A 72089-nucleotide genomic window follows, 5' to 3' on the forward strand; every position below is an offset into this window, starting at 1 on the left:
AAGAGGGGTTGTAAACAGGCAGAGGTTGGTCTCTTTTCCCAGGCAGCCAGCACCAGAACAAGAGGACACAGTCTCAGGCTGCACCAGGGGAAGTTCAGGCTGGAGGTCAGGAGGAAGTTTTACACAGAGAGAGTGATTGCCCATTGGAATGGGCTGCCCGGGGAGGTGGTGGAGTCGCTGTCACTGGAGGTGTTCAGGAGGAGACTTGACAGGGTGCTTGGTTAGATGGGTTAGTTGATTAGGTGGTGTTGGGTGATAGGTTGGACGCGATGATCTTGAAGCTCTCTTCCAACCTGGTCTATTCTATTCTATTCTATTCTATTCTATTCTATTCTATTCTATTCTATTCTATTCTATTCTATTCTATATCACTATAGGATCAAGATGGCTATCCTGGGTGTGGCCATTCCCAACTTCTCCTGAAGAAAATTAACCCTGTTGGACAGATAAGTAGTTTTTGATTTAGTTTTCTAGTTGGATTTGGGCTTCTATTTTAGCAATTATGTGGTTTTACCCTATGTGCTGTATCAGTTGGACTTCTTGCAAGGGTAAGTTTCAAATATTCATAGTGTAAGGACCACATAAGAAAAATAAAACAAGGAATTCTCTTTATATATTCTGTACCCACTTGAGTTAGAATCTGCAGATAATTTTTTTGTATGCTGTAACTATTTTAGATAGGAGCGAAAGATGTTTTTTTATCTTTCGTTGTGCTTACTTTACATCTGTCCCCTCTGAACATGTCAAAAGTTTGGCACATGCTTTCTTAGAATGCATGTAGCAAAATGCAAATGCATTCTTCAATAATGCTATTAATTTTCAATTGGGGAAAATTGCAGAGTATATTAAGGTAATGACATATGAAATTAATGATATATGTTAATATATCAGTTAATGAGATGTGAAATTTTTACAGCATTATATGTACCTTTTAGCTGCCACTCATCTTTAAATTTCTTCAGGTCTCACTGGAAAATTGTGGATGAAATTAACTCTCTCAGGAGAAGTGAACAGAATTTTTCTCTTGATAGAAGCTGTAGGTTAATTAATAGGCTAATAAAAGAAAATTCTACTTACTAAAAATAACAGGGGAATATCTTTATATTGACAAGATGCCTGACCAACCTGATCTCCTTTTACAATCAGGTTACCCGTCTAGTGAATGTGGGGAAGGCTGTGGATGTAGTCCACCTGGACTTCACCAAAGTCCTTGACACTGGCTGCCGCAACAAACTCCTGGCAAAGCTGGCAGCTCGTGGTTTTCACTCTGAAATGGGTCAAGAACTGTCTGGAGGGCCGGGCACAGAAAGTGGTGGTGAATTGTGTCACATCCAGTTGTCAGCTAGTGGTGTCCCCCAGGGATCAGTGCTGGGCCCCATACTGTTCAATATCTTATTGATGATCTGGATGAGGGGATTGAGTCCATCACAAGTTTGCAGGTGACACCAAGTTAGGAGAAGGTGTTGATCTGTTAGAGTGTAGGAGGGCCCTGTAGAGTGACCTTGACAAGTCAATGGGATGAAATTTAACATGTCTAAGTGCAGGGTTCTACACTTTGGCCACAACAACCCCAAGCAGTGCTATAGGCTGGGGACAGACTGGCTGGAGAGCGGCCAGGCAGAAAGGGACCTGGGTGTGCTGGTAGATAATAGGCTGAACATGAGCCTGAAGTGTGCCCAGGCAGCCAAGAAGGTCAATGGCATCCTGGCCTCTACCAGGAACAGTGTCTGATCTTTATATTTGCCTGTATTTTATTTTTGTCCCACACAACATAAAAACATTTCATTTTCAAAAAAAAGAAGCTAAAACCAAAATATCCATACAGTGAAGAAAAGATTGTGTATGTGAAGTACAGGAAACTGCCAGCTACAATGCAAAACATAGTTAAGTAGAAAGCATTCACACTGGGATCTGTTACGATTGTTTCAAATTTCAAAGTTGACAGAAACACATTGGCACACTTAATAATTTTGGAATAATTGTGGAATGTGTGATGAAAAACACAGCTCTGTTTCACCCTTTATACAAAATATTTGAAATAGTTAACTTTTTTTTTGATTCCTTCTACATGTGTCATGAAAAGTACTGATAATTTCTTAAGCACATGTATGAACTGCATAGAAGAATGAATTTAAGTATGAATTTGTATTCTAGAAGTCAAGCTGGAGTTATATTTGCACTAGGTACTTCAGAATTTGTTGAGGAAAGACTGGCTAAATATTTGCAATCAAAGACAATGCACATATGTAAAAAGGGGGAGAAAGAGAGTTAGATATAGGCTCAGTTTGGAAGAATAATATTCACAGTGCTCATCTGTGGAAAAGGGGTTTTGTCATGAATACCTACTTAATTTGATAAGTCATACTTGAAAAGCAGATGAAATATCATTTTAGGTCCAGATTTTGAGTGCCAATTATTTCCCTTAAAAGATGGTAAGCGAGCTGGAGAACAGGTTATAAGAGTTGGGACTGTTCCGCATGGAGAAAAGAAAGCTCGGGGAAGACCTTATGGCAGCCTCACAGTACCTGAAAGGGGCCTACAAGAAAGATGGGAAAGGATGTTTTACAAGGGCTTGTGGTGACAGGATGAGAAGCAGTGGCTCTAAGCTTGAGAAGGCTAGATTTAGACTGGATATTAGGAAGAAATTCTTTACAGTGAGGGTGGTGAGACACTGGAACAGGTTTCCCAGGGAGGTCACGGATGTCCTATCCCTAGAGGCATTCAAGGCCAGGTTGGATGAGGTCTTGAGCAACCTGGTCTAGTGATAGGTGTCTCTGCCCATGGAAGGGCGATTGGCACTAAATGATCTTCAAGTTCACTTCCAACTTAAACCATTCTGTGAATCTATGAATTAGAATTTTGACTTCTTTTGTTGACTTCTCTAAAGGGATTTTTAGACTAGTCTACTTTATATAAGCTGCAGGGAGGAAACAGAATTGATTTTTATTGTATGAAGAGATGAGAATTATACTTTAAAATTCCACTGAAAATATGTTTTAAAGATAACCACAAATTAAGTGATGTGCTTATCTTTACTGAGGACAGTTCTCTTTCAGCTCTCTGTGGTACTCACTCAAATGTTTAAGGTTAATCATAAGATTAAAAGAGAGTAAAATACTTTCACTGTAAAAACCAAAATCGTAGAAAAAGATCATATTATCTACATGACATAGATTGAATTGTTATTATTTTATCCAAATCAAATGCATAAAATATTCCCATATAAACCAAATCTAGTTTGAGATGTGCAAGATGATTAGGTAGTAGGCGTCTGAGAACCAAAACACGAGCTCCTTAGAGACAGTGTGTCTTTCCAGAAACTGCTAGTGGAGCGAGTTTGTTTTTCTGACATAATGATATCTGGGCTATAAATTCCACTTATTTCCTCAGGACTCTTCAGTCATAATTCCCACCAAATAAAAATAAAAATGTGTGGTATACTGGTTTATTTTTTCCAGGGAGTTTTCAATCTGTGTGGTGCAATGAAGTCTTAAGACATTCCTTAGCAGACTTCACTCTGAAGCCTGCATATTTCTAATGCTTTCCTAATGACTGTGACTTGACAACTCTAAGCTGCATTTTATTGGTTTTTAGCTTTGAGGTATAAAATTCATTGAACTGGATATTATTTGGTATTCATAAATATATTAAAATGGTATCACAGTTGTCCCCAGAAAGTGGTATTAATCTGACTGCTAAAAAACAAAAATCTGTTTTTCTGACTTGCTAAAATTAGTTATGGATAGGAAAAAATAATATTAACGATAGTTATGTGTGGAAGTTTTGTATGTACAGCACACTCGTTACTGCTAGGAGGAATGTCTTAGCTTGGCCACCCTTATGAGAAAGTTTTCCACTAGCTCAAATTACTTTTCACCTCAGGAAAAGCACAGAGCATTTCCCTCAACCTTACTAAATCAACCAACAGCTAGCATATTCATTGTAGGTTCAATCTGAAGCTAATTTTCTACCACCTCAAGCATGACTTTTCCACTGAAATACTGATGACAGAAAACAGCTGCATAAATATAAATCCATAAGAATACAATTAATGTAAGCAACCCTACCTATGCTTTATTATGGTGTCTGTCATTGTTATAGTCTCTTAAAGGACCTGTGAGAAAGGTTTAAAAAGTCAAGGAAAAAAATGATTAGTTACATGTAATTTTTGAGCACATTACTATGAAACCAAATGTTACTTGTTCCTATCTAAACTTTCCAAAATGTATTTTCACTTACTTGTCTGAAAAGCTTCTCAGTAAAAAAAAATAATAATAAATATATCTTTTATCTCTTTTATATTGTCTTTGGGTTTAATTTAAAAAATTACTTAAATATCTGCTGATATGTAATACAATCCGATGGAAATCAAACTACACATTAGACTATCCGCCTCTTTTTCTGGGCAGCACATAATCCAGACTGAAAGTCTACAACTACCTGAAGGGTGATTGTAGCCAGGAGGGGGTTGGTCTCCCAGGCAACCAGCATCAGAACAAGAGGACACAGTCTCAAGCTGCACCAGGGGAAGTTTAGGCTCAAGGTGAGGAGAAAGTTCTTCACTGAGTGAGTCGTTAGCCATTGGAATGTGCTGCCCAGTGAGGTGATGGAGTCACCGTCCCTGGAGGTGTTCAAGAGGGGATTGGACGTGGCACTTGGTGCCATGGTCTAGTCATGAGGTCTGTGGTGACAGGTTGGACTTGATGATCTTTGAGGTCTCTTCCAACCTTGGTGATTCTGTGATTCTGTGAAAGCTACACATATTTGCAAGAATACAGACATTGAAGAAATTGTTAAAATAAGTATCATACTGCTTATTTACTCTGAGATCCAAGAAATCCCATGTTATTTAGAACAAGATTTCCCTTCTGTTCCTCATTGGTTAGTTGCATTGCAGAGATGGTCCTTTACACACCTGGAAAATTCTCTATGTTACTTCCTAGGAACTTGAGGGTAGGATGCTAATGTACATGCATGGTGTCAGGATGTGAGATTTCAGTCTGGAGCACTGCATTCTTGAGCCAGGGCAACAGGAAAAAGAAAAGAAAAAAATATCCTGTACTTTCCATTTCCTGGCAATAAAATCACATATTGTTCTTTACAGTATCAATATAATTGACAGTGAACAGAAAGGGAGTCCAAAGCGTAGTACAGTTTTGGGGAAAAGTACATTTTATGCAGAGCCTTCTCTAAATTTTGGAGTGAATATTTGTGTCATCTCCTGAGTACTATATCATTGTGACATTTTCTCATGTTGTTAGAGTCACATTGCACTATGTTCTCTAATGCTGTTTGGCAGAATACAAGGCTTATGACTTGATTTGAGTTGTCACAGTGCAATGTGTCCTCAGGATAACTTTGAAAAATAAAAAAAAAAGAAAAGCAAAGTACCATAAGACAGAGCACGGCTTTCCAGTGGTAAATAGGAGGTTTTGCTTTTTGGGTTTTTAAGTAAGCAGATGGAAAGCAGGAATTGGAATAAATTACCAAATTAAACTCACTCTTGACTTTTTTGTTGTTGTTTGTGTGTGTTTTTCTGTTGGTGTGTGTGTACGTGTGTGTGTTTGTTTATTTTGTTGTTTTTGGTTTGGTTTAGTTTTGTTGTTTTGTTTTATATAGCGAGCAGTGACTGAGACACTTGAACGTGACCAGAGAAGGGCAACAAGGCTGGTGAGAGGCCTCAAGCACAAGCCCTATGAGATGAGGCTGAGGGAGCTGGGATTGTTTAGCCTGGAGAAGAGGAGGCTCAGGGGAGACCTTAATGCTCTCTACAACTACCTGAAAGGTGGTTGTAGCCAGGAGGGGTTTGGTCTCTTCTCCCAGGCAACCAGCACCAGAACAAGAGGACACAGTCTCAAGCTGCGCCAGTTGAAGTTTAGGCTTATGGTGACAAGAAAGTTCTTCACTGAGTGAGTTGTTAGCCATTGGAATGTGCTGCCCAGGGAGGTGGTGGAGTCACCATCCCTGGAGGTGTTCAAGCGGGGATTGGACATGGCACTTGGTGCCATGGTTTAGTCATGAAGTCTGTGGTGACAAGTTGGACTTGATGATCTTTGAGGTCTTTTCCAACCTTAGTCATTCTGTGATTCTATGGTAGATCAACTTCAGTTAAAGAGTCTATGTAATAAAGCAGTATATGTAATTCACCAAATATTTTTGGGGACCTTTTCTAGTGGAAGAAAAAAGAAATCTTAGGACATATATTTATTGTTGTTTTTCATTAGGTACAGAATATTAAGTACATGAATGTTTTGCAAGAGATTAGATGCTGGTAACAATCAAAGACTATGGGTGCTTTTGCCTGGGAACCTGCATGCAGCTGGTGGGTGATGTGGAAGGATGGAAAAATCCATTGTGTCCCATAAGGTGATCTCATTTTGGGTGAGAAAAGCTAGTGAATTAAATTGGATGATATTAATTGTTAAGTGCTGGACATGGCAAAGTTGATATGAAATAAGGGGTGGATAATGTCCTGGGTTCAGCTAGGGTATGCTTGAACTTTTGGTGTGGTTTGTTGTGTTGTTTCTTTTGTTTTTTTCCCTCTTCCCAAGAAGCTGGGATGGATCATAGCCAAGATAAATGGTTAAACAATCCAATTGATATTCAATACTGTACTGATGTCATGCCTGCTATATAAGGGAAGGGCTGGCCCAGGCAAGTGTGAGTGCCTTGAGGAGGTGGCTTGTAGCAGGTGGTGTCAGGGCAGGATCAGACAGATGAGCTGAGCTGTGCTTCTGTTTTGGTTCACTTCTTGCATATATTATTTAGTTAGTATTGTTTTTTTCCTGATTATTATCAACTTGTCCTTTGTCCTTTTATCAATCCATGGACCTTTGTCTTTTTCTCCCAAATCTCCTTTCCATTCTTCCATGGTGAGGAAGAGGGAATCAGTTGTGTGAGCGGGTGTGTGGGGCTCAGCTGCCTGTTGGGCATGAACCACAACACATTACCTCTCAGAAGAGGTACAGTAGAGGTCCTGGCAGTTTTATTATCCTCAGTTCCCCACAGCTCTGGCATAAAAACATTTTTGTGTATAATACAAGGATTTGGCTGTTCAATAATTTATACCTCCTGAAGGTTCATGCAATACTTACTCACTTTAATGCCTTTTTTTCCTTGAGTTGTTGAGACTTAATGTTCTCATATTAGTCTGCAGAAGATGGTATGAAATTGGGAAAGAACAACTGCCAAACTGACAAATGCAACATAATTTTCCGCTCCTTTTTTCTGTTTTCTTACTATCTGTTTAATGTGTTTCATTCAGTGTAGGAGGGTTTTCTTCTCACATATTATTGTAGCTTTTTAAAAAACAGCAATTTTAAGGAAAGAAGTACTCATGAATACTACTTCCTCATGATATCAACACATTGGCCACAACAACCCCATGCAGTGCTACAGGCTGGGGTCAGAGCGGCTAGAGAGCGGCCAGGCAGAAAGGGACCTGGGGGTACTGGTTAGCAGTAGGCTGAACATGAGCCCACAGTATGCCCAGGTGGCCAAGAAGGCAAATGGCATCCTGGCCTGTATCAGGAACAGTGTGGCCAGCAGGAGCAGGGAAGTCATTCTGCCCCTGCATTCAGCACTGGTTAGGCCACACCTTGAGTACTGTGTCCAGTTCTGGGCCCTTCAGTTTAAGAAAGATGTTGACTTGCTGGAACATGTCCAGCAATTATCTCTATTTGTATTTGTTCATCTAGTTCACATTGTATTTTGCAATGTATACTTTTGAAGCTTGGTAAATCTACAAAGTAAATTGGTAATTTAGAATCCAAGAGCTCAAATCCCTAAAAGTGCATTAGTAAACCTGGAGTTGCTTGTCTGCAAATTGATGCTTCAGTCAACCACTTTGGTAGCTGCTATCGAACACAGTATAAAACACTATGAAGTGCAAAGGGCAATAAGGTCAAAATGAGTTGATTGATAAAAGAATGTTCAATTCATATTTCCATGTTCTGCTCTCTATTTGGTTATCCTTGGGAAAACCAACCCAACCAACCAACCAAACAAAAAAAACAAACCACAAAACCAACCAAACAAAAACTAGCAGATAAGTGGATGATCAGACGGCTGGAGCACCTCTCCTGTGAGGACAGACTGAAAGAGTTGGGGCTGTTCAGTCTGGAGAAGAGAAGGCTCCCAGGTGACCTCATTGTGGCCTTCCAGTATCTGAAGGGGGCCTACAAGAAGACTGGGGAAGGACTTCTCAGGATATCAGGTAGTGATAGGACTAGGAGGAATGGAATGAAGCTGGAGGTGGGGAGATTCAGGCTGGATGTAAGGAGGAAGTTCTTTACCATGTCCAGCCTGGTCTAGTGTGAGGTGTCCCTGCCCATGGCAGGGGGGTTGGAACTAGATGATCTGTGTGGTCCCTTCCAACCCTGAATGAAACTATGAAACTATGAAACTATGAGAGTGGTGAAGCCCTGGAATGGGTTGTCCACGGAGGTGGTTGAGGCCCTGTCCCTGGAGGTGTTTAAGACCAGGCTGGACGAGGCTCTGGCCAGCCTGATCTAGTGTGGGGTGTCCCTGGCCATGGCAGGGGGGTTGGAACTAGATGATCTTTGTGGTCTCTTCCAACCCTGACTGATTCTATGATTCTATAGTAGGTTTATAGGTGTTTTGTTAAAAAGAAAGGAGCAATGTAAAAAAACCTTAGTTGTAGAGGATTATTTATTGTACATTAAAATGCTAATTATACTCAATATGTGTTAATGATGATGCCAGAAGGGCATGAGTTTGGATTATACTAATTAAATATATCCTAAAGGAAAGAAGAAAAGTGAAATTGAGCTTCTCTAAAGCTGAATATACATAATTAAAATGAGAAGCAATGATAGAATGTAAATACAATATTATACAGATTTTACAGATTTGTAATGAGGATATTGTACTGTTAAATGCTTAATGTGCTAGATTTCTATTTTAGAAGTATAACAATCCATTATATAATCCTTGGAGCACATAAATTTACATAATTTTGTACTTAAGCACAAAACTATCACTGAAAGTAAATATAGCTACATTACTCAAAATTTAAAAGAACCAAACCTTTTCCTTTTCTTGAAACCTGTTGTAAGATCCCCAGCAACAACTTTTTGGATCCTTACTGTGGACAGATTAAAGTTGGTTGTAGCTTGGACAACTTTCTATTTGATCAAATAAACTGTACTTGTTCAAAAGGAACTTGGATTAATTCTTTTCAATAAATTTATGAAGAGAAGAGAAGAGAAGAGAAGAGAAGAGAAGAGAAGAGAAGAGAAGAGAAGGGAAGGGAAGGGAAGGGAAGGGAAGGGAAGGGAAGGGAAGGGAAGGGAAGGGAAGGGAAGGGAAGGGAAGGGAAGGGAAGGGAAGGGAAGGGAAGGGAAGGGAAGGGAAGGGAAGGGAAGGGAAGGGAAGGGAAGGGAAGGGAAGGGAAGGGAAGGGAAGGGAAGGGAAGGGAAGGGAAGGGAAGGGAAGGGAAGGGAAGGGAAGGGAAGGGAAGGGAAGGGAAGGGAAGGGAAGGGAAGGGAAGGGAAGGGAAGGGAAGGGAAGGGAAGGGAAGGGAAGGGAAGGGAAGGGAAGAGAAGAGAAGAGAAGAGAAGAGAAGAGAAGAGAAGAGAAGAGAAGAGAAGAGAAGAGAAGAGAAGAGAAGAGAAGAGAAGAGAAGAGAAGAGAAGAGAAGAGAAGAGAAGAGAAGAGAAGAGAAGAGAAGAGAAGAGAATTAACAAGGTTGGAAAAGACCTTTGGGATCATTGAGTCCATCCTATCATCCAACACCATCTAATCAACCAAACCATGGCACCAAGCACCCCATCCAGTCTCTTCCTAAACACCTCCAGTGATGGCGACTCTACCACCTCCTGGGGCAGCCCATTCCAATGGCAAATCACTCTTTCTGTGAAGAACATCTTCCTAACATCCAGCCTAAACCTCCCCTGGTGCAGCTTGTGACTGTGTCCTCTTGTTCTGGTGCTGATTGCCTGGAAGAAGAAACCAACCCCCTCCTGGCTACAACATCCCTTTATCCTGAGGTTTTTTCCAGCAGGAGCCAAAGCTTCATGGTGGCAATTATATTCTTTTCTTTGCCACATGGAGTATGATATTGGTGTTTCATACTGCTTCAATATTTGGGTCCATTTGGCTTCTTTTTTTCTATGGTTTTCAGTTCCTGCCTGCTCATTATCTCCTGTCCCTGTGGAAGGGGTGAAAGCTGCTTCTCAGCCCTCATGAATTCCTCTGAAGAACTGAAGCTCAGACAAGCTGGCAATGAGCACTTGGCCACAGGGCACCTCACAAACTCAGATCAGCCTGCTCAGCCTAAGGGGATCCCAGTCACCCCTTGGGACCCATCACAGCCTGCCATCTGTGCCTTGTAATGGGAAATATACCCATATTTACTGGCCTTCAAGACAATAAGATATGTACAATAGTGTGTAAGGATCTCTGTTGTCTGTTGGATTCTGCCATGGATCCTCTCATTTTTTCAGCTCAGAAAGAAAAGTGCCTTGGATTTTTTTCAAGGTTGTTGTGACAGTCACTTGTACCACAGAGCTAATGTGGTGTCAGACACTCAAGAATTACTCAGTCTCTAACAAAGAATGTAAGATAACACATTCCAGTCATGTTTACCCTACATCTTCATAGAGGCACTGTTTATTACCATATGACCTGCAATGTGTATACAGATAGAGTTGTCAAGGTTTGAATAATAGTATGGGGTTTCTTCAACAAGGGGATAACTGCTCCATACTTGTGAATGCAGCTATTTATCCCCACTTTTATAAATTTCCAGAGCAAAGATAATGGATAGAATGAGACCCCAAGGGCATCACTTGGGAACAGTACTGGATATTATTTCCTCATTCTGATAGAAGTACTATTTATAATTACCCTCTCCTGAGTTAGACAGACAGCTTTTGATACATTTAATTCTATTTCTCTCCAAACCAATTTGATTTAATTTCCCCATAGCATATGCTGCATTGTAGTATCAAATACATTTTGAGAAATCCAGATAGATCTCCTGCATGCCTTTCTTACACTTTTGCAATTATATTAGTACCAGAAAAGTGATCAGGATGTCTTGGGACATTTGCTCTCCAGAAATAGGTTTATGATTCTAATCTGTGCCTGATCCCACCCTTTCCCAAATATCAGCTCCACTTGTTAACAAATTGTGTTGCTTAAACAGTATTAGATGCTAACATCACTGTCACTTTTTGAATATTTTAAGATTGCAACTCATTAGAAAGCTCTGTCCTACTCTGCAGTGTGGTTACTGCTGTTCCTTCCTTTTTCACATTCATCAGGTATAATGTAAGCAAATTATAAATATTAATATTGTTTGGTTTTAACAAAATTGTGTTTTGATCACTTCTGGTGTAGTTTTACAGCTAATAATTCGGCCTTAGAGTATGGAATACTCAGGTTACCTCCTTGTGTTTCACTGCCTAGCAGCAATATTAAGAATATAAAAAAGAGCTCCTATATTAGATCAGACTAGAGATTCATTTTGTCTGATCTTCTCCCTCTGACAGAGACCAATAACTGAAATTTCAAAGAAAAAATGCAAAATGATGAACTATATTCTATTTCCAGGAAAGCAAAATTTAAAGGTTTAAACCCCCACTAATAAAATCAGCAGAACAATATAATTGTTCATACTCTACTTTGGCTATTTCTTGCTCTTCATGAAAAAAGATGACACCATTTTGTGATTTAGAATAATTCATTTTTAAGTGCTGCTTGTTTCTAATGATTGATCATTCCAGGCAGAAGTACACTTGGATTTTTAAATTACCTTTGCAAGGCATTCAACTGTTAAATTTTGAAGAGTCAAAGGTTTAAAAAGACATATCATTTATCACCTATAACCAGGTATAAGCCTAGATATCTCTGATATGTCACAAAATCACAGAATATATCTGGTTGGAAGAGACCTTCAAGATCATCCAATCCACCCATCAACCCAGCACTGAAGGATCAATACTGTCCCATGTTCCCTAAGTGCCAGCCATGCATACAACCTGAAGAACTCCAGGGAGAGTGACTCCACTACTGCACTGGGCAGACTGTTCCAATGTTTGCTAACCCTTTCAGTGAAGGAATATCTCCTAATATCCAGCCGAAACCTCCCTGGCACGGCTTGTAACCATTTCCTCTAGTTCTGTTTCTTGTACAAAGGAGAAGAGGCTGGCCCACTCCTCTCTCCTCTCTACCCTACAGGTAGTTGCAAAGAGCAATAAGGTCTCCCCTCAGCCCTCTTTTCTCCAGACTAAACAACCCCACCTCCCTCAGATGCTCCTTATAGGGACACATGCTCCAGACTCTTCATGAGCTTCATTGTCCTTCTCTGGACATGCTCCAGTACCTCAAAATCCTTCTTATAGCAAGTGGCCCAGAACTGAACACAATACTTGAGAGGTGTAGCCTCACCAGGGCTGAGTACGAGGAAACGATCTTCTCCCGGCTTCTGCTGGACACAGTATTTCTAACACAAGCCAGGATGCCATTGGCCTTCTTGGCCACCTGGGCACACTGCAGACTCATATTACAAGATATGAGTTCCTATAAACAATGTCTTTTCTTGCAATGTCAAGAAATAGATAGCAAAACATTTTTAATGATGTTTATTTTATAAATTTGCTGTTCCATAGCACAAACAGAAAACTAACACTTGTCAAGGTTATATTATAGGATTAAGGCTTTTCATGAACGTATGCAGTTGTTCAAAATTGTTCCAAGTTTTTTCTTTGCATCAATCAAGAACACACAGAAAAATATGATGAAAGAAAGCTAACATAATTCCTTTGAGGTGAATACATTATTTCTCATGACACATGCTTCTATTTTCTGACACTTGCTGTAGAAAGGATCAAAGTGTTTCAGTAAATACATTACTAAAACTTCTATGAGTTTAGTCATAGACTAGTACTATTTTGGTTATCTATTATGTTTGGCCTTTTCAGTGTTCAGCATCTGGTTTATCTAGAAAATATATCCACTTCATGTGACCAAATTAATTGGATCCAAAACCCAATCATTCCACTGGGATCTATTTGCTAGATTAGTCTTCTGGTTACAGGCATCGTAAAATGGATAATCTTGAATTCTTTTGATGTGGTGAGTGGCAAGCCCTAAAAATGGTAGCTGAAGTTTGAAAAGTGAAAATTGCTATTTAATTACAAAGTCCTAAAGAGTTTAATATGCTGTCATTATTTCATATTTTTATATATTTTTACTCTTTAATGTTGATGAGATTGTTGTATGTCTACATGCAAGTAATATTACCTGGACAAGTCTTACAGGCATTGAAGAGTGGTGTTGGGAGGAAAATCATAATTGTAATTCACAGAATCACAGAATCAACAAGGTTGGAAGAGACCTCAAAAATCATCAAGTCCAACCTGTCACCACAGACCTCATGACTAAACCATGGCACCAATCCCTTCTTGAACACCTCCAGGGACAAAAGGCTGCAGCATCTTCCTTTTTATAAGCTTGCTGGAAAGGAAGGGGGAGTGGAAATAAACCACCTTTGAGCCGGGGGACTCATCCTCCTGGGAGGGGGAAACCAAGTCCTTCTCAGTTCACCTGGATCAAATTTCTTTTGTCCTCTGGAGAAGCAGGGCTCTCGCAGCCCTCCCCCAGGATTGGTGTAACCCAGCACAAGTGCAAAGTCTTTGGTAGAAAGTTTAAACTTTGGGACTAATAATGTGATTTTATGCTAATGGATTTGGAAGACAAATTTAATAGCTGTTAATTGCCATTATTTTTCTGAAACAATCTGAGTTATTTAAATAAAGCTGGTGACAGCAGGGAGATAATGTTTAAATCCCAAGATTAGAATACAATAACTCTTGTGTATCCAAAGCATTACCTAATAAAAAACCCAGAATGATAAATATTTACCATTTGTTTAATGGAATAAGGACCTAAACAAATAACTATTAAAAAGATAAAAGATAACTATATTTTTCAAAATAACACAACTCAAAATATCACATTTGGGTAAGCAATTAATTCACACTTGCCAAGTCACACACAGTATTGCATTATTGCTGAATTTGGGCAGGATGCCATAAAATGGCTTAGAGCTCTAACTGACAAACAAGTGTTATTGTAGTGAGTGACTTGGTGACTCTTGTAGTTTGCAGAGTAGCTGCAAAATAGTGAATCTGGATATATTATTGCTTTGCAGCACCACTTTTCAGAAAGAAGATTTATAGCTGTGATTGACTTCGACTGAATAGCAGCTTCAATTCATTCATTGATTTCAGTTGAGCTGTTAACTTTTTAGTTATGTTCTGAAACAATATGGAATACTAAACACATTGCTTTCTCTCAGGAGAAGAATATTGACATTCTGCAATCTGCTAAAGCCCTCTTATCTTTACATTTTAGTCATTCTTTACAAGCAAAATATATGTGCATTTGTACGCACATCTGCTTTATGATTAGAGATTTCTCCCTTTTTTTCTCAGAAGAGAAACCAAGTGTTAAATCTCAGTGTCTTGTACCTTCTTGGACGTGTTTTCTGTCAAACTATGATATGAGAAGAGACAGAACAAAGCACATGTTCAGGATTAACTTCCTCTGAGGACCAAATCACCAATTTCTGACAGTGTCTATTTCTTAATCAATGTGATATTCCTCTGGTTAGACTTACAAACATTTCTTTCTTAGCAGCCTGAACTCAGTGTGGATTGTCAGACTCGCAGACATAAGAAATGTGAAAAGATTGTGTGGCTCATAACTGAAGTCATAAATTTTTCTGAGTGACCATGCTTTTACACACCTCCATAAAATAATCCAAACAACTTTTCTACAATATAAAAACTTTTTACATAAAAAGCCTCCAAGAGGAGTTTTGGCATTGGTGGAGGAAAAAAAAAAATACCCACTTATGAGATTAGAGATGGAAAAGTTTTTTTTTCCAGTTTTAAACTCTCACTGAAATGTATAAATCAGAGCAACTTTCTGAGTTATTGCACTTCACTTTATTTTAATATTTTTAAACAAATTAAACTTAAACGTTCGTGTGTAAATTTAGTTGCTGTGAATGACCCAGAAAAATCACTTCTGCATCACACCTCCTGCAGAATCAATAACACTTATGGATACCTTGAGAATCATTCATCAAAACAATTACATTTTTACACAGTACATGAAAAATATGGCTAGGATTACTCCCATTAAATTATGATGGACTACTCTATAAAAACATAATAAATTAGAGGCTTCCATTCTATTTGGTTATGACATTAATATGTTTGACCTTACTCCAGTCAGTCACAGTTAGAAATGCTTCTAGGATCATAGCAGTGGTTTTAAGGCAGCAGTGTATGCTCCAGTGTTCTAGATACAGGACTATATTTTTCATTTTCTTTAACAGTTGCATGATTGTAATGTGGTGGGTAGACGTTTCCCCCCTCAACCTTGACTATGCCAGTCTAATTCAGTTAGAAGCAAATGAAGCTCTATTTACAAGCAAAAACTACACTCTACAATGGAATGCAATGACTATGTATAAAATAAATAGTATTTACAGTATTATACAGGAGAGGTTCGGAGAGGAGAGGTTCGGAGAGGAGAGGTTCGGAGAGGAGAGGTTCGGTTCGGAGAGGTTCGGTTCGGTTCGGAGAGGTTCGGAGAGGAGAGGTTCGGAGAGGAGAGGAGAGGAGAGGAGAGGAGAGGAGAGGAGAGGAGAGGAGAGGAGAGGAGAGGAGAGGAGAGGAGAGGTTCGGAGAGGAGAGGAGAGGTTCGGAGAGGAGAGGTTCGGAGAGGAGAGGTTCGGAGAGGAGAGGAGAGGAGAGGTTCGGAGAGGAGAGGAGAGGTTCGGAGAGGAGAGGTTCGGAGAGGAGAGGTTCGGAGAGGAGAGGTTCGGAGAGGAGAGGTTCGGAGAGGAGAGGAGAGGAGAGGAGAGGAGAGGAGAGGAGAGGAGAGGAGAGGAGAGGAGAGGAGAGGAGAGGAGAGGAGAGGAGAGGTTCGGAGAGGAGAGGAGAGGAGAGGAGAGGAGAGGAGAGGAGAGGAGAGGTTCGGAGAGGAGAGGAGAGGTTCGGAGAGGAGAGGTTCGGAGAGGAGAGGTTCGGAGAGGAGAGGTTCGGAGAGGAGAGGTTCGGAGAGGAGAGGAGAGGAGAGGAGAGGAGAGGAGAGGAGAGGAGAGGAGAGGAGAGGAGAGGAGAGGAGAGGAGAAGAGAGGAGAGGAGAGGAGAGGAGAGGAGAGGAGAGGAGAGGAGAGGAGAGGAGAGGTTCGGAGAGGAGAGGTTCGGAGAGGAGAGGAGAGGAGAGGAGAGGTTCGGAGAGGAGAGGAGAGGTTCGGAGAGGAGAGGTTCGGAGAGGAGAGGAGAGGAGAGGAGAGGTTCGGAGAGGAGAGGAGAGGTTCGGAGAGGAGAGGTTCGGAGAGGAGAGGAGAGGAGAGGTTCGGAGAGGAGAGGAGAGGTTCGGAGAGGAGAGGTTCGGAGAGGAGAGGTTCGGAGAGGAGAGGAGAGGTTCGGAGAGGAGAGGTTCGGAGAGGAGAGGAGAGGAGAGGAGAGGAGAGGAGAGGAGAGGAGAGGAGAGGAGAGGAGAGGAGAGGAGGGGAGAGGAGAGGAGAGGAGAGGTTCGGAGAGGAGAGGAGAGGTTCGGAGAGGAGAGGTTCGGAGAGGAGAGGTTCGGAGAGGAGAGGTTCGGAGAGGAGAGGAGAGGAGAGGAGAGGAGAGGAGAGGAGAGGAGAGGAGAGGAGAGGAGAGGAGAGGAGAGGAGAGGAGAGGAGAGGAGAGGGGAGGAGAGGGGAGGAAGAATAGTTACAGTACAGCTCCTCTTATTCCAGATATTTACCCAATGAATTTGTTTAGAATAATCTTTTGTTTTAGTTGATTAGATAGTGTTGGATGATAGGTTGGACTCGATGATCTCAAAGATGCTTTCCAACCTGGTCTGGTCTATTCTATTCTATTCTATTCTATTCTATTCTATTCTATTCTATTCTATTCTATTCTATTCTATTCATACAATAGGGATTTTGCTTTGTGACAGTTATCAACTCAGCAAAATAATTCCCAGATCTGAAAACTGTTCACCTGCTCAGTAATGAAGCCTATAGCAATTCAAAACACAGGATTCATTTTGAAAATCTATTTTCCATGACTGAGGGTTTTGAAGCAAATATATGTCTATTAATCACATACTTCATGTTGTCTGCTGCCTATTTTCAGGGACCAGAAAAAAATAAAATTCAAGTTAAGAAGAAAAATAGCTTGGCTGGTGTGTTTTCATGTGCTTCTGAAGAGAAATTAACCACACCTGGACACAGAGGGCAGATTGCACTCCTAACTTTAGTGCTACTTAAAAGAAATAAACAAGCAAACAAAAATAAAACAACAACAACAACAAAAAAGCCACACCCAGAAACAAGCAAAGCTAATGATTATTGTTCTACTGCTGATAGGATTTGAAGGTGAGATTTAAGTCAAGTGAACATTGCCTCTGTTTAGAGAGCACCTTGGGTTGCTTTATTTTTTGTCCCCACTAGTGGACAGAGATGTCTGTTCTGTCTGCTATTTGAAGAACACAGAACTTAACAAAACAGAGAAAAATATGTTGCAGGAACAGAGAAGACTGAAATTTATTTTCTGCTCTCTTCATAGGTTACATTGATTCATACAAAGGTTTTTTATTTTTCCTAGGATACTTCGGTGTTTTTTTCCCATGATACTTGGGTGTTTTTTTCCCGTAAGGTAATTAAGATGATTGTTTTGCTATGTGTGTTGGATGGACTAAACACCAGGCCCTTCAAGACTGGACACCTTTTTGGGTTGTCTGAGATTATGCTAATGGCCTATATTTGGTTGCAGAAGGTTACTAAATCTGGACTCAGGCTTTTTCTCCTGAAAAGAGAAGCTTTTGGGTGACCAGTTTGACAGCCTTTCACTACCAAACACAGAGGGGAGATGGTGTCTGTCACTTGTTAAAGGTGAACAGTGAGAGGCTATAATGTAATGTTCACAGGTTGGGACAAAGCGCATTAAGCACCAGAATAGACTGTTTGGAGATGGGGAATATACATTCTTGGAGTTTCCAAAACTGAAAAGTATATAGTCCTGAGTAGCACAACCAAACTCCAGTTTGCCCAACACATTTTGATTGTAATATTCCTTCCTTATAACTTCATAATCTGCAGGCTGGCAATTTCAGTTATTATTTGCAGAAGACTGGCACACTTAGTCCAGTCACTCATTTCCAGCAGTGATTGATGTCAATCAGAGATGGTTCAAAGCTTCTCAACAGAGTATGTAAAACTCAGTTCTATGCTCAGCAAATTATGGGAAATAATAAGAAAAAAGCTAAAAATATATTAACCATAATTTTGAAAGGCTAAAGCTTCAGGTAGTTCTAATTTCAGCTCTGAGCAGAACAGGTAGGGCTGTGGGACTCGGTGGGGAACAAGTATTGAATCTTAGCTTTGCAGAAGTGCTGCTCTATTTTTATTCGCTGCTGTCTTTAATTTTCTTGTGGAACTGGACAGAGAGAGGAAGTAGGATAAGAGCACAGTGACAGCAGTTGATCCCAAGAGGGACAGTCCCCTTTCTGGAGCATCAATGATGCTGTCACTCTAAAAGGGGTCCAGGCAGGACTGTGATGAACTGGTTTAGTAACAGCATGGGTATATTTTGGTTTGTTTTGTGTTGTTGTTGTTTGGGTTTCTTTTCTTTTTGATTTTTTTTTTCATTGGGTTTGGCTTGGTTTGGTTGTTTTAACCTGTATTGAATTGGAATCAGAGAGTGTTTGATTTCCTTTCTAATTCCCCGTATTTTAATTATGTATGGAACCTGGTATTTATTAATTTTAATTTTTAATTAGTTTTCAGTTTCTAAATGTCTATACACTGCCTAGTTCCCTCTTCCAGCCTTGCAGTTATTGGGAGATAAAATCTCAAAGATCAGGCAGCAACTTTGTGTGGTTTTGTGTTTGTTTGTTTTTTAAACTGTGTTAGAGCTATAATATTGCATACATTTTCTGAAACCCATATATGTTATTCTGCTATCTGAATATATTTATCCTGACTTTTATTTCTTATTTTGCCTATCCTCCTAACCTGTGTCTTCTGTGTCTTATGCTATATATCATTAATGACAGAAATAAACTCTGCACAGACAAGGTCCTGGAAATGCTTGAATTTGTTGAGAAACTGTTAAAGAGAACACTGTGGAACAGAGAGGCAAGTCAGCTGGCAAGTAGTATCTTGATTCTGTGCAAGGTAAATATTTTTGTACTTAATTGCTTTTATATGCATGCACCTTGCTGTTGAACTCAGACCAGGATTGTTTGGGGCCTCAATTTGTATAGCTGGCAAGTCATCTGAACTGTCTGAACAACTTGGCTGCCCCTGCACAGAAATTTCTTTGTTTGGTTGTTTGTTTTTTTCTTTTCAGGGAAATCTTCCAGCATTTGCATGATCACCTGAGCAAGCCCTTTTGTTTCTTCACCATCATCCCAGGCAACCAGCACCAGAACAAGAGGACACAGTCTCAAGCTGTACCAGGGGAAGTTTAGGCTCAAGCTGAGGAGAAAGTTCTTCACTGAGAGAGTCATTAGCCATTGGAACGGACTGCCCAGTGAGGTGGTGGAGTCACTGTCCCTGAAAGTGCTCGAGAGGGGATTGGACGTGGCACTTGGTGCCATGGTTTAGTCATGGGGTCTGTGGTGACAGGTTGGACTTGATGATCTTTGAGGTCTCTTCCAACCTTGGTGATTCTGTGATTCTGTGATCATTTTCTCTTCCCACTGGCTGAGCAGATCTCCCTAGTGTAAATCAGTCTTTTTTATCTTCTTTCCCTTTTCCTTTTCATTTTCCCTTTCTCCTTTTTCTTTTGAAATCAGTATCAGATACTAGAGCATTCACTTTGTCATTAAACAGGGCAATTTAAATTTTTTTCTGGGGCAGTTCTCTGAGTGTCTTACTGATCACCTGAGATAGTATGAAAGCTGTGAACCTAAAAGACATGGGCAACAAAAGTGGAACAGATGTTAACTACCAATAAACTTATGAATTTCATTAAAGAAATTTCATTAGGTGAACACTGGTGTGTATGATTGCATAAGAAATAATCTGCTATTTATCCATGAGAATTTTCAATTCAGTATTCAGAGCAGTTGAAGAGGAAAAGAAAAATGTTTTGGAATCTTTTATTACTTCATGGCAGCAGCTTGGTTACACGTGCCCGTACAAGCATGCCTTGAAGGTTGCTACTTCTATGACCTTTACAACAGTCAGGGGGCTAATTGATTCATAAGGAATAGTTCTCTGATCACAGTTGAAGGTCAACTGTCTTTTCTTGTACCATAGACTGACTTGTGGTATTATGAAGCGCTGCATCTGGTTCTTAATAGCCATGTCATAATGTATTAAGTCATACAATAATATCCTGAAGAGATTGATGCAGTGATTTATGGCATGCCTTATCTTGATGTGTCAGCCAGGGAAGTAGAGCATATACAGAGTGGTCTCATTTTCTATATGTTTAGTTTTAAGAAGAATAAACATATATTTATGAAAAGCATAGAACATGAGATAAAGTACTTTATCTGTTAGACTGCCATATCTTAGAGTGGTAAACTTGTGTAAAAAAGGGTAGTGGTATACATATGACAGACAAAGCTTACTGCAAAAAATAACTATTGGGGATCCATTTTGAGCAATGCATAACAGAAGCCTTCTTCCTAGTAGTGTTTGAAGCCTAAATGGAATCTAAGATCTTAAAATTCAAGAAAGAAATGTAATTAGTGGTGGGGAAAATTCAAGCCCAAATTGCATTTTAGTACATTTCTTCTTGTACAGTGTTCCTCATGTAGAATATTAGAGTAAAATTAAAATCCACCTGTTAAATACTAGTTATCTTAAATGTACAAAACCTTGTTCCTGTTAGCAGATCATAAATTTTTAGGCCTATTTATACATCTAAGGACCTGTTTCTTCAGTGTACCTAAGCATGTGAGTATTAAATATTGAGGATATTGTTTAATAAGGAGAGTTGGTATGAGCTGGCATCTGATGAATTTCATAGTTTCATAGTTTCATAGTTTCATTCAGGGTTGGAAGGGACCACAAGGATCATCTAGTTCCAACCCCCCTGCCATGGGCAGAGACACCCCATACTAGACCAGGCTGGACAGAGCCTCATCCAGCCTGCTCTTAAACACCTCCAGGGACGGGGCCTCGACCACCTCCCTGGACAACCCATTCCAGTGCTTCACCACTCTCATGGTGAAGAACCTCCTCCTCACATCTAGCCTGAATCTCCCCACCTCCAGCTTCATTCCATTCCCCCTAGTCCTGTCACTACCTGAGATCCTGTCTTTTGTTTGTGAGCAGGAAGAAGAAAACCATTTGTATTTGGAAGCAATGTGGGCTGAGAGCTGAAGGTTCCACATTGTCAGAGAGCTGTCGATTACACTGAAGTCATTCATTTTGAATGATGTGGCTTTAGGCCTGTTTAGTTTTCAGTTGAATGTAGGGCTCACCCTGGTGCTCACTAAAAGATGACTATTCCCATTGACTTTGAAACCAGGACTATTGAATGTATTTACTGTTCTGCAAACCCTCTGCCATACTCTTGGTGTAAGCCAGAACACCTGGCATGAAAATAGCGTTCCCCAAATGTTGTTGTCCATTAAAAAAGGTGGGAGAGATCATGTTTTGCTGCAGATGCCTAAAATGATTCACATCTATGGTGATTCAAATCACTGAGATGCTAAAATAACACATATGATAATCAGTGGAATTACCTTAATGCATTTGATGGAAACTAGTAGGAAGTATTCAGACTGGTCATATTGACATTATTCCTATAGACTTGTATATTGTATGGAAGAAAGACAGACTAAACTATGGCCTTACCATTAACCAAATACATTCATTATATATATTAAAAATGTTTTTCAGTGATAAACATATACTTGTGGTAGGTCTTTTTAATACTAAGGAAAAAATTTGGTAAAGTTTATTATAGTAACATTTAAGGGTAGTGGCATTTTCTACTTGTAGCAGGAAACAGAACAAGATTCTTACCCTAAAACTGAAGCAAGTCATAATTTGAGGGGGGGGAAACAACATGTACTATATGTCAACATCCAAAATAAATGTGCACAGTTTCCAATTTTGTTGGGTTGTGTGGCAAATACTTTTAGAATATTAGCATCCAACTTCCCACAGCCTGATTCATTGCCTTAATTTTAGCTTTAAATGCAGTGCTGAAAGTGTTCAGATCTTTTTCCCATCAGAGTTTTCAAAAGAAATAATTAAAATACAATGAAATAAAGTGGGCAGTTGAATGGGTTTCTGAGTTAGTTTACTTTTCACTATGGAAAGAAGCCTGGGAGGGTGTTCATGGTGTGTTGTAGGGGAACAGTGGAGATGTAGGTTAGCTATGAGGATGGTGGTAATTTAGTCGCATGAAGCCATACATCAGAAGCTATAGCACTGAAGACACCAAAATGTGGATTGCTTCTTCTGAGACAGGAGAGTCAAAATAACTTCACAAACTTCTCACAAGAAATTTACCAGGACCCCTCATCCTGGACTGTGATGTTTTGTCCCCTGTGGTGCGGAGGGGGACCCACACCACCTGATGCTTCCTACTGGGTTCCAGAGTAACCTCTGCTCTGCCTGAGCTTCAAATTCCCAAAATGTTCACTATACTTTAGAATGCAGAATGTATTATTGGATATACACTCTTTCAAACTACAGCTGAATGACCTGAAAAATTAGCTTTATGGAACTTGTAAAAAAATTTTCAAGATACTGCAGGTTTAGAACTGCTCATCTCTCTACAACTACCTGAAGGAAGGTTGTAGCCAGGCAGGGGCTGGTCTCTTCTCCCAGGTAACTAGCACCAGAACAAGAGGACACAGTCTCAAGCTGCACCAGGGGAGGTTTAGGCTGGATGTTAGGAAGAAATTCCTCATAGTGAGAGCGATTGCCCATTGAAATGGGCTGCCTGGAGAGGTGGTGAAGTCGCCATCATTGGAGGTGTTTAGGAGGAGACTTGACCATGGTTTAGTTGATTAGATGGTGTTGGATGATGGGTTGGATACAATGATCTTGAAGGTCTCTTCCAACCTGGTCTGGTCTATTCTATTCTATTCTATTCTATTCTATTCTATTCTATTCTATTCTATTCTATCCTATTCTATTCATTCACTCTTTCTGTGAAGATCTACTCTACTCTTGCCTGGAAAAGCTCATTTGCAGTACATATTGAAATATTCAGACAACTTGAAAATAAATTACACGAGTATATCATGCATTAAGGTGTATTCCTTTATTCCATGTACTTAACTTTCCTCCTGTTACATTTTTTTGCTCTGGTATTAGTGGAGCAGTTTTGTGGTTTCTCCCTCTAACTGTTCTAAACCATGGGATTATTGCTACAGTTCTAGAATGTTTTGGGTTAAGCTCTGAAGAAAACCAAGACATGCTTCAGCAAGGCCGCCTCATTTCTTTCAGGTGACAAAGAGGTGTAAAAAAAACCCTAAAACATTCTGATATATAGAGATGTATTTAAACCACTAAAATACATGTTTGATAAGGGCTTTTTTATCATGTTTTGTTTTGCTTTGTTGTTCCTTTTGAAGATTTGAAGTTTCACCTCATCTCAGGATTAGATTCTGAATATAAAAATAGCACTTTTTATCTAAGTAGCAAGGTGCCTTTACAAGCGCAGAAAGACAGGATAGTCTTAGGTCTTTTCTTCTTTTCAGTACCTTTTATCTCTTTCTTATTTTTATACATAGCCAAGTTACTCTTATCTGAACTACTCTTGTATTTGAGTTGTTTTAAAAAGCCCTTAACAAAGAAATGCCATTGTATTTCAATTGCTTTTCAACTTTATCAGTTGAGGTACTTTTTCTTTAAAAGGAAACTAATTTTCACTTATATAGCTTATTAGTTCACTCTGTTTTCTCCTTAATTCCTCTATAACTTCATTTCTGAATCTTAGATTTACTTCAGATATACTAAGTCTTCTAGCAACCTCAAGCAACAGAGGACAACTTAAAAAATAAATAATTCAACACTTTGCCTTGATTTCCTTGTAATGGTTTCAAAAGGAAACAATACAAAACTTGCAGAAGTTATCCATGCACTGAGTTACTTCAGGAGATTATCTTTTATCACTGAGAGTACTCAGTGAATTCTACATCAACACTGGGTTCTGAGTCATCTTTGAAGATAATTTCTCTCTTTTTATCTCTGGGGAAGAGGAATGACTGTGTCACTTTCTTCACTTTGCATGATTGTTGGAGGAAAATCAGGGAAGCTGTGCTAGGTTTGCTGAACTAGAGTTATTTTTTTCACACTTTCTAGTATGGGGCTATACTCTGGATTTGTGCTGAAAACAGTGTTGCTAATACAGGGATGTTGTTGTTATTGCTGAGCAATGCTTATGCAGAATCAAAGCCTTCTCGCAGAATCAAAGCCTTCTCACAGAATCACAGAATCAACCAGATTGGAAGAGACCTCCAAGATCATCAAGTCCAACCAATCACCCAACCCTAACTAATCAACTAGACCATGGCACTAAGCGCCTCATTCAGGCTTTTCTTAAACACCTCCAGGGATGTCAACCCCACCACCTTGTCAATAAATTATCTAATATCCAAGAGTAGTGGAACATTCTGAAGCTAGCCACATTAAGCATCTAGCAATCACTAAAAGTCAATAATTCTGTATGTGAATATTATTTTAATACCCATTCTTTCTCAATAACACTGGTTTGACAGTCTGACCATTTTCCACCCCACCTGACCTATTTTTCCCTTTTCCCCTCAAATCTCAGAGCACTTGGGCTCTGTTGGAGTCTCCTCCCACCCCAGGTGTGGCCACTTTTCTCTCCCTGCCCACTCTCCTTTTTAATCCCCCCCAGGAAATGCAGAAGCCCCAAACTGAGCCCATCTGGGCTGAGGGATCCTCCTCTCATCATTGGTGAGTACCCATGGTGCACACTGGGTGATAGTGGTGGTGACAACAATGGCCGGGGGGCCTGGTGGCCCCCTGGTTAGGTAGGGCAATGATTGATGACACCTCCAGTATGGCTGGGCCTCCTTACTCGGGCTGAGCTTCTCTGTGTGGTGCCTTGGCTGGCTGAGGGTCTTGCCCCCAGCTCTGGGATGGGTGCATTAATGGTGGTGGTGAAGCAAGAGATGTTTCTGTTTCTCAACCACCCCACCAGCAAGTGGGGTGGAGGTGCACCAGGAATTGGGAGGGGACACAGCTGGGACAGCTGCCCCCAACTGACCAAAGGGATATTCTATACCATGAGACATTGTGTTCTGCAATAAAACTAGGAGGAAGGTTGACATTGCTGCTTGGGGACTTTCTAAGAAGCGGTTTGTTGGTGGTGGGCAATTGCTTTCATGTGCATTACTTGTCTTTCTCAGGGTTTGTTTTTCTATTTTATTTATTTTGTGGATTTCTTTTGTTAGAAAGGATCTCTGGAAATCACCTAGTCCAATTCCTCTGCCAGAGCAAGTTCACCTAGATCAGGTTGCATAGAACAGCACCCAGGTGGGTTTTGAAATTCTCCAGAGAAGGAACCTCCACAATGTTTTTGGGTAGCCTGTTCCAGTTCTCTGTCACCCTCAAAGGAAAAGCATTTCTCCTTAAGTTCAAGTGAAACCTCCTGTGTCCTAGTTTGCATTTGTTTACCTTATCCTATCACTGGACATTACTGAAAAGAAACAGCTCTATCCTTTTGACTCCTGCCCTCTAGATGTTTATATATGTTAAGATCTCCTTTCGGTCTTCTTTTCCAAGCTATAGAGCCCCAAGTCTCTCAGCCCCTCCTTGTAAGAGAGATGCTTCAGACCCCTAATCATTTTATTGACTCTCTCTTAGACTCCCTCCAGTGATTTCCTGTCCCTCTTGAACTGGGGAGCCCAGAAATAGACACAATAACCCAAGTGTGGCCTCACTAGGGCAGAGTAGAGGTAGAGGAAAACCTCCCTCAACCTGCTGTCCACAATCTTCTTAATGCACCTGTCTCAATCTTGAAGTCAGGAAGGAGATGTGATTCTTTTGAATGTTCTTGTGAGTGAAATTAATACACAAATGAAGTCATATATCAAGATGAGACTACTTACTACCTACAAATAAAATGGAAAGACAGAGCAGTAGAGAAAATTACCACCCCATGGTCCTTCTGTGATGGTGGGGAAAAATGTCCCTGGTCTGCCGCCTCCAGCCAGAGTTGTCCCAGGTAACATTCCCCGGTAAGCTGGCATAGCTCAGGGTTTTTATACTGCTCCTGTTTTATTTGTCATAGATCCACTTGGCCTACACTCTAGTCACATTACAATGCCTTTGTGACTTCCAGGTGTGATATTTCAGTGGGCAGAGATGACACATGAGGTGGGTTGTTCATGAGGATCTTATCTTTGTTGTGGCACTTCTCATGTTATTAACGTAATCACATTCAGGAGGTGATTCCTACAACACCACAGATAAGAAACGCTTACATTTTTTTTTTCACTTTGATCTTTTGAATTCTCTTCTTCCTGTCCTGCTGGTATGAGGAGTGAGCGAGCTGCTGCGTAGTGCTTAGTTGCCAGCTAGAGTTACACCATAGATCATGGCCTTGGCTTTTCCTTGGAAGGAGAAGATTTAGTTGCAGGAATGTAAGCTTGTGGGTAGAAGATGAGAATGCAAGTGATACATGAGGTGATAAAGCAGGAGGTATGGGAGAGATAAACATGTTTAGCTTTCAACAGAGAGCAAATTCCTAAAATAGCTCCTTTTCCTGCCAGAGAAACCCCAAACTCCTAGCAGAATTCTTATTTACTACTGTTAATCCTCTTATCAATGTGTTTAAGATTATTTCCTTTCCTGTTTAGAATATTTTATAAAGAAAGATTAGTTCTGCTGAAAGCCTTCTGTAGTATGTGTCTTCATAACTTAATGAGTATTTCTTCTGTGTATTGACTTATCTCACTCTCACAATAAAAGTGTTATTTTGACAGTTATTAGTTCCTGTTGCTGTAAGGACATAACGCATTTCCAATATTTTTTTCCTCATTTTGATCACCATAAGATGACATTTGTAAAAACAGTTGTAACAGATACAGCTGCCCTGGCATTTCTCCAGAGTATTCTGAAGGGTAAAGTCCTGGAGTCGGTTCTCTAGTAATTAGGTAAAAGTATACTTGAGGTTATATTTAGACCATCCACTTGCACGAGTACCTCCAATCTAGTAGTATAGTCACTATGTCTTATAGCTACCTCAAAGGCAATTATTTTGACAGTTCTAATGAGACATTATAAATAATTCAGGGTGTTGTAATGCAAAATAAATCCATTAAGACCAAAGCCTTAGGGCAGAAAGCCTGACTCTTGTGAAGTCGTGGTCAAAACACTTTTCCTGCAAGGCAAGTTTCCTACCATGTGACTCCATATAAGAATGGCTAAACCGGGTAATAAGATGTGTAATATTATAATGCTGGCATAGTAAATCTTGTGCTTAACACTCACACAATGCAAATAAGGGAGGAAGGGCTGAAGGAGTCATGTCCTGAAAGGATAGAGGTTCAGTGTGCTAGAAGTAGGATGGTTCAGAGTTCTCATCTTGATCTGTTACAGCTATCAGAGAACAAGAGTTTCCTAGATATATGTGGAGTGATCATTTACATAGTCTTTCAAGTAGCTTTGGGCTGATGATTTAAAAATCATCAAATAAAGATAATGAAATCCAGGAGGAAAAGCATTATCTGCAAAGCATTCCCCAGCATATTACAGTGTTTTCTTTCAAAGCATTCTATGTAGTGACTCAGTTTTTTAGTTCATAATTTGAAGTGTAAAACCATGTATCTGTGGACACCATCCAGGGATGGTGACTCCAGTCTCAAGTTGTGCCAGGGGAGGTTTAGGCTGGATGTTAGGAAGAAATTATTCACACAAAGAGTGATTGGCTATTGGAATGGTCTGCCCAGGGAGGTGGTGGGGTCACCATCCCTGGAGATGTTCAAAAAGGGATTGGACGTGGCACTTGGTGCCATGGTTTATTAGGCATGAGGTGTTGGGTGACAGGTTGGACTTGATCTTTGAATTCTCTTCCAACCTTATTGATTCTATGATTCTATATTACTTTGGAAATGGTAAATTGCCTGCAAACTTACTTTTAAGTATATTTTTAAAGTATATATTTTGGAAAACTTATTTTTAAGCATATTTCTTGAAATCTTTCTCAAAATTTCTTTATATGTCTCATAAATTTTGTATTAATCCATACTATCTTTTACACACAAATAGTCCTCAAATCTTTACTCTTTAATACTTTGCTATATCCAATCAGGGCTGTTTTATGGTATTGCTACAATGCTTTGAGCACAAACCCTATGAGGAGAGGCTGAGGGACCTGGGACTGTTTAGCCTGGAAAAGAGGAGGCTCATGGGAGACCTTATTGCTGTCTACAACTACCTGAAGGGTGGTTGTAGCCAGGAGGGGGTTGGTCTCTTCTCCCAGGCAACCAGCACCAGAACAAGAGGACACAGTCTCAAGCTACACCAGGGGAAGTTTAGGCTTGAGGTGAGGAGAAAGTTCTTCACTGAGAGAGTCATTTGCCATTGGAATGGGCTGCCCAGGGAGGTGGTGGAGTCACCATCCCTAGAGGTGTTCATGAGGAGATTGGACATGGCACTTGGTGCCATGGTTTAGTCATGAGGTCTGTGGTGACAGGTTGGACTCGATGATTTTTGAGGTCTCTTCCAACGTTAGTGATGCTGTGATCCCCATTTTGGAGGTTATTTTAACTGGCCCTCAGTTGTTAAGCAAGAACAGTTTTTTTTATGTGCTGCTTTTCAATGGCCAATCATAACTAAAAGTCAGGTTTCAAGTTCTAATATAACTCTAATTTTTTGCTATGTGCATAGATTTAAACTTGCATTTTGCTTATATCTAGAAGATATTACACTTACTAGTCCATGAATTTAATTTATTTGAAGATTAATTTGTACCAACTTTGAAGAAAGAGACATCACAAAATAACCAAAGTGATCTTGTGTTGTTTGAAAATGTCTCAATTCCAATATCTGGATAAGTGTTCAAAGACTATTAAAATTAGGAGGATTCCTCTAATGACCTTTTATTCATTTGAAGTTGCATTAACCCATGTTACACTTGATTCTGGAGAGGTTATAAAATGAAAGAAAATATTCTAATGTAACTTTTCTACAGTGTTTGAAATTAGTTTAGCACATGGCTTTTGCTCTTATTAAACTTGAGGTTTAATTTGATTTCTTATCATAACAGTTTAATTATAAGCAAAAGCAAACACAATAAGCAAATGAACAGCTTCTAAAGCTAAGAACATTAGAATAAAAAGAAGTATGTTCAGCTAGAGTAGCTAATTTCATTTGGAAAGGAAAATTAAGGTGAAAGACAATTGTTTTGGTTAGTTAATTATTAATTACTTAATGAGAGCCTCAGGATTATTTGGTCTTTGTCCCCTGTACTACCTCCAGACAATTATTTATGTTTTTATTTGCAGTTGACTTTTGCAAGCCTGGGAAAAGTCTGTCCAGCAGAACTAATGACAAATATCTCACTGTGTTTTGAACTATTTTCTTCATGTCACAGCAAACTTTAAAATTATGGAGGAGCATAATGATATGTTGTATAAAAGACCTTATTTTTTTCCCAATGTGGGAAAGATAGAAGCAAAAATTAAACAGAACAGAAAACTTTAAAAGCCTCCTATATGGTAAAGAAATGAAACGTGGTTATGTGATAGATTTATGAATCAGCATGAGGAGTTCCCCTCTCTTTCAGTCCTGAAAAGGTATGAGATTTTTTAGACACTCCATTATTACAAAGGCAGAATAAGTACATCTGAGCATACTGCTAAGTTTAAGGGACTTCAGTTTTTATTCCATTTTAATTCAGTGACTGGAAGAAGGAGTCCCACAACTGGGATAGCTAGTTAAGCATTAAAAAATACTTTGACTTCAATTAATGGACAGTGTTTATTCAAGTTTACCTGTTCTTGAATATTTGATGATCCTTAGGCTCATAAGAATTTCCTGCAGGAACATTCTTAGTTCACAGAATCACAGATGCATTCAGGTTGGAAAAGATCACCAAGTCCAACTGATAACTCTACGAAGTTCACCCTAAAACCATATCCCCAAGCACCACATCCAAACTACTCTTAAACACATCCAGAGTTGGTGACTCAACCACCTTCCTGGGCAGCCCATTCCAATGCCTGACCACTCTTACTGTGATTATTTATTTTTTACTAGTATCCAGTTTAAACCTTTCCAATTGCAGCTTGAGGCTGTTCCCCCTTGTCCTCTCACTAATTACTGTGAGGAGACCAGCATCAGCCTCTCTACAGTGTCCTTTCAGGTAGCTGTAGACAGCAATAAAGTCTCCCCTCAGCCTCCTCTTTCAAACTGAACATCCCCAGCTCCTTCAGTTGCTCTTCATAAGGTTTATTCTCCAGGCCCTTCACCTGCTTTGTTGACTTCCTCTGCACTTACTCCATCACCTCCATCAGCCCTGTGATAGGACAAGAGGCTGTGGATGTAAACTACAGCACAGGAATTTCCACCTCAACATGAGGAAGAACTTCTTTACTGTAAGGGTCGCAGAGCACTGGAACAGTCTCCCCAGAGAGGCTGTGGATTCTCCTTCTCCAGAGACTTTCAAGATCCATCTGGATGTGTTCCTGTGTGACCTGTGCTGGATTATATGGTCCTGCTCTGGTGGGGGGGATTGGTCTCAAGACCTCCAGAAGTCCCTTCCAACCCTTAACATCCTGCAGTCCTGTGAACTGCAAGGAGAACCATAATAATGGTTAAGTAGGAACAGCATGAAAAGAGCTGATGTTTTTAAAGCAAAAGTTTTAAGAGTTTTTTTTATTTTTTTAAAAACTTTCTTAATGCTTTTTTTTTTTAAATCAGCTAATTCCATTTTTTTACCATATCCATATCAATGCCTTTTTTTTTTTTCCCCCTTATGAATAGGTTTCATAATAAAACTGAGAGTTTGGGGCCTTTCTGCCAAATAAGCTGAGCTGGAAAGTGATTAGGGTTACAGTTTTAAATTGCTTCAGAAAACCTCTAAATTAAACCAATTTCTTCAATGGCTTTAAGTGGTGTGTGCATTTATATGCATATCCATATATAGGCACATAGGCTTTTATACCTGCACATTACTTTGATGCTGAAATGGGCTTGTGCATGAATAATAGCATTGTGAGCAGTGCCTGATCTTGTTTCTCCTTCCATGCAAATGATGCTGCTTGTTCATTATTCTGTTGAGAAAATGGTGAGGAACTTTAATTTACATAAGTATACCATGGAGAACTTCATCTTAACAATTTATTTTTGCTTAATTAGATATTAATGAAGTCAAGACATACTTCCCCTTTGATTTAAATAGGTGCTGGACTTCGAGCCCTGAAGAGAGATTTACATTTGATATAGGATTTATGCCGCTATAAATTTGCACAGAAGAAAGTGAATGTATATCATGTGCATTTGAACAATGCTTGAAGTATTAGTTTATTTATTGCTGCTGATAAAATATTTCAGCAAGGAAGTTGCACTTATTTGCATGTTTCTTAGCAGCATGAACAAATTCCAAAGCTATGGATCGAAATGCAAGTCAATCTGCATTCATGCATTGCAAAAGACTAAGAAGAAAGCATTCAAATTTGGCTAGACTAGGTCAAGTACTGAATTAAATGTGTGAAGTCATTTGCAATGCATAATGATAAATAGATATTTCAAGCTAAAAAAAAAGCCCTAAAACTCTTCTGTCACTTCTGGCTTCAAAATTAGTTTTTGCATTTCTGATTAAAAATTGTCCATATTTCCCAGTGTGTAAAATGCACAAAAAAGAAAAACAAACAAAACCCCTAACATTATGCCAGAAAGGGATCTTGTGATCACCTAGTCTGAATCTTCATTAATTTCATCTGTGTATTTGGCTTGGCTGCGATGGAGTTAGCTCTCCGCATTGCATCTCTCACAGCGCTGTGTTTTGTAATTGAGCTAGAAAGGGTGTTGATAACACACCAAAGTTTTGTCTGATGCTGAACAGTGCATGCACAGCACCAAGGCTGTGCCTTTCCAACATTCTGCTCCCACTACAGTAGGCTGAGGGATGGGTGAGATCTTGGGAGGGCATGCAGCCAGGCCAGCTGACCCAAAGTGAGCATATGATGTCAGCTCAGACATAGAAGCTGAGGGAAAGAAGGAAGTGTGCAGGCATTCATTGATGGTGTCTGTCTTCTGGAGCAGCTGTTATATATATACTGAAGTATCATAGTATCCTCCTTGCCTGTTAAGGGGAAGTGCAGAATGTTTTTTTTTGTTTGTTCTTGCTTCTTCGTGTGGCCTTTATTAAACTGCTTCTATATTGGTGGGCAGCTGGGTCCCAGCTAGGGCCAAATCACCACAATCTGGGGTATTTGATTTCCATAATAAAACATCTTGGAAAATACCTCAGAGATCATCAAGTCCAACCTGTTACCCAACACCTCAGGACCAACTAAACCATGGCTGCAAGTGCCACGTCTAATCCTTTTTTGAACACCTCCAGGGATGATGACTCCACCACCTCCCTGGGCAGTCCATTCCAATGGCCAATCACTCTCTCTGTGAGGAACTTTCTCCTCACCTCCAGCCTAAACCTCCGCTGGCTCAGCTGGAGACTGTGTCCTCTTGTTCTGGTGCTGGTTGCCTGGGTTTACATTCAGAGTTTGCATTCAGCTTGGTCTTTAGATTCTTTTCAAGATCTTTTAAATTCAGAGTGTCCTTTTTTTTTTAATCTCCTAAGTAATTTGAACATTCTTTGCTCTAAATATGATCTGCATTTAACTATATTAAAATACACATTGAAGCATTTCATTTGAAATTTAACACTTTTTTTAATTATTATTCACTTGGAATAATTGTTGCAGGCTTGATGAAGAAATTTGATGATATTATTGGACATTAAATTAGATTTTTCACATGGTACTTCTAGCAAACTATATTAATTTTCATTTTTGCATTCTTTCCCTCTAAGAAACTTAGCCTTTTGATTACTTTCTTAAATTCTACTCTCTGCAAATCTGTGATAAAATCTCCAGAACAGATATATTTTTAAAATACATTAAAATGTAAAAGTGTTTATTAGTTGTCCCTTATATTTTTGGTTTGGGTAGATTCCCTTTTCATAATCATATGGGAAAAGTATTTAACATAAATTCCATAAAATCATTTAATTACTGGATTGATATAATTTTAAAGGGCAGTATGAATTATTAAGCTGGAAAACATATTTTTCCTATTCATTTATCATTTTAGTTATCATAAGTGGGATCTTCAGATCGAAATAACAAGCTGCAATAAACTGCTGCCCTTTAACTTTTGGTTCTTTATTGCTGCCATACAGGTGAAACGGGGGCACAAAATGCTACTGCAAGTCTTCTGTCAGTGCAATATTCTACATTTCCTTATACAACTATTCTGTAACAAAATATGATGGAAAATTAAACAATAAACTGATATTGTTATTCACTGCAAGTACCCTTTCTGCACTAAATTAGACCTTCCTGCTCTCTTTATGTTTGTCAGATCTAATTTATTTCTGAGCAATCTTTTGTTTAAAATAAATGGTCCTAATCTTTTGCTATCATGTGAGACATTTTCAGTGATTTCTAAGGTTAAATCTTACAAGAGTGGGCACTTAGTCCCAGTCTACATGTTTCAATATGTAATAACCACTGTGAGATACTCGGGAACTTAAAATGACCTGTACTGCTAGCAAGTTAAAAACTGTGCTTGTTATAAGCACATAAGGAAATTTAAAAGGGCTAAGTGTCCTTTTAAAATTAATACTAGAATTTAAAATTAATAGATAGGAAAGTCCTAAAAATAAACAGAGAAGAAGTCAAGCACAGAAATAGAGGAGTGTCAAGCACTAGAAGAGACTTCATGGAAATCATTGAATCACCGTCCATGGAGTTATTTAAAAGATGTGTAAATGAGATTTGGGACATGGTTGAGTTTTGGATTTAGCAATATTAGGTTAATGCTTGTACCCCATGATCTTAGACCTGGGAGCTGGGATTGTTTAGCCTGCAGAAGAGGAGGCTCAGGGGAGACCATATTGTTGTCTACAACGACCTGAAGGGTGGTTGTAGCCAGGAGGAGGTTGATCTCTTCTCCCAAGTAACCAGCACCAGAACAAGGGGACACAGTCTCAAGCTGTGCCAGGGGAAGTTAAGGCTCGAGGTGAGGGGAAAGCTCTTCACTGAGAGAGTTGTTTGCCATTGGAATGGGCTGCTCAGGGGAGTGGTGGAGTCACCATCCCTGGAGGTGTTCAAGAGGGGATTGGACATGGCACTTAGTGCTATGGTTTAGTCATGAGGTCTGTGGTGGCAGGTTGGACTTGATGCTCTTTGAGGTCTCTTCCAACCTTGGTGATTCTGTGACTAATAACAAATTATATGTGGACTTGCTTGAGGAGGGTTAGCAGACTGAATAATATTGTTTACTTGTCCTCTCTATTCTGACTATTCTGGCAAAGCAGACTCTTAAAATTATCACAAAAAGTATGTTTTATACCACCTAAATATAAGCTTGAACTGAACTTTGACAGTCAGAATCACGGAAAGTATGTATTTTTAAACAATACATTCTGATGTCTAGAATTAATGATTTGATTTATTCTTCAGTTTTTAGGAAACAGAGAAACTGGAAATGAACCTGGTTTTCAGAGAAAACCAGAACTGACAGCTTTCTCAGGGAGATATCTACAGAGAAAAAGATCTCAACATAAGAAAATTATTCTTATGCACATAAGAAGAACACATTATGTACAGCCTTTAACAAGGGGCTTGCAATTTGTATTAAAACGTATATATATTGCAAAAATCTGAGATAATTCATTACATTTATAGCAATCATGTAAACTCTACCAAAGTAATATACTTTAGCAGACTTACTTTTTCACCAGAATAATTGCTTATTATGTGATTTTGATGGAACAGTGCTCAATAACAAATATTTTTTAATTTTCTCATTTAAAAAGTTTTCAGGGAGGTAATTTGTCTTTCTGTATTGCTTTTGGTCCTGTGACATTTTAATTGTGTGTTTTGTACCATTTCCTATCTCCATCCAGGCTTTTAAACACTGTAGAATTGTAACAACTATGCTCCATGTTTATTTGTTTTCCCATTATGTTACTTGAGCTATTGTGCTTGCAGGAAAAATTTGAAGCTCTATTGGTATTGCTTCAGGAGATTTTATTATTTCTACTATATGAATTAATTTTAGTACTTCAGTAGTAATAATAATAAAATGTTGGTGTGATCTGTTATAAATTGTGGCTCTTCAAAGTAAAGCATATCATGAAGCTATAATAATATCATAATTCGGAATCAAATCCTCCCTGAGAAAATGTGTGGGGTTTTTGCTTTGAGTATCACTTTGTCCTGGGTTAACACAGCCAGCTCTCACAAGTCTCCCTGTGTATGCACAGACAGCAGGGAAACACAAAAAAACCTCCCCAAAACCTCTGCAGTGAGACAGATTTGAATGAGCTAATAGAATGTACACATACCTCAGCCTGTTTGCAGAAAAGTGCAGGGAAATGCAGAAGCAGCAGCAAAAGCCAGCAACCTCCCCTACCCCCTGTCTGCATTCACAGTACTAGAAAACAAATAAGGTGATAAAAATACAGTATTACTTCTAGATGAGTTTTACCTGCTCTTGTGAGCTGATTTAATGCCCAAAACCCTCAGCTGACTTCAAACATAGATTAAAACCATAAAAACATAGTCACTTTCCAAAGAGAAGAACAGTCAGAGAATTAGAACACCAGTCATGAATTTAAGAAAACAAGATTCAATTAAATATGTTACCATTTCCATATGGCCTTAGATACTCAGGTTACATTTTCAAGAGTATTTGCTAGCCAATGTGGAATTAATCTCCCTTAAATTTAACTGTCAAAAATAAAAGCATTTAACCTAAGTATTCATATCTCTTTATAGGTAAAGAAGTAGAAAGATATGCCCCTCTAGAGCAAATGTCACTCCATTTATCTTTTTCTGCCCTAGAGAGAACTTATATAATTAGCTTAAACTAAATTCTTTGCTCTTACAACTGTATCCAAAATGATCAGATGATTTCTGTGACTAAGTTCTGTAATGATCATTACTTTTCCTGCACTTGCAATAACCTGAGAATAACTGTATTATATGAGATAAACCAATGAATTGGTAACAGGTGATATAATTGCTCTAAAAGAAAATGGCATTCTTAATATTGAAGTAGGAGAGAGACCTACAACATTCAGAAACTTAAAATGCACAAAAATCTCTGTGTTAAGACAGATGGTAATACATGTAACATGCCTATGGAAATGTCTTTATACACACAAAAATGAAAACTCTAATACATATACACTGATTTTCCTCTTGAGCATCTGCTCCGTTGACTTCATCTTTGCCACTACAGGAGAAAGGCATCATAGAGGACATTTATCCTTAAGGATATAGCAAGAGACTTGGAGTGTTGACTCTAAGTATGTACTTCAACACAAATATTGTAGGTATTCAGTGTGAGAACAATAGAACTAATAATTAAGTGAGGGGAAGAGGAAGAATAGGGCTTACGGAGCCTTATATAACATAATGTGGCACTTGACAAATTATATGTTGAGCACTTAATTATGCAAATAGAAACCCTGCAAGAATTTGATCACAAGATTCTCTAGGGTGTATATCAGAAAATGAATAGAAGGACAATTAGAAATGCAATATATATTCTGCTTATTATCAGGAATGGATCTATTTTCTCAGTCATTTAATATTCCATTTTTTGCTTGTTTTACACTCAGTAAAATTAATTTTATGAACATACTTCAAGTATTTCATTATTGATCTGCAAGTCCTGCTTCTGTATTAACACTGCAATTCCCCCTTTGTATTCTATTTTTTGTTTGCTTCATACTCAATTTTAGTTCACTATATTCAGCCTAATTAAAATGATGAAAAAATTAGAACAGGAAAACAATCTGTTCCAGTCTTTCTTACAAAACTTTTTAGGTTATTAAAAAAATCAATATTTTGAGGTCCATTTGATTTTTGGCTTTTGATTTTTTTTCACCTTCTATTTGATTCAAAATGTGTGCCTTGCAAAATACAATCACTACATTATCTTCCTAGATGTTTAATATGTAGTGCCGAATATGCTCAGTTTCTAGTTTTAGTGGATAGGAATTTCTCACCTCTGAAAGTCTAAAAACATTCCTATGAGAGACAATTTCTTTACTTCCTTCATCTCTTCAGTAGGGAAAATGCCTTTCAAAATGTGGTAAGGATCTCTGACTGATTATTTCTAGTCATTTCAAGATTCTCTATCTGGTCAATAGAGCTGCATATATGACCCGAAAAATGTTTAAACCTGTTGCATCAGTGAAAGGACATGTCCATACCCTTCTCATTGAAGTGCAAGGAAAATGAATGGGCAGGTATTTGATCTAATCAAAACAGTAGGATACCATACAGTTATAGACTTACTAAATGTTGATGCTCGATCTTTTATTTCAGCAAGTGAAAGAGGATAAAATAGAATCTACCCTTGGCCTGAGTGGGGCTGGCTTGGGCTGGGTTTACCAAGTGCCCAGTGTCCAATTGATCATTGTCCAGCCTGTCTGAGCTCCAGTTCTGTGAGTGTTGATGGAGAAGGGGCTGGCAGATAGTCCATGAGGGTATAGTGGGCTGCAGCTTCCATTCCTTCCTCAGGAGCAGGAGGAAGGGAGCAGGCTGGGCAAAAGAAATTGTATTAAATGATTCTCAAGCAGACTCTTGACTGAGAAGGAATTCTGTCCCTTCTCTTATGAATACCAAACTCCTGACAAAGGTGGAAGGATCTTAAACACCGGTGTCATCTTTTCATGGGGAACACTGAAACGGAAAGTATCCCAGGGGTAAGTTGGAAGGATAAGTGTAAAAGTAGTGAAAATAGGTAGATAAAAAGATGATTTTTTTTTTTCTGTTAAAAAATATTTGAGTCATCACCCCTGGAGGTAGATGTGATATTAAGGGACACAATTTAGGGGTGGCAATGTTGGCATAACAGCTGAACTCAATCTTAAAAGTCCTCTTTCCTGTTGAAATGATTCTATGGTTCTCTGTGTGGAGGGGGTTTTCTTCAGTATTTCAACTAAATATTTTGAAATGTAAGAAAACAGCATCTAAATATTTAACACTTCAGGTAGTATTTTCAAAGAAATAGGATTTCAAGAAGTACAATGCTTGCTGGCCTTTTTCCAAGTTCAGCTGCAATTCTTATGGCTGTTATTTATTATTCCTTTCTTTCAGGATCAAAGTTCTTACTAACTTTGTGATTGAGGAAACAAAGTTTTGGGACATATCATTAACACAAAACACATGCTGCTTCAGTTGATAGAAGTGCAAGATTTTGTGTCATTATTAGCTAAAATTCAGTTATTAAACAAGAGGGTTTTGGTGGTGACTAAAATAGTCTCTTTTTTCATCTTTGACTTATTAGTATGTCTATTACTACAACCCATGCTGGGTTAATGGATGTCACATCAGTAGGCACAAGATGATGTGCTGAAAAACTTTGAGACTGCTTTGAATTTAACTTCATAGGTAAAATACAAAAGCTTTACAGTTGCAGTTTTCTTACTGAGATTGCAAACAGTCTTTTATTATGCTATTATTTCTGCAGCAGTTTATGTATATAGGCAGTATATTTCCTGCACAAGAGTAACTGACCAAAACACGCCAAAGACAGAAGGCAGCTCAGAAAGGGGCACAATTGATGTCCTCATGAAATTCAGATAATAAGAAGTCAAGTTGCCACAGCTGCTGTAAAAAGAAAAAAAAAAGAACAAGTAGAACTTAGCTCAACCCAAAACAGACAAGTTAGTTCCCGGAGTTAACAAAATGGTGTGAATATCTTCTTGAGCTAGAGAAAGCACCTGATCAAAGTATCACAGTACAACTTAGGTTGGAAAGGACCTCAAGGATCATCGAGTCCAACCTATCAACACAGACCCCATGACTAGACCATGGCACCAAGTGCCATGTCCAATCTCCTCTTGAACGCCTCCAGGGACGGTGACTCAACCACCTTCCTGGGCAACCCGTTCCAATGATGAATGACTCGCTCAGTGATGAACTTCCTCCTCACCTCAAAAAAAGTATTAAATAAGCAGCAGTCAACAACACAGAGAATTAATTCTTCATTTTATGACGAAGTGTAATCTTTCAAGATCACTAGGTTAACACACTTTAAACTACAGAGCTTGAGTAAATTGTCTCGAATGCTAAAGGGAACAAAGAAATAGACTATGTTTTGTGCTCAAATATTCCACTGCCTTATCGGGGATCTTTGAACAAGTATCTGAAGGGGGCCTACAGGAAGGCTGGGGAGGGACTTCTTAGGATATCAGGTAGTGATCGGACTAGGGGGAATGGAATGAAGCTGGAGGTGGGGAGATTCAGACTGGATGTGAGGAGGAAGTTCTTCACCATGAGAGTGGTGAAACCCTGGAATGGGTTGTCCAGGGAGGTGGTTGAGGCCCCGTCCCTGGAGGTATTTAAGCCCAGGCTGGATGAGGCTCTGTCCAGCCTGATCTAGTGTGGGGTGTCCCTGCCCATGGCAGGGAGGTTGGAACTAGATGATCCTTGTGGTCCCTTCCAATCCTGACTGATAGTATGATACTATGATATTTATTGCAATTTTCACCAGACAAAATTTCCCATTTTGTAAATTCTTTGAATTCCTGAAGAACCATGTGGAAGCAAAGACACAATGGCTATTGATGGGTCAGTAACCATGGGAGCATCTTTGCTAGTTCAGATTAAGTCAGGGAAAACACGACAAAACAAAATTCTTTCCAAAACAAAAATTGAAATTCAATTTCATGAAGCTCTATGTGCATATATAAACCTGTACTTCCTTGGATTGTGTGGCAACATTTTTCAAGGCCTCCCTTTGAAAAGTTTTGAAAGATACTGTTTTCAGAATCTTTTCAAAAGTCTTAGAGAAGAGCAATCTCCTTGATCCTATCCCTTCAACATTCGTTTACACTCTTTCTCTCAACGGATTCAGCTCATCTGTCATTCTCAGCTAAAGTTATTTTAGGCTCTGTCACTTGGAGACTTACAAGGCAAGCAGGCTAGTTCAGTCTTTCTTTTTTAAGTGACTTCTAATTTAGGTGTGGACTTCACGCATTCTGATATATTTTTGCACAAACTCAATTCTGAGTTAATGCTGAAATGCAAATTTTTATATATGGTGAATTTATATTATAGGTAATATGTTTATGTAATAAATGCTTTAACTAATGCCATTTCTCTGTGAATGTCTGTATCGATGAAGGGTCAGTCCTAAAATATAAATTACTTTCAAAGGATACATGACGGTTGTAGCCAGGAAGGGGTTGGCCTCTTCTCCCAGGCAACCAGCACCAGAACAAGGGGACACAGTCTCAAGCTGCGCCAGGGGAGGTTTAGACTCGAGGTGAGGAGGAAGTTCTTCACCGAGCGAGTCATTCGGCATTGGAATGTGCTGCCCAGGGAGGTGGTTGAGTCATCGACCCTGGAGGCGTTCAAGGGGAGATTGGACGAGGCACTGGGTGCCATGGTCTAGTCATGGGGTCTGTGTTGATAGGTTGGACTCGATGATCCCCGAGGTCCTTTCCAACCTAAGTGATACTGTGATACTGTGATGATACAATACATGGTCCAGGTACATGACAATTGTAAATGCTTACCTCTGATATTTGTGTTGTTTGTTTTTCAGCTCACTTCCACATGTGTTTCACTGACATATGGCAATAATAAGAGAATTATAACTATATATATAAAATACTGTTTCACATCTAGGCCCTCATCTTCAGCTTAGCTTTTATCTGAGGCCTGTACTGATCATCATCTTACTGAAATAGATGTTTGTTCTCACAACCAACAGGGAGCTGGACAAAAAAAAATTGTCTTAATTTTGTCACCCATTAAATACTTAGATAAATGGCTTAAATACTTAGAAAAAAATTACTTTGTCTTAAAAATAAGCTTGTCATTTATAAGTTATTTATTTATTTAGTATAATATAAAGTAGAAGGTATTTTACTACCAGTTCTTCTCTGTGTGAGCAGGAACATCTAACAGAAGATGTGCATGAAGTAATACAAGGGCTCTTCTCTGTGCAATATCTTCTGTAGGTTGCTGATAAATGCTACTGCCACTGCTAGCAGTGATAACAGATTCAATACACTACACCACTAAATTAAAATAAATGCTTCATTTTTTCAATCAGTGTGTTGAGATAGTGAGACTGAGATTCTGAGTCATGACTTACCCTACACCTTTTACTGGTGCCGTTCACCTTCCTTCTGTCCTTCAGAAATAACAAACAATAAATATTACTTGAATAGGATATTTACTCTACTATTATTCCACACAGATGAAAACCTCAGCAATTTGCAATGCTCCAAATCTCTGTTAAATTGTCATGTTAAAGAGTCATTTTCCTAAGAGATGCAGCAGGGTTTAAAAGATAACAGCTGTCTTGGTTTCCCTGCCTGTTTTTATAGCCTATATTCCAAGACCATTAACATTTCATTATCAAATTGAAATTATTTAAAATTAAATTAGAAACAACATGAATAAATACATTGTGCACACTGTTCTAATTACTAAAGTTCTAATAGGGGGTAAATCAATTGACTCTATTTCGACATTATTCAAAGTTACTTCTTTTCCTAAATTAGCAGCAGAAGGGGATTATGCCTGCAATAATTGGTGTCACTGTAGCTGGCAGGAAAATGCTTGGTTTGAAATTTAGGTGAAAGATTATGATCTTGGCTAATTTCCTCCCTGCTGTTCATTTTTTAAAAGAGTAGAAGGAAAGGATGGGAAATATTCTCTTTAATGTCTATTGGCATCAAATTCTTGAACCCACAATGAGGTTGGTAGCACAAAACAGTGGAAAATTAAAGAGCAGGCAGATGTGCCCAAAGGACGCCGTGGCCCCATGGGAAGCTTATGCTGAAATAGGCTCCTGGCAGGACCTTTAGAGAGAGGAATACATGCTGGAGCAGGTTTGCTGGAAGGATGTGTGGCCCTATGGACGGCTCATGCTGGAGAAGTCAGTTCCTGAACAACTGATTCCTATGACAAGGACCCCCATTAGAGCAGTTTGTGAAGAACTGCAGCCTGTGGGAAGGACTTCTGTTGGAAAAGTTTGTGGAGGACTGTCTCTTATGGGAGGTAACACTTGCTGGAGCAGGGGAAGAGCATGAGTCCTCCTCTCCTTGGTAATAAATTAAATTAATGTCTGCAGTTTCACCCACAACATTAATTAGTGAGTGATCTCTCCTGTCCTTGAATCCAGCTACAAGCTCTTTGTTGTATTTTCTCTCCCCCATACAGCTGAGGAGGAGTAACAATAAAGTCACAATAAAGTCACCTCACCACAATCTACAAGTAAATCTTCTGGTGAGCTTGAAGTGAAATCTATTTATAAAATGGTTCCTGTACTGGATGTTGTGTTGGTTGTACTTTTATCTTTCCTGTAGTACTTAATGTAGACTAAGAATCTTTTTAGTGGTACTTGTGGTAGGATTAATCAGTTACTTAGAGTATTTATTATAAATGAAAAGATATTGAAATAGTTTGTACAGCACTAAACACTAACATCAGCAGTGTCTGATCATGCTTCCATTTTATCTGGTTACTTCATATTCTGCAAATTTTGGTTGAAATTAATCCATATAACAGACCATGATACATATATAGCCATTTAGATTTTGTAAGTCTAACCACACATATAGCAGAGTAACTACTGCAAATTGAGGCAAATTAATGTTAGATACCCTTACTTAGTTACCACCAAGTGTCCTCCCAAATACTCTATGTATTTGGCAATCTCAGCTTGGTTTTCAACATGCCCTCCACTCACCATCACTCACATGTTTATGTGTACACACACATAGAAGACATATCATTTATTTCCCATGTGTCTTTTCTCATATTTGCTCAATAAATGTATGATTTTCCACAGGAAATACTTATCTTTCAGTCCAGATACATTCTTTTCCCTGTTTTCCCTAGCTCTTAAATAATCTAAAGGATAATTCACACACACACAAAAGTTTAGTCAGTTTGAAACTGACTCGCAGTAAAGCAGTATATGGCTTATTGGCAAAAATGTTTTAACTCACATTAGCCTGGGTAATAAATTTAATGGGACTACTTCAAACAAACAAACAAAACCTAAAATTCCATCCATTACAACTAGGTCCTCAGCTGGAGGAATGGAATTCAAAACACAGTGCACTTTAACATTCCCTGCACAGCAAATAATATGTTTGATACCAAAAAAAATATGATTCACCTCCAATAGGCACATTGACTGAGGTGATATTTAAACTAACCACTGGGAGATGCTGCTCTCTTTTTTAAATGATTTCTATTTTATTCCCTTTCTAAATCACATCCTCAGACTTGCAGTCAGTTATATGAGTTAGTCATAGATATTGGAAACACTTTCCTGAAGTTATTTCACTGGTGAGTTTCAAGTATGCTGTTCTGTAGAATCCTTTGTCATGTTCCAGATATATATGCACCATCAATCCTATTCCTCCCTTCCCAAGTTTTAGAGTTAGTTGAGTAAGAATGTATAAACTGTTGATAAGGATGCTATTTAGGACCTGAAGTTCTCCTTAGATCTTTTAAGTGTCTGTTCCAGAACCTCTTTGTATTCTGTGGGAGACACTTATTGCACTAGAAAAGGAAACAGTTGATTATGGTCTTCAGTATTTTAGACCTATGAATATCTGAACATTTTATAATTTACATTTTACTTATTGCTTAGATGTCAAGTTGAATGCATGGCTTTCTTTCTACATAATTACTCACTGTAGCAAGAACATGATTGTGTTAAAGACAGCCGAGAGAACAGATTTATAACGTTTTCTCACACTCTCTGACATCGGTGAGAAAATGTTGTCCATTATGAGTGGATAATGTTGTAGGAATAGAAGGCAGTTCATGAAAAGTGAGGCTATGGAGGTAATACAGAATAACTGTATAATGTCAAAGAAATGACATTTCCAGAAATTTCTACATGTTGCTGCTCTTTCTTTTCTAATGAGCTAGTGAGATAGAGAAATGTAAAGTCATTATCTTAAGAAGAAAAGTATGGCAGATGAAGAAATGAATTTTTCCCACCTTGAGGCTTACATCAAGAGCAATTTTAGTGAGGATCTGGAGGGAGAATGCAGCTTTGTATCTAACAGTATTTATGCCCATGTCATAGAACTTAAGAGCAGAGGATCTAGAGGCTTAATAAATAGAGGTCATGGGTGCTATTCCACAGAGAAATTAGGGAAAGGAAGATGAGAATGAATAAGAAAATGATGATGTGGCTGCACTTAATGCTGATTAGAATGTCCTTCTTATGATCTCTGCTTTGATAAGGTGTGGAAGTTATTCCATCAAATATGATACCATGCAGAACATCTTTCACAGTAGAGGTATCAGGAAATGCTGTACAATGATAAAATAATGCCGTGAAAATATGGCAAAAACTGTATTCTCAGTGAAATTTATGTGTATATATGTTAAAATGTTGAGTAATTTCTGATCTCTTTCACTAATGAATTCCTAAATCTTTGAAGTGCTGAAGAAAGGATTGGGAAGATTGAAGTAATTTTGAATTTGTAAAGTATTGTTTCTAATATTTTTTGCTTTTCACTGTGTTCAAAATGTTCCATTCTGTTGAAGTCTACAGAAAGCCTGCAAGAAATTGGTCTGTGCTTTGAATATAATGTGAAGAAATTTCTTTCTGTCAGCATCCTATTTTTCTGAAATGATCTATTTCAGAAATATGGGTGGAGAGAGGATAACTTGTCCTGCAGCAATTGATCAACACCCTCACCAGCAACCTAGACCTTACTGACATTTAAACTCTCAGGTGTAATTTTGGAAGGGTTCAAAATGAGTTTGGATGGCACCTTCAGCAACCTGCTCTAGCAGGAATTTTCCCTGCCTATGGCAGGTGCTTGGAATTTGATCATCATTAAAGATCCTTCCAACCCAAACCATTCTATGAATTTTAACACTATAAAAATTATGCCTTGGAGCCATGGAATAGCAACATAAAAACTGGAAAAATATACATTAACCTTCAGATTTCCAACAACAATCAGATTAAGAACCCTCCAGGCCACTGAATTTAATCTTTGTTTCTTTTCCTAAACACATTTTGAACTTGTGTGTTCTTGTTCAGAAAGTTGTCTGTGAAGTTTTCATTGTGAATGTCAAAATTGACTTTCTTCCCTGTTTCTAAACTCATGATGACCCAAGTGTTTGCCACAGAGGTTTTTATTTTATACCCATTTTTTATGATGAAGTGTTCAAGAAGTGTGTCAAATTAAAATGTGCTGATTAAGGGAATTAGTTAGTAAACTAACTTTCCTAGAAGGCTTTACCATGTTAGGTCTGAGGCTTGTCTCTTTTTTCAGACCTGGCTTTCCAACAGGGGTCAGGAGTTTTCCTGTCTGTGACTCCTTTTTGTCAGGGATCCTCAATGCACAGACTACTGGATACTTTATGGTGCTCTGTAAAGCATCTGTTCAATAGTTAGTGAGCCTTGTTTAATTTTGTGTATGCCAGTGTCACGGGCTTAACTAAATATGTGGATAACAGTTCAATACCATGCTGACATCATGCCAGCTTCAAACTGAAGTGCTAGCTGGAGCAAAGTATCATGGAGCTTGAAGTTTAGATTGTAACATAAGAGGTTTCCCATTTCTGGTTGCTGGTTTTGGTTTCTAGTATTGGGGCGCCGATCTTTTTCACTAGGCTGTCTGCATTTGGGGAATGAGGGATTGTTTTATCAGTGGCTTCTGCTTTTGCTGTGCATTTCTGAGAAACAAGCTAAGGTGCAGCTTATCATGTCATTAAACTCATTATCTCAACCTTTTTGCCCCCTTCCTGGATTGCCAAAAGAGACTGTCTTGCTTAAGACAGCCTGCTCTTGGAGCTGCACATTGATATGTCAAGAATAGACTGTCCTGGGTTAACACAGTCCACTCCCACAAGTGCATCACACACAGATGAGAGGGGAAATAATGAACACAAAAAAACCCTTCTGGTTTGAGAGCAGCTTGTTAAGCCCTTCTCAGAGTTTTGTATGTTTTGGTGTGGTTTCTTTTTCCCCACAGTACATTTGTCATGCTGATGCATTTGTGGACCAGGGGCAGCTGGGAGTTGATGTGCTGAAGCCTGGCTCTGGTTACGTTACACAAAATCTTATGTACTTGTAATAAAATAGCTATTTTTATATATTTTACTACTTAATATCTTGGGTGGTGGTATCTTCAAACACCACCATAACTTGTTTACAAAATTTATTCAAAGCTTCAATTATTCAGTTCTGGGTTTTACACTCCACATATAAAGACAACTAAATGATTTAAGCAGCGATATAACAGCAATTCAAATTGGAAATACAGGTGCTGCGATCTGTGGTTTTCCCACATAAGGGACTCCGTGGCAGATTAGCCAGGTACTCACAACTTGCTCCTCTGTCTGGTATCTTCCCAGGTGCTGTGGCTATAATTCAAGCAGTCCTTGTCTTGTAGAGGGCTAAAGGGCCTCTGTCTTGTCATGCCCAGTTCATGGTCTGGAGCTTGCCTTTGGCTCGCAGAGGGCTAGGGGGCCCCTCTCTTGTGTGCTATGTCACTGGGCTGAATCCTCTTCTGGGATTCAATTCTCCTGGAGCTTTTCCCCTTTCTTTCTTGGTCCAGGTGCAAAGTTGTGGGTTGGCTAGAGCAAGTTCTTCAGCTGCTACTTGGGCAGCATTTGGCTCTTGTCTCTTTGTGATAAGCAGGCCTTCAACTGCTTCTCCAGCAGCATTTGTCTCTTGTTGTGTGCTGGGTGAGAAGGAGGCAAGTTGCCTGACTTCTTGGCTGGTTTAAATACTGTCCCAAGACAATTAATACCCTTTGGTAACACAGAACCCTGATAACTGGACCCATAGGATGGGGCATATCCAAACATGGCTAGGGACACACACAGTTCACAGCTGTGTTACAAAGTTATTTGCATGTGCTACATGTTTATCTGGACCCCAGGAAGTGTCCAGGTTTGCACGTTCACAGGTTAATCACACATGCTATACATTTGCCTTGACCATCTGGACCCCAGCAACTGTCCAGATTAGCACATTCACAGATTCTTAGACTATTGTCTGGGCTAGAGCATGTTTTGGGGTTTGATCTTTCAGGACAGTACTCTTACTGCATGTGCATTTTCTGGTGGCATGTTATGAGATAGGTATCAGTGTCTACTCCCATTACAAGCAAGAAGAGATGAGAAAATGACTTCAAGTGGCACAAGGGGAGAATTAGATTGGATCAAGGGAAAAAAAATTCTGCATGGAAAGGGCTGTCAAGCATCAGGTCAGGGTGCTCATGGGAGTGATTGAATCACCATTCCTGGAGGTATTTAAACGATGTGTAGACATGGTGTTTTGTGACATGATTTAGTAGTGGGTTTGAGGGTGTTGGGTAAATGGTTGGACTTAATCTTAAAGGTCTTTTGAACCTAAACAATTCTATGGTTGGATTCTACAATTCTGTGTTTTGTGAAGGTAGGAAAAAAATCCCTCACCACCAGACTGAGTCTCTCTGGATGAAATCTTTACTGCTTTCATCATGATTTATGATGTAGATTTATTAAACTCTTCTTGTCAAAATTTTTTAAAATTCAGCATATTTCTTTCATCCATATTCAACCTAAAAAATGGCATTTACAAAAACTAACTTCGCCTCAAATTCCCATCTAGCCAGGTTTGTGATTAATGGAGGGAATGGGAGAAGAAGAAATATTAATTTCCCCCTCATCTAAATTGTCAGCAGTTTGTCTGGACCTTAATGAATAGCATTGGCAACATATCACATTTGTGATATTTGTCAAAAGTTCCCAGAATGCTACAGAAGGTTTTTGGTATCAGAATAAAGTGGTAATGTTCAAGTGCTATATCAATGTATTGGAAGAATTTACTATGCCTCAAATCTAATCAATAACTTCATTTTAGTCAAGTGACTGTGATAAACAATGAGAATGAATTGAAATGATTGATTAAAACCCACAATACTGGCAAAGAGGAATGATAAATTCTCATCAAAAGCAAGAAAGATGATCCACCTGGGTGTTGTTCTTTTTTCAATCATTGGAAAAGAAGAATATGTGAGGAATATCATGACAGAACATTGGATATAACTCCCTATCCAAAAAATCCCCAAGGCTTCCAATGGAAAAAATGAAACAACTCAAACCCAGGTTTAGCTATTAGTGCTGTCCTCATCTTCACTGCTCACCACTGCAAAATGATTTACTGAGGTTTCTGAGACACAACGTTGCTCTGAATTAGAAACATCTGAGACACAAAGACCTCTCCATCTGTATGACACTGGGTTTGAGATGCAGAACTTCATCCTTTTCTTATTCTACAATAATGCCACTGAAGTTCATGGAAGCCAACCATATACAAACTTGAAAATCTGGAGTGCCATAGTCTGAATGGCCTAAATGCTCATTATTCCATGAGCTAATGTAACATAATCTAATATTCAAAGACAGTGAGCAATTCTGCTTCAAACACCCAAAGTACATTGTTCATAGCAGCTACTAAGTGGTTTCACCTACTGGCCAAATAATTTGTAAATCTAGGAAAGGTGCTTCCTTACACAATTGTGCCATTTTGGTATCATGTCCATGATCTCTACTTAATTTCTTGTTATGTCAGAAAAGATCATATTTCATGGGTGAGATACTCTACTTTCACAACCACAGTACCATTAACAATTTTGTGGCTTTCCTTATTTGAATTGTCCATGTACTCTGAAATGAAAAGCCTCATACATTAATCCAACTCCTGTCTAACCAATTATTTTGGCTTCTCTTTATTGGATCTATTGCACTAGAAGTGGCTGGATTTTCAAATAAAGTAACTAATCCCCAGACCATTTACATGCACATGTGTACTTGTGACACAGTACAGAAGGTTGTAATATATCTGATTTGAGTTTTATTTCATCATCTTCCATGCATATCTGCATCTAGCCAAGCACTAGGCTCGTTTCCTAGTAAAAGCATTTTACAATGGCATGCTACCTTATTGCAGCAATGCAAGCTGTAGTACAGCTCACAGCCATTTCCACTTATCACTTCAGTGTTAAGGTTCTTTACATCTCTAGATGTTCAAGGGGGAAAGTCTTCACTGCATTCAGTCCCAGTTTCCGTTCTGTAACTAAGTGACAATGGAAAAATTGTCATATAGGGAGAAAATTCAGCAGAAAATTCCTTGTGAAGATCAGATTCCTTGTGAAGAAGAGGTCAGATGGCAGAACAGCTTAAAAAGAACAACTCAGAATATTTCAAAGTATCAGGTAATTTTTACCAAATATCATTAATGTAATATACTGGCTGCTTTTATTGCCAGCAACATGGCACAATAAGGCAGGTTTTGAGATATATTGCCTGCCTTATCAGAAGAATAAGGCAAGGCATTCTTTTGTATTCTTAGGTTTCTCAATCCACTTTTGTGGAAGAGATGATCCTTTTATGGATCCCCTGAATGAAACCAAGAAGGAACTGTGTAGCTGGTTTGGGAAAAAAAAAACACTTGAATTTATTTTGCTTACGTGTGCAGGAGGAAAAGTTGGAAATATAGGAAAGAAGGAGGAAATAAGCAAGGGCTAGCAAAGCAAAAGATAATTACCACCACTGATCCAGGCGATGTCTTGCTGCTTCTGAAGGTCTTGATCAGTGAGGAAGCTTCAAAGTCTCCCTGTTGCCTCTGGAGTTTTAAACCTTTTCCAATCCCATACACAGTCATCCTTCCTCATTCTGTTGAGAACATATGACTGACTCCAGCACTGGTCCCACAGCTAGTTACCTGGGCCAGTCCCGGTCCCACAGTAAACTCTTGAGAGTCAAACCTTTATTTATATTAAACCAAACCAGGTTGGAAGAGACCTTCAAGATCATTGCGTCCAACCCATCAACCAATCCAACCCACCCAAACAGCTAACCCATGGCACCAAGTACCCCAACAAGTCTCCTCCTGAACATCTCCAATGACAGTGACTCCGCCACCTCCCTGGGCAGCCCATTCCAATGGGCAAATTTGTGGCCTTGTCCATTTATCAGCTGCTATTGTCACAGAGCTGGTGGTAATGGTGTGAAAAGTGCTTTGTCAGTCATATTTTGAGAGTCCTGTCCATGAGAAGGTTCATGAAAACTTGTCACAGTGAGTCTCAGCATCTGCTGGTCATCAGTACAGTTTGTGATCTTGTAGATAAGCATGAATCCCTTCTGAGACAATGTTGTGAAGGCAAACATAAGGATGTGCTTTTTTGGCTAGAGTTCTACTCATAGTGAGAAGGCACAGTGAGCCCCAGCATCGTCATGGAGCTTGAAGCAGGGATCCCTCTGGGACAATAGTGTGAAACACTCTGGGATGGTGAACAATGCTGAGGCAATTAGAGGAAGACAAACTTAGCTCCTTACATTAGGATATTAGAAACCCCTTCTGAATTCACATTGTTCATTGTATGTTAGGCTGCAAGTGAGAAGTTGTTTAATTGTGAAAAGAATTGGGGGCCTTTTGACATTGTTACACAACTGGTCTGCTAGACATGCAGATGGAAAAAAAACAAAAACAAACCACAAAAAATAGTGACTAGCAGTAATAAAATGCAGTTACAAAGAAAATTTTAGAACATTTCAGACAAAATGAGAGTATCAATCAGGAAATGCCACTGTTCATTGATGTTACTTGTAGGTACATCAGCAATAAGGGATAAGGCTTATTTGTTTCAGATAAATTAGATTGTGTGGTAAATTCACGTTTCAAATAAAGGATTTAAAGGAGACATACACAGCAAATTAACCCAAGGATACTTAGTTCATGGTGTAGATTGTCTCTGTTTCTCCCATCAGGAGCCAATACAAACCCATGTTTTCATACCAACATGAACCTCTTGGAAAGGTTGCTGATGGCAGCACATGACCAGTGTTACCACATTTCATCCCTAGTGTATAAAGTTCTGTGCAGGAAATTATACCAGGGCCTGGTCAAGCCTTCATGCCTCTTTTCCTCAGTAAAATTTCACTAACAAAAAGGATAAAATTAAGACATGTGATGAGAGTTATTAAAAGTCTAATATTTTGATTTCTTTGATTTAATTCATTTTCATTCAGAGTCATACAGTAAACCTTTGCATAGTATGTTTAGCTCAGCAATAGCTCACATTGTACTTCATTACACGTACTAATATGTGTATTTATGCTAAATGAACAAGCAGCCTTTGTATGACAGTCAAATAAAAGTATGTATGAGTAAGGCATTATTATTATTGCTTGCAGGAAAATAGATAATTGTGGTAGGGAAACTCATAGTATTTAACTTTTTCATTATCATTACAATGGTCATTTATTAGACTAAGCTGTGTGGGTTTCTCATGATTTTCTGAATTTCCTTCCAATTCCTCTTTCAATAGGGGAAAAATAAAATACCAACCCCAAACCAACCAAAACCCCCCTCAAAAAATGAAAAAAACCCTCAAATGTCATCTTCTAATTCCAATATCAGCAGGATGACTTAATAATATTTCAAATATCTATTGAATACATAGAATAGAATAGAATAGAATAGAATAGAATAGAATAGAATAGAATAGAATAGAATAGAATAGACCAGGTTGGAAGAGACCTTCAAGATCGTCACGTTCAATCCATCAACCAATCCAACCCACCTAAACAACTAATCCATGGCACCAAGCACCCCATCAAGTCTCCTCCTGAACACCTCCAATGATGGTGACTCCACCACCTCCCCAGGCAGCCTATTCCAATGGGCAATCACTCTCTCTGTATAGAACGTCTTCCTAACATCCAGCCTAAACCTCCCCTGGCACAGCCTGAGACTGTGTCCTCTTGTTCTGGTGCTGGCTGCCTGGGAGAAGAGACCAACATCCGCCTGTCTACAACCTCCCTTCAGGTAGTTGTAGAGAGTAATAAGGTCACCTCTGAGTCTCCTCTTCTCCAGGCTAAGCAACCCCAGCTCCCTCAGTCTCTCCTCATAGGGCTTGTGTTCCAAACCCCTCACCAACTTTGTTGCCCTTCTCTGGACTCGTTCCAGCAAGTCAACCTCCTTCCTAAACTGAGGGGCCCAGAACTGGACACAGTACTCGAGGTGCGACCTAACCAGTGCAGTGTACAGGGGCAGAATGACCTCCCTGCTCCTGCTGGCCACACTGTTCTTGATGCAGGCCAGGATGCCTGGGCACACTGCAGGCTCATTGTTTGCAAAATGTTTAAAAGTAGTGACTAAATAAATATTTTAGGAAGAAAAACATGGGGGTTTTATATATGGAAGTCACATAAATTCTGATGTGAATGTGAAGAAATTTGTCAGATTTCATATTTCTTTCTGTTGGGTTTGTGGTTTCTTTTTTTGTTAATAGTACGATACCTACATATTTCTTCTCTTCCTTAGGACCAAATCTGATGAGTATAAGTTGAACCTTAGTAACTTGGGTGGGTTTTTTTGATTGGTTGGTTGGTTGGTTTTGGTATTTTTTTTCTATAGATTGATAAAATTAGCTTAAAAAGGAAAAGGAGAAAATAAAAGGAAAGGAAAGTTTTCTAAACAGACATGATCAGCCACATTTAATATTAAGAAGAAAACAAATGAACCAACCAAAATGAAACACACAGAAAAACATATTAAATACAGAGAAACTAACATAAAAAAACCCCGAATATAATAGGCATAATGATTTAAAAGGAAATGTGACAAAAGTTATGTGTACTCTGGAGAAGAGAAGGCTCAGAGGAGACCTTATTGCTCTCTACAACTACCTGAAGGGAGGTTGTAGACAGGTGAGGGTTGGTCTCTTCTCCCAGGCAACCAGCACTAGAACAAGAGGACACAGTCTCAAGCTGCACCAGGGGAGGTTTAGGTTGGATGTTAGGAGGAAGTTCTTCACAGAAAGAGTGATTGGCCATTGGAATGTGCTGCCCAGGGAGGTGGTGGAGTCACCATCACTGGAGGTGCTTAGGAAGAGACTGGATGGGGTGCCTGATGCCATGGTTTAGTTGATTAGATGGTGTTGGATGGTAGGTTTGACTCAGTGATCTCAAAGGTATTTTCTAACCTGGTCTGGTCTATTCTATTCTATTCTATTCTATTCTATTCTATTCTATTCTATTCTATTCTATTCTATTCTATTCTATTCTATTCTCTGGTAATCCCTACTGATAAATGATTGACAGATGTATAAAGAAATGACAGATTATATAATGAATTCCTACATGACGGACATGGCACTTGGTGCCATGGTTTAGTCATGTGGTCTGTGGTGATGGGCTGGACTTGATGATCTTTGAGGTCTCTGCCAAAATTGGTGATTCTGTAATTCTGTGATTCTAAAATGATCTTATACTGCTGTCTCTATTGAAATAAATGGGGCATATGATGCAGTCATGCCAAACAGTATTTGATAAATTCTTGTGCAGTGCTAAGTTTCAGGATACACATCACAGGTTAAGGAGAGAAACATGCTTTTCAGTTATCCACAAACATGTGTAAGACAGGAAGAAAAATAAAAATAGAAATAATACTCCTTATAGAAGAATAGAATAGAATAGAATAGAATAGAATAGAATAGAATAGAATAGAATAGAATAGAATAGAATAGAATAGAATAGAATAGAGCAGACCAGCTTGGAAGACACCTTCAAGATCATCGTGTCCAACCTATCATCCAACACTACCTAATCAACTGAACTGTTATCTGTTATTATACTGTTATCAAGGCATTGAGTATTATTTTGTTTCACACTAATTTTGAAAATAAATAAACAATGCAGCACAGTTGGAAGGAGTTGGTCTAACATGCAGGTGCTGGGAAGAAAATCCTATATGGCACATACATTGAAAAAACTTAAAAGTGCGTCACAGCAATTTCTTCTGAAAATACTTTTTCTTGCTGTTCAAATACTGCACGCAGACCAGGGGTATCTGGTATCAACACCAGAAATTAAATAGCATAACAGGAGATAAAAATAATTTGACAATTTAATTCCAGGTGGAATTATGTATACTGGAGTAATTAGATCAAGTAGTAATTTGAAAGATATTAATCCTCTTGTACAGTTTTAGAAAGTCTAAAATATATTGGTGATAAAGTCACATAAATCAGTTTGCCAGAGACTGATACTTTTTCAAAGCAGCTTTTATTTAAACTTAATTAATGTTTGGGTCTAGTTTTAGCATGTGTCCTGGGTAGGCAAGATTAGACAGAATAAAACTAAGAAGGATTGCCTGGTCCTTTATTTTTCTTCAAATGCAAAAGCACGTAATAGTTGTGAAAAAATGCGCATGCATCTCTGCTGAAGTAGGAAAAATATTCTTGAACTACAGAAGAGTAGAAAAACATGGTCACAGCTTTTTGTCCGCTGCATCACCAGATGCTTCGGGAGACAGACACAATGGAATGATGATTAATTTTGGTTTTCTAGCTCAGAGGCATAAACCAAAACAACCTTTTCCGATCTAATCTTTCTTACTTAATAAAATGTGGAATACAGGAGAGGAAGAATGGGTGGGTGATGGAGGAGAGCTGTAGGTATTGGAAACATTTTACTTCAACCTCATGAAGAATCTCTATAAAAGCTTCATGTCTTGGGTTAATAAACAAGATAAGCTAAAGAATGTTAGAAAAGTAATGAACTTGAAGTACCTGTTGCAATGCCAAATCATCTAGCGCTCACAGTTTGAATAGTGAGGCTGATGAAAGATATTTTGACCAAACAAATTGACGTAGATATCTCCTGAATAAGAGTAAATCGAATTTTTTTAACTGAAAATGTTCTAGTCCGTTTCCCATAAGGATGTCCCAAGATGCACAGAACAGATAATACACTTTCTGTTCAGAATTCTAACTGGCTTCAGCAAGTGTGTTTAAAGGAGTTGGAACTAAATGTATCAAGTTAAAACTCAACACAGTGATACCAAGCCTTTTGTTTTCTTATCTTAATAGAAATATCCATATCAACTGTGATCAGAGAACAAGTAGAAAAGACAGCAATATTATAAAGCATTAAAGAAAAAATGTCTAGTAGCACCTAGTAGTGAAGACACTACCTACTAGAGTTTTCATATAGAATACTGTCAGCTGCTCCTATCATCTTATCCCTAAAAATAAATCAATATACTGCATGAGGATAGAAGTTAACATGGGTCCCAAAAGGGTTAGAAATCAATTTATTATAATGATTAATGGAATAAATAGTTAAGCAGTGCATTTCTTCTTTGTAGATATCTTCTTTTTTCTCTTGCAAGGAAGATAGTGAAAATATCAATGACAAGAAAAACTGATAATAACTTAAATTAAACGAGTAGATTGAGATACAGGATATACTCCTAAGGTCAAAGAAGAGCAGCTCTAAAATAATAATTCAAATCTTTGTGGCTACTAATGGACTTTACATCTGAATGTGATGATGACATAAGTTTTAGTAAATATTTGTACATTTTCTTCCTTGACAAAGAGGAAATTTCTGACATGGAAACCATCTGAGTTCTTTTTGTGGCCTTCTGAAGCAGCTGGTACTTGTCATTATGGAAGTCTGAACATCTGACAAATTTTTGGCAGCTCTGAACAAGTCTGGCAATTTCTATTACTTTTTATCGCTGTCAAAGATGTTTTCAAGGACCCACAGCTCAGTTATCACAAGAGGGCACTGTAGGAATGCCTGTTGAAGAGTACCCAAACATTGATCTGAAGCATGTTGATAATTTTTTTTACTCTTCCTTTTTTTTTTTCTTTCTAGACAAGAGGAATAAACAATAAAAATGCTCAGAGCATTACCAAATCACAGCTGGTTTATGAAATACAATATTCCTCTAGTGAAGGTGTTCAAGAATTTATACTGCATAGTCAAAGCACTATGACATTAAATTATTAATGGTTACAATCCTTTACATTGCCAGTTCTCTGTTCTAAAACATTTCTTCAACCCCTTTCTTGACCATACCATCTTTTACATGACCAAGTGTTCTTTTTAATATGTTTAATAATATGACCAATAGCCCAGCTGAAGTGCTTTTATACCAATATACAGCATAGATAACAAGCAGGAGGAGCTGAAAGCCACAGTGCATCAAGAAATCTACAATCCAATCACTATTGTTGAGATGTGATGGGATGAAATTACTCAAGCAAAGTGCTGCAACTGATGTCAATAAATGATTCAGAAGGAACAGGCAGGAAGGAGGGGTAGAGTATGATGGCTGCTCTCAGTAAAATAATGGTAAAAAAGAACTGTAAAGAACTGTCTTTGAAAAACAGATGACCAGGTTAAGAGTTTATGGGTACAAATTATGAGCTAAGGCACCAAAGGAGAACTCATATTTGGTGTTTATCACAGGCAGCTCAACCAAGGGGAGCCAATTGATGAAGTGTTCTTACTTAACTACAGCCTCTGATCCTGTTGAGGGACTTCGATCACCCTGACATTTCCTGGAAAAGCAGCACAGCAAGCTTTAAACAGTTCTGGAGGCTCTTGATATGCACTAAGGATAATTTCTTAATCCAGATGATAGACAGCCAAACCAGATGAGAAGTGTTACTAGACCTGTTGTTTGCCAATATGGATAAACTAATTAGACATGCAAAAGTTGAGGCATCATGCCTTAGTGGACATCACAAACATAAAATTAATCATAGAATCATAAAGCAGTGGGGGTTGGAAGGAAACTTTTGAGATCACTGAATCCAACCCCTCTGGGAAACTGCCTTCAGAAGCAAAGGAGATGAGAGAATTGAGGTTGGTTAGCAAGGAGAAGGCTTATTGTTACAATGTGAATTTCCACTATTTTCTTAAATCTGACAACTTTATTATTCTTTAAGAAGCTTACCAGACTTGCTGTTCACTAGGACTCCAGGATCTTTCTTCATGGAGCTGTTTTCCAGCAGGATGATCCCTTTTCTCAGTACTAATGTGTTCCTGGAACAAACATCAGAAAGACTTTTTTTATCATATCACATGGCTAGAAAACAATTATGTTTTTTCGACTTCTACTTGCATTAAATCATAAATTTTATTGGATGTCTTTGATCCAAGAAAGTAGAAACATTCACTGTTGCCTTATAAAAAATTCTGGGAATACAGAACTGACACCACAAGTTACAGTAATTAGAAAATTTGTTGGAAGTGAGCTGCTACACGTTTCTTCATTTTCTGTAAAGAGTTTTCTTTCAGCATCTACTTTCTTTTTTCTTCAGGAAAGTAGAGACAAAAATAATAATCTTATTATCCACAAGACAGACTGATGAAAGCCTCTTTGATCATTCCAACCAGGTTGGAAAACACCTTCAAGATCATCAAGTTCAACCTATCACCTAACACCACCTAATGAACTAAACCATGGCACCAAGTGTCCCATACAGTCCCCTCTTAAACACCTCCAGTGATGGTGACTCCACCACCTCCCTGGGCAGCACATTCCAATGGCCAATCACTATTTCTGTGAAGAACTTCTTCCTAACATCCCATCTAAACCTCCCCTGGTGCAGCTTGAGACTGTGTTCTCTTGTTCTGGTGCTGGTTTCCTGGGAGAAGAGACCAACCCCTACCTGTCTACAACCTCCCCTCAGGTAGTTGTAGACAGCAAGAAGGTCTTTCCTGAGCTTCCTCTTCTCCAGGCTAAGCAACCCCAGCTCCCTCAGCCTCTCCTCATGGGGCTTGTGCTCCACACCCCTCACCAGCTTTGTTGCCCTTCTCTGGACACATTCCAGTGACTCATCATCTTTCCTAAACTGAGCACATATTATTTTACTAGATCAGTGATTCAAATATGGCTTATGTTGTGCTAAAATTCATCACATTTCAAAAGTGCATTTGTCTTTCATCTATAAAAAGTCACATTAGAGATCATTTGAGCAAAATTGTTGTTTCAGCAAATTTTGTTTACTCCATACGTACTTTGATTGCAAAAGGTCTTCCTCTGTCAACCTTTGTTTGCTGTATTGGAATTCTGGAATTCTTGCTGCTCTCAAGCCTCATTCAGATTTGCACATGGGTGTATGCAATAATTGAGAAGTTTGTACTGCAATGGATAAACTCCAGTTCTGCAAACACACTGAGTCATTTGCCTAAATGGAATTGACAGCAAAACAGGGCACTTCAATTCTCTACAAATGTTCGCACACAAATGTTTGGTATCTTGGGAGTTTGAATTGATTTCCTCTGTTTTAATCCATTTAAGAGAACTTACCACCTAAGCATTAACTGAATAGTAGATAGGGGGTTGCTATAGTATCTTTCTACCTGTCTGAATTGAACTACTGTTTCAGCCACTGAGGTGTTTTCACTTACGGCTCAGCTCTCAACGGTCTCCTAACAGCACTCTGACAGGGATTTTTCATTTCTTCCTTAGTAAAAGTTTTACTTTCACAAACATGATGCTTTCCCTGAGGTTAGAGCTTGGGGAGGTGGGGGGGAAGGCAGTATAAAGTCTGATAGATTCCTGTAAAATAAACTTGATGATATTGTAAAATGAAAGCCTGTTGCTTTTTCCCAGTATCACAGGAGGAAATGCTTTGTAGTTCCTGAGACATGTAAAATGGGTTGCAGGTGAGACCATTCAACCTGAAAATTCCTCCTGAGTTCTAATAGAAATTCTCTAATGAAGAAAGACAGGGAAAGCACACTGTTTAGAAGACCATGGAAGAAAAGTCTGACCAGTTTTGTTAGGTGTCTTGCTGTGGAGTACTTTAATAGTAGAACTTTTTTTACAGTAAATTTTTCAAAAGATGAGACATGCAGAAATGGTTGATGCTATGAACAAACTGAAGTAAATAAAATATATCCTCTAAACATGCTGTTGCTTCTCCTTGTAAATATTTTACTCACTAAACAAGGAGAGGAGAGGAGAGGAGACTCGAGGAGAGGAGAGGAGACTCAAGGAGAGGAGACTCGAGGAGAGGAGACTCGAGGAGAGGAGACTCGAGGAGAGGAGACTCGAGGAGAGGAGAGGAGACTCGAGGAGACTCGAGGAGAGGAGAGGAGAGGAAAGGATGAGACGAGACCTTTGAGATCATCACATCCAACCCATCATCCAACACCATCTAATCAAATAAACCATGGCACCAAGCACCCCATCAAGTCTCCAAATGCTTGAAATGACACTACACCTTGCTTAAATACTACATCAGTCTAGTGACACCAGAAAATGTTACAAATTGAACTAACATAGGTAATGTTATACATTGTTTTTATCAATTTTAATACAGATGAAGAAAAAAATATATAACGTATATTAACAAGAATTGAATTCCTAATCTGATGATTTCCTTCTCTGGAAATAATGAAAATTACCAGTATGAGCCTAAATTTTGTAACACTTATGGTTGATAGATTTGCAGTGAATATATTGAAATATATATATATATATATATATGTAATTAGAATTGTTTAAAAATAATGTAATTACCTTGAAAACATTATTGAAGTTTGGAATACCCAGTTTGTACAATTACTTACTTGAAGAAACTGTTAAACTCTCTTGGCAAGGTTCTGTGCAAGGTTGAAGGCAGTTTGAAACCTGCCAATACTGGCATAACATTGCACTAATAAATATCGTGGGAAACTTGTATAAATCAAGCAGCTGGCAGAGCTTACTTTTCTTTCTGCAAGGGAGATGGCAATTTTTTTCCCTCTGTTTAAATAAAACAGGGGAAAAATAAAGTTCTGCTATATTTTATTGTAACTGGTATTTGAGGTTGAAGAGGTATACAACATATTGAGATTAAAATACTTCTCAATATAAACTATGGACTCAAATTTTTACATTTGCTTCTAACTTTTCTACATTTTAACCATTTGGGCTTGATTTTTCTCTCAGAAGTCTTGGTAAAGATTGCTATTATTATCATCTGTTGTTTATTTTAAAACAGTCAATCACTACCCTCAAACTTCTCCACCTTCAAAACTTGAAATTATTTGGAACAGCCCTGTATCCTTAAAAATGTCAGGAGAGCTTTAACATTTTGATTTTAAATACCCTGCAGATGCTTAGGACTGATTTTTTTTTTTTTTTAGAGCTTTGTTGTTTAACTCTTCAAAGATTTTCCTTGCATTGACCTATGAGGAGAGGCTGAGGGAGCTGGGGTTGCTTAGCCTGGAGAAGAGAAGGCTCAGGGGAGACCTTATTGCTGCCTACAACTACGTGAAGGGAGGTTGTAGCCAGGTGGGAGCTGGTCTCTTCTCCCAAGCAATCAGCACCTTAACAAGAGGACACAGTCTCAAACTATGCCAGGGGAGGTTTAGACTGGATGTTAGGAAGAAATTCTTCATAGAGAGAGTGACTGCCCATTGGAATGGGCTGCCTGGGGAGGTGGTGGAGTTGCAATCACTGGAGGTGTTTAGGAGGAGGCTTGATGGGGTGCTTGGTGCCATGGTTTAGTTGATTAGGTGGTGTTGGATGATGGATTGGACATGATGATCTCAAAGGTCTCTTCCAACCTGGTCTGGTCTGGTCTATTCTATTCTATTCTATTCTATTCTATTCTATTCTATTCTATTCTATTCTATTCTATTCTACTCTATTCTATTCTACTCTATTCTATTCCTGTTTTCCTGTGTGTTGCGTTGAAGTTGTGTTGAAGTAATGTGAGCCTGAAGTACAGAGCTGGCCAGCAGAAAAAACATTTGTGTGACTTCATTGATCTGTATTCCTTGTTCTGCCTTTTCCACACAAGGTACCACTGTAACCCCTCCTACTTGCAGTTTGCTACTTCTGCAAACAGTAAGTGAGAATGCAGGACATTTCCTTCAGGGCCTCTTTATAACTTGCCATCCCCACTATTCGTTATGGACAACTAATGCCTTAATGCCTACTTCTTGTGCAAAGCTTGTCTTGAGCTTTTTGCCCCAAGAAAAATCTTACTTTTCTAATACTCTATTGTAAATCTGTTAGTCATTCTTGTCATATTTTTTAAATATCTCTGGATACAATAATACAGAAATTAGCCGTCATTTGTTCATAATTCTTGCTCTGGGTCTAGTTCATCAGAGCAGCAATCCTTAAAATTTCATACAATTACAATTTCTGTAAGAGTCAACACTCTCTCTTTTGCCTCTTCACTACAGAAGCAGGTACATGCAGATCCGTCTATCTGCATATTCTTAGATGCATGAAATAATCACTTTTCTGGCCTGATGCATGATATTCTCCTGTCTGTTTCCAGTACCCTACTGAGAGTAACAAATCACCACCTTGGTAAAAGAGTTCTAGCTTTCAAGACTCAGCTTGCTTTGTCTAATATACTCAGGGTTACCCCAGGATTTTCTGCAGTGTCTCAAATTTAAATAATCTTTGTCCCCTTCTCTTTTCAAAATCTTCACTTTCTAAAGGTCACTGTGAAGAATTCTCTTCCCTTTTGCTTAATACTGTGTTCTCTAGTGGCATTTTTCTGCAGAATACCTTTAAGGACTAAGGACATATTTTGTAGAATATGAAATAATAAAGAGCTTTAAGGAAAAGCAACATGATATAGTTCAATCTATAGCCATGTTAAGTGAATGATTCTTATGTCAATATGAGCAAACATATTTTACTGTGTTTTTAAATAACACGTTTCTTGCATTTTTTCTGGCAAGGCATAATGTATGAGAGTTCCATTCCTAGTTCTGAGGTTCTAGTTCTAGTTCTGAGGTTTTTCTAGTTCTAGTTCGGAGGTTAAAGATTTGATATTAATAGCTGCCTGGAGTGTCTTCCTTTTTTCCCACATCGAAATACAGTGCTCTTGCCCTTCATTTTTCTAATCTGTTTTTTTGAAGCTCACCCCCCTCTTTATATTTTTTCAAGAACATGCATAGAAAGTTTTATGAAAACCTTGTAATATCATAATAGACCAGATATTTTGTGTATTGTAAATGTCTGACTCAGGATGAAAATTGAGCAAATGATTTCTATTTCAGTGTAGGATTGATTGACGCTGTTCCATAGAAAGGAATTCACCTGTATCCTGCAACATCTACCTGTGGCAGATTTAGAATAGAATAGAATAGAATAGAATAGAATAGAATAGAATAGAATAGAATAGAATAGAATAGAATAGAATAGAATAGAATAGAATAGAATAGGAGTAGAAAAAAACAAGCTGGAAAAGACCTTTGAGATCATTGAGTCCAACCTATCATCCACCACTATCTAAGCAACTAAACAATGGCACCAAGCACCCCCTCCAGTTTCTTCCTAAACACCTCCAGTGATGGTGACTCCACCGCCTCCCTGGGCAGCCCATTCTAATGGCCAATCACTCTTTCCATGAAGAGCTTCTTCCTAAAATTCCTTATATTTTATGTAGAAATGTTGATGCAGCATTGAGTAAGTGCAAATGCAACCATATCATGTAAAGCAAAATATTAGTTTGCTGTGCAACCATAAGAAAAAGCTAAAGCATTAGTATTCCACAACAATCTTTCAGCTATTTGATGTAGTCTTTAATATGTCAATAAAATTCACCAGAAAGCCATAATGTATACCCTTGATACTTTGTGGGGAGGAAAAAGAAAAGGAAAAAAAAAAAAAGGATTGCCTGAATGCTAGAAAATTTGAATTGTGTAGCTGAGATATTATGGAGTTCACTCACTTAATAATAAAATGGGGCATAATCTAATTCTTTCAGCTGCACAAGAATACATGAAAGAATCTCATTCTTTCAGCTGCTATTTATACAGATATTCCTAGCATTAAAAGTGGAAAAAACATCTTCTTTTTTTTTTCCAGCTTGATAGTGAGACAAAATCTCTAGAGAGGAAAGAGAATGGAGAATTGCTTGAGATTAAATAAAACAGCACTCTTTTGATGAAACCAAAAGGATATCTTCCCAAAATTTGTCCTTCCTTCTCATTTACTGAATGAAAACTCCTTACGGAATGAAAATTCCATCTGGTTTTGTAAATTGTTTTACTTCCTCTGCATCTGTTTTTAAGTTAATTTCTCATATGTAACAGAAAAGAAAGGAAAAATAAGGGGGAAATTACGCAACTCGAGAGATGAAGTAAAACTCACATCAGGATGTTAAACTTTTTACTCGCCGAAGTCAAAACTCAAGGCATACAGTCTTCAGCCTTACTGTGCAGTAGCTTATTGTGCACAGCCAGCAGGGCATTGCAGCACAGCAACAAGTCAAATTCTTTATAAGCCTTTATAAGGACAGCTGAAACAATGACAAACAGGTCACTCCACTATCTCAAATCAGCTGAATCAAAATTAGCTTGATTCCTTGAAAATAATTTTTTCCTTAAAGCTTCAAGGCAAAGACTGGATCCTTCCATTCTACTAATCCAAATATTATATTTTGTCTAAATGAATGTAGTCAATGTTGTCTTATAATCAGTTGTTGACATTAGTAAGCTGTAAATTCATTCAAATGCTTATTTGAATAAGAAATTATTTTGTCTTGCTGCTAATACAGAGTATTACAATCTGACAGCAGCATAAAAAAATTTGTACAGAGAGAAGTGGACATTAGTGCATAAGCTGTTAATCTGTAAGCCTTAACCACATCTGAAGACCAAAGTTTTGACAAATAGACAACAGTTAACATAATTCTGTAACACTTGAAATTACTTAGGCTTTGGTACATTCAGAGATTTTGGCAATTTCTTCATTCAGTATTTATAAACGTTAGGAAGATCTCCTCACAATATCACTAAGGTTGGAAGAGACCTCAAAGATCATTGAATCCAAACTGTCACCACAGACCTCATGACTAGACCATGGCACCAAATGCCACATCCAATCCCATCTTGAACACCTCCAGGGATGGTGACTCCACCACTTCAGTCTTCTCTTTTTCAAACTAAACAGCCCCAGGTCTCTCAGCCTTTCCTCATAAGACAGATGTTCCAGTTCCTTGATCATCTTGCACTCCTTGTAGCTTTCTACTTTGCATCCTGCATCCAACTTTGAGAGTCTGGCTGGACAATGTCTCAGTAAGATAACAGTAATCTGATTTTTGCAAGGATGTATCTTCCCCCCACCCCCCAGTTTACTACTTTAATCTATTCCTTAATAAAACACACACCAAGGAGCCCCAGATTCATTCTGCACATATATTTTCTCTAAAGGACCAAAAATAAGCACCATAAGGACCTGTGACTATCAATGTATTTAAAAATCTGGGTTTGGTTTTCTATGGTGTCTTGGTTTTCTATGATAAATACACACTTTCTTTACAACATCACACAATTTACAAGCCCAAACCCTTTAAGCAAGGGATCAGATAACCTGCATATGAGTCTTATCATTGCACATACAAGTACAGACAGTGAAGTTAACATGCATGCTTTTATGGCAAAGCTGGTGCAAATTCATGGAGCTCTAATGACACGTATGTAGCTCTTGCAAGAGTAGTACATCCTGTGATGAACATAAGTTCGCTCTCTCTCCACATATGCATATGTTTAAATATGATTCTGGCCTGTATCAGAAACAGTGTGGCCAGCAGGAGCAGGGAAGTCATTCTGCCCCTGTACTCAGCACTGCTTAGCACACACCTTGAGTCCTGTGTCCAGTTCTGGGCCCCTCAGTTTAGGAAAGATGTTGACTTGCTGGAACATGTCCAGAGAAGGGCAACAAAGTTTGTTAGGATTTTGGACCACAAGCCATATGAGGAGAGGCTGAGGGATCTGGGGTTGCTTAGCCTGGAGAAGAGGAGGCTCACGGGAGACTTTCTTGCTGTCTACAACTACCTGAAGGGAGGTTGTAGCCAGGTGAGTGTTGGTCTCTTTTCCCAGGCAACCTCTGACAGAGCACGATGACACAGCCTCAAGCTCCACCAGGGGAGGTTTAGGCTGGATGTTAGGAAGAAGTTCTTCACAGAAAGAGAGATTGGCCACTGGAATGGGCTGCCCAGGGAGGTGGTGGAGTCACCATCACTGGAGGTGTTTAGGAAGAGACTAGATGGGGCGGTTGGTGCCATGGTTTAGTTGATTAGATAGTGTTGGGTGATAGGTTGGACTCGATGATCTCAAAGGTCTTTTCCAACCTGCTCTATTCTATTCTATTCTATTCTATTCTATTCTATTCTATTCTATTCTACGTTCACAAACTTAGTACGTTTATGATTGTTGAAGAAACTAATGAAATGCTGGCTGGACATTTTTCTCCCTTGCTTTCATGCTATATTGAAAGGCAGAAGTGAAAACACAGAATTTCTGTTTACTCCTTGGGTAAAGATATCTGATTTCTAGGAGGGAGGAAGCTGCATTTTGTGGTAACTTCTGGTTCTTGGGCTCAGCTTAGCTAAATTTTAGTAAACCATTTGTGTTGGATGATGTTGCAGTGCTCAGTGTTCAGTGTGATAATATTTTGTGTTAAACAATACGATTAAATACTGCTTTATCAAAAAAAGGCATGTGTTTCCCTTTATTGAATAATTAGGATGTTTTTATCGTGTCGTAATTTATGATAGAGGACAGTTTCCTTTAACTGGTGGAAAGAAAGATGAAAAAGTAATATTATGTTTTTTAGAGTCAGGCACAGTCAAAAGGAGATGACATCAATCTGACCTGTGGAATTTACCTGGGTTTTAAATATTCATAGATATGTTTTCAAACCTTAGCTGTTCATTCCATGATCATACTAAGTCAACAGAAAGGATGAAAGAGGAGAGGCTTTGTTTCAAGGTAAGGATGTATGCTTGTTTCAGACTTTAAACATCCTTACTTACGGTTGTTTAACAATTGAACATCTGTCTGTGTCACATTTGTTCCATTCTCTCAGAAATTCTCCGTATTACAGAGACATGAATGCTTGAGTATCATCCTCAAAGTATAACAGCTCTAATCCTTTCCAGCAAATGGAAAGATTAAGTAGAGTTTGCATGCCAATGAAGAAACAGTAGGATGAAATTCCAGAGAGCTTCTGCCACCCCTGTTTTCCATACTTTATACAGGCAGTTTTATCACACTTTATCTTTTTACTATCTAGCATTTCATTGTGAGTTTTCTGGCTTTCTTGTGCATAAATAATTTAAAAAGGAAATTACAGTCTTACTCTTTTTCCTGAGGGTGTTGGAGGTGTTCTGGTTAAATTTTGCTAAAGAAGAAAGCAATAGCTTCTGTATCATAATCATAGAACCACATAATGGCCAGTCCTCCCTGTAATGAACAGGTGTATATTCAACTAGATCAGGTTGCTCAAAACTCAATACAACCTGATCTTGAATGTTTTCATGGAAGGGGCTATACAACCTCTCCAGGCTACCTAGTCCAGTGCCTCTCTGCTCTCATAGTCAATAGCTTCTTCCTTACACATAGTTTGCATCTGCATTCTTTTAGTTGAAAACCATTACCCTTTATCCTATCACTAAATGTCCTGCTAAAAAGTTTTTCTCTCTCTTTCTTACAAGACATCCTTAACTATTTAAAATCCACTATAAAGTGTCCCTAAAGCCTTCCATTCTCCAGGCTGAGCATCCCTGATTCTCTCAGCCTTTCATTGCACGAGAGGTGTTCTAACCCTCTGATCATTTTTGTGGCCTATCTCTGGACCTATTCCAACAGACATGTCTTTTCTGTATTGAGGACTCTTGAACTGGACACAGTACTTTACACATATGAGTAGCATAGATAATTTGCATGTATTTCTGTTAAGTTCTCTGTAACACTAAAAACCTGATAAAGTCCCAAAAGTCTCAAAGAATTAATATCCCTTTACTCCTGTGTGCAGAAGAGACCTGGTATAAAAGCCTAATAATTCACTTGTGCTTTCAGTACCAAATTAATATTCTGATTGTAAATTAATACTTCCCTGTAGTGTTTGTATACACACACAGTATTCATGCATATATATAACAATTCTGTTTGTTTAACATTCTAGTCCACCAATTAATAATTTACTGAAATTGAATTATTCTTTATAGGAATAATCTTTGTTGAAAAAAAAAATATATATATAAAATCCCCTTAACCGATTTAACTTCATTCTGCCTCCGGGGATGGAACAGCAGATGATGCCAACACCTACACATCAGTGCACAGATGCATGAAGGTTGTAAGGGTTGAATTCTGTTATTGAGGAAAAGATATCGTGCCCAAACTGCGTTAAGCTGATTAAGGAAGGAATGCTCTGAGTACAAAGTGCTGTCCCAGAAAATGCAGTCTTCCTATGGGGCAGCTGCATTCCTAGATCTTATGTGATCAAGTTGTTAAAATCACAAGTAATTCCTGAAGGTTACTGAAGAAACTAAAAAAAAATATGTCATCAGATTTCCCCTCCCACCTCCTAATTAATCTTACATATTGATGTGTATAAAAAGGATAAATGTGAGTTAAACTGAATGACTGGACACTCCATCTATTGCATAGTATCACTGCAGTCACTTAGAGCTAAATCTCTGTTAATTTCTGGTTTTCCTATCTTCAGTACAAAAATTTTCCTTCAGTTTTAAGGGCTTTAAGACTCTTGTTCTCTGGAAAGATAAAAATATACTCTTGAATCTTCTCCACTAATAATGAAATACTTCTTCTCCACCAATAATGAAATACTTGATGTATTTGACCATGCCTCTACCCTTAAACACTGCAGCTGGGATCAGGGATTTGTGACTTGAAATTTTGCAGATTTGTAAAGCCTTCAGTGCTAAACACAGTGTCCTTAACGTGCTAACAGGTCTGAGGAGGAAAAATCCTATTTAATGTTACTGAGTAACAAGTTTAAGTCATCTGAATTTGATTTCTCAGTAAGTACTTGTTCCTTTTAAAAAATAAGATCTTCTGGACATGTAATGGATAGCATAATTCCACTAAATAAGAAGTAAGAGAGAAACATCAGTTTTCAAGCAATGCAGCAATCTGGTATCTGCATCTTAACTGAACACAAGCTTTTATACTGTTCTTGCTTTGTCAGTTCTACAACTCTAGCTTTGATGTACATCTTTCACAGTAATACTAAAGGAAGGATTTAAAATAAAATATGCATAAGGCAGGTTACTGTGGAAACTAAAAAATAAAAGTAAAAATAAGGTAGCTTACATCATAGGAAGAGCACCCTAGGTGACAGAATAGGCTACGCAAAGCTGTGTTGACTCTTGTGGAGTGAAAATGTCACATCTGAGCATATACACTGTATATGATGCTGGGTTTTTCATTTTGTTTTGTTAGGTTTGTTTGTTTGTTTGTTTTCCAGAAGAATAAGGAAGAATGCAGCTGTGTTGTAGCTTCACCTGCTCTATGTTTAAATATGCAGTGAGAACATGAACCTGTCACGAGTTTATACTGCTGTAAATTGGCCTAGAAAGCCCAATCTTATGTTTGACAGCTGTCTTATGATAGTTCAGTGAACTCTTACCAAAATACAGAATAGCACTGAAAAGCTGTAACTACTGACTTGGGCTTTGCTTTCCTTTCTCAGTCATTTTCATGCTACAGCGGTATTTTAATTTATTTTACAGTAATACCTCCACTTCTCCTTGAAAAGTTTCACTGTTACCTTTTGCTCATTCTTTGCTATGGGAAAACAGAGAACAGTGGTTTCCTTATGTGAAATAAATGAAAATCAGAGAAACAGCTCACTCCTTATTTCCTTCTTTCCAAAAATGAATGTGAATTTTTGGACTTCCCTGAGCCTCTTTCATGGTTAAACCCCAGCCAAGGCAAATAATCACCACACAGCCACTCACTCACCTGCAGCAGGATGGGGGAGTGAATTTGAAGGGCAAACATGAGAAAAGTCATGTGTTGAGATAAATACACTTTGATAGGTAAGACTAAGGACACATATGCATGAGAAGTAATAATAGGAATTCATTAACTACTTCCCATGAGCAGGAAGATGTTCATCCATATTCCAGGAAAGCAGGGCACTATTGCTCCAAAAGTGTGTCCCACTTCCTTTTTCTACCTCCAGCTTTATGTGCTGAGCATGATTTCATTTGGTATGGAATATCATTTTAGGCCATTGGAATCAACTATTCCAGATGTATCTACTACCAGCTTCATGTGAATCCTCAGAGTAATTGCTGGTGAGAAGAAAAAACTTCCATGCCTGGAAAGATTATGGAACAGATCCTCCTAGAAGGCATGCTAAGGCACATGGAGGACAGGAAGGCGATTCAATACAACCATCATGGCTTTGCCAGGGGCAAATCCTGCCTGACCAACCTAGTGGCTTTCTATGTTAAAGTGACTGTGGACTTCTGCAAGGCCTACGACAAGGTCCCCCACAACATCCTGCTCACCAGGCGGAGAGATATGGATTTGATGGGTGGACTGTTCATTGGATAAGGAATTGGCTGGATGGTCACATCCAGAGGGTAGTGCTCAATGGCTTGAAGTCCAGATGGAGAGCAGTGACAAGTGGTGTCCCTCAGGGGTCTGCACTGAGTCTTCTGCTGTTTAGTATTTTTATCAATTATATAGACAGTGGGATCAAGTGCACCAAGAGCAGGCAAATTTAAATTTAATTTTATGATAAGGTGTTAAATATTCCTCTTTATTTTGGGGATCCTCAGAGTCCAGCATGATCTCTCTGAATATAACTATTCTACTGTACAGGAAATAACTCTACCAGATTACTGTAGACGTGTTCACAGGTTCATTAAGAAAATATCTTTTAACTTGAAGCTAATCAGGTACAATTGTAGACACAATTCTCTATGAATGGATATGAATGATGAATGAATGGATATAAAAATGCATATGTATAGAACACACACAAAGCTAATTGCTACATCAAGATGAAAGGAAGAGGAAAGGGAAATAAAAAATGCAATCAGGAATTGGTTGCTGGGATTCCTTTATAATGCATTTGCAATTATTGTCTAACTTCCTGTTCAATCTTCAGAATGTTTATTCTCCTAATAAATATATTAAAAAATCATACCTATGCAAAATCCTAGATCCTCTATTTTCAAAGCTTCCTTTGCTCTTTTCTCCAGTTCTGATGCATTTCTTTACACTCATACATGGACTTTACAAATTTTTGCCCAGAGAGATTTTATTAGAGGTTGGTCTCTTCTCCCAGGCAGCCAGCACCAGAACAAGAGGACACAGTCTCAGGCTGCGCCAGGGGAAGTTCAGGCTGGAGGTCAGGAGGAAGTTTTACACAGAGAGAGTGATTGTCCATTGGAATGGACTGCCCGGGGAGGTGGTGGAGTCGCCACCACTGGAGGTGTTCAGGAGGAGACTTGACAGGGTGCTTGGTTACATGGGTTAGTTGATTAGGTGGTGTTGGATGATAGGTTGGACGCGATGATCTTGAAGGTCTCTTCCAACCTGGTTTATTCTATTCTAATTCCTACTAGTATTCTAGCTACAAGTTTATTACTTCAAGCCAGTCTCTGCTCAAGGAGTGACAAACCACCTATGGGAATAGATCAGGCAAGCATGAATCCCAGCCAGCTGTAAATACAGCAGGCAAATTACTGGTTCGTTGGAATAGTCTACCTTTATTTATTTATCCCTAATTATAATACAAGGGTTTTAGAAAATTAAATTATAGCTGTTATTTGCTATCCCAGCCTTTCCCAGCAGAATTGTTCAAACTGCATAGAAAAAAAAACTATTTAAAATAACACTGTATCTCTCAAAATGAATCTTCGTCTGTGTAGACTGGCAATAAAATGTTACTTTAGAATTGTAGTCCAATAAGTGTAAAAGGGCAGAAACATCCCTGGAGAAGGATGAGTTCAGAATTCTACCTTAAAAATAAATGATCCAGACAGGAGAGAGACTTCTGAATGAAACCTTAATGTACATTGTATTAAATGAATCCTTGCCATATACAATCTCATGGATGGAAGGTTTATTTGAGTAGCTTTATTCAGTTTGAAATAGGACACTTTAACATTGTGAAGAACGGTCTTCACAGTGCTTAATGCATGTAAAATGGGTTGGCATTCCAACATCTGTGCTGAAATACCTGCAAAATTCCCCTATTATATTTTAACATCGTGCTCTGAAGCATTCTGCATGGTGCAATCAAAAATCCTGGTGTATTTTGTTTCATTCGTATCTTAGACCTCCATAGAGAGCTCTCAGCTGAAAACCCCTTAGGTCTTTCTGTAGAAGACAGACAATATGGTATTGAGCTTTATAGAAATACATTGTATTTCAACTCTCTAGTTGCATACAAATAGAATATACTTCATCTGTTGTGACAGATATTTAAGTTACAGCGACAATATTAAAAACAATAATAAAAACAATAATATTGAAGAACTACTAATATCTTGTAGAACAATTGAAAAACTCTATGAATAAGCAAAATCTACTAGATTTTTCTTTCCTCACAAACACACATGTTTTCTTGTTGTTTCTTCTGGGTTTTGTTTTGGGGTTTTGTATTTTTGTTTAATAAAATAAACTCCTGGAATAACAGAAGATTAATGGCAGGGACTGCAAGAAGGAGCTGCCCATTATGAGTGAAGATCAGGGTCATAACTATCTGAAGAACCTGAAAGTGTTCAAGTCCGTGGGAGCCGGTGAGATATACCCACAGGTGCTGAGGGAATTAGCAGATGAGGTTGCTAAACTGCTCTCTATTGTATTCCAAAAGATGTGGCAGTCTGGGGAAGTCCCCACAGACTGGAAAAGGAAAAGAATGATGACCCAGGGAACTATAGGCCAGTCAGTCTCACCTCTGTGCCCAGTAAGATCATGGAGCAGCTCCTCCTGGAAGCACTGCCGAGGGAGAAAAATAATGAAGAAGTGATTGAGTACAATCAGCATGACTTCACCAAGGGCAAATCCTGCCTGACAAACCTGGTGGCCTTCTATGATAAGGTCACAGCATTAATAGATGAAGGTCGAGTAACTGATGTCATGTACCTGGACCTGAGCAAAGCCTTCAACACTGTCCCACATGACGTTATGGTCTCCAAGCTGGTGCAGTGTGGGTTTGATGGAAGGACCATTCAATGCATAAAAAAATGGCTTGATGGCTGCACCCAGAGGGTCACTGTCAATGGGTCCATGTCCACATGGAGGCCAGTGACAAGCGGAGT

This window comes from Melanerpes formicivorus, unplaced genomic scaffold, assembly GCF_026170545.1.
Source record: "Melanerpes formicivorus ecotype bairdi unplaced genomic scaffold, bMelFor1.0.p_v2 SCAF_11, whole genome shotgun sequence".
Classification (NCBI taxonomy): domain Eukaryota; kingdom Metazoa; phylum Chordata; class Aves; order Piciformes; family Picidae; genus Melanerpes; species Melanerpes formicivorus.